Source organism: Cryptomeria japonica, chromosome 2 (assembly GCF_030272615.1).
Source record: "Cryptomeria japonica chromosome 2, Sugi_1.0, whole genome shotgun sequence".
NCBI classification, from domain to species: Eukaryota; Viridiplantae; Streptophyta; class Pinopsida; order Cupressales; family Cupressaceae; genus Cryptomeria; species Cryptomeria japonica.
The window spans coordinates 173,149,506-173,221,594 of NC_081406.1; the positions used below are offsets into that span (position 1 = coordinate 173,149,506).

At 35.4% G+C, this 72,089-nt stretch overlaps 3 protein-coding genes across 3 annotated transcripts; all 3 read right to left on the reverse strand.

Annotated features, from left to right (window-relative positions):
• Positions 1 to 15,639: 15,639 nt before the first annotated feature.
• On the reverse strand, positions 15,640 to 20,488 carry LOC131859587 (heavy metal-associated isoprenylated plant protein 39-like). Its single transcript, XM_059213524.1, has 4 exons — positions 20,419 to 20,488; positions 19,849 to 19,925; positions 16,043 to 16,109; positions 15,640 to 15,944 (listed from the first exon to the last, which is right to left on the reverse strand). Exons 1-4 carry the CDS (start codon positions 20,486 to 20,488, stop codon positions 15,640 to 15,642), a joined length of 519 nt encoding a protein of 172 aa, XP_059069507.1.
• A 7,780-nt stretch (positions 20,489 to 28,268) lies between these two features.
• LOC131065906 (heavy metal-associated isoprenylated plant protein 39-like) lies at positions 28,269 to 29,450 on the reverse strand. The gene is made up of 3 exons (XM_058000514.2): positions 29,372 to 29,450; positions 29,205 to 29,280; positions 28,269 to 29,115 (listed from the first exon to the last, which is right to left on the reverse strand). The coding sequence occupies exons 1-3, from the start codon at positions 29,375 to 29,377 to the stop codon at positions 28,706 to 28,708; spliced, it is 492 nt and encodes a 163-aa protein (XP_057856497.2). The 5' UTR covers positions 29,378 to 29,450; the 3' UTR covers positions 28,269 to 28,705.
• A 21,656-nt stretch (positions 29,451 to 51,106) lies between these two features.
• Positions 51,107 to 52,060, reverse strand: LOC131859589 (DEK domain-containing chromatin-associated protein 4-like). Its single transcript, XM_059213526.1, has one exon. It carries the CDS (start codon positions 52,058 to 52,060, stop codon positions 51,107 to 51,109), a length of 954 nt encoding a protein of 317 aa, XP_059069509.1.
• Positions 52,061 to 72,089: the final 20,029 nt, after the last annotated feature.

Consider the following 72,089-nt stretch of genomic DNA (forward strand, 5'->3'; position numbering starts at 1 on the left):
CAAATTGTAAGTATCAATAAATGAAATATCACATCAAAATAATAAATTGCAAACAATTTTTTTTGAATCAAACAATAGAAGCAAAATTCATGATATTAAGCAAAAATGTAGGGCTCTGTATTCAATAGAGTGCCCACAGAAGATGACATGAAAATTGCCTTCCAGGAAGGCTATGAAGTCGTGGATGAATGCCTAAGATAATGAGTGGGCAAACACAAGATTCCGATGCATCTGTCACATAGGTAAATAAGCTAAATGAAAATTATTTAAAATTGAATACTTGAGCAATAATCTATTCGATGTTAATTTCCAACATAAAGTGACTATATTTGTTTTAAATAAGAAAGCAATGATAACAATACACATGGCAATGGAATGCAGCCTACTAAGGGTGGAACACAACCTACACATGAAGGTTGTGGTGTGCATCCTAGTACTAGAGGTATTCATGTGCTATAAATTTTTTTTTATGTAATTATTAATACAATTAAACATGTTTAATTGAAATTGGTGTAGTAATTAATGTAACCTTTTTTGTTTTTGAACAAGTGGAGCATGATCAGGGTAGACAATCAAGAAAGTGATGTGCCCCCATTAGGTAAAAAGGACCATTGTTATTTCTTTAAATAGATTTAATTTCATTTGGTGTATTGATTAATGTAACCTTTCATGTGTGTTTCAACTCCAGAGGATTTAGAGGGTGTTCAACATGTTGAAGATGAGGCTAGACAAAATGATCATGAAGATGATGTGGCCCCATTAGGTAAAGAGCACCCCTATAATTTTATTTTAATTAATGAAATACTTGTAACAATAATAAAAAATCTCATGAATTTAACCCATTTCTTTGTTATTGTAGTGGATCCGCCTTTGCCTAGGCGTCCTCGTCATGACTATAGGACTAGGCATACATTAAGATCACGAGCAGAGGGCACAACAACTGAAGAGGGGGAAAATGATGAAGAAATGATGCTCCACTTAGTTTTTACTTAGCTTCAAAAATAAAAATAAAAATAAATAAATTAAAAAAATGATTGTAATCGTATTATTTGTTAATGAATGAATTTTTTGTGTGAATGAATGTTAATAAATGATGTGTTAATGAATGTTGATGAATGTTAATGAATTTAATTTGTTAATGAATGTTATGTGATAATGAATGAATGTTATATTTTATTAATGGATAAAAGAATGAATGAATGTTATATGTTAACGAGGAATTTAGAGTGATGTTGGGGGGGGGGGGGAGGGCCAAATGAGCTTCCACCTTCACGTGGTTGGCCCTATTAAGTAGAGAATATTAAACTATTATTGAAACAAAGAGAAGCTCAATAAGGTAACAAACTTATCAATATTTCATTAGGCTTCACTGTTAATCTTATTGAATAATATGTATTGAATCTTAATTGCAAGGTCCAATAGAGCCAACACGAACAACAACACAAGAAGTTACTTAGTGGAGACCATCAAAGGTAAGGTCCTTCATTAAAATTTTGTTGTTTATATTCATATTGCTGATTACAAAAAATAGATTTTTCTGTTTATATTCATATTGCTGATTACATAGGCAAATATTCATTTAACTTTTTAAAAGGGTATTCACCAAATACACCAAATAGTTGTCTAAGCCTGAGATCAAAGATTAGCAATTAGGAGTCACCAAATACACCAAATAGTTGTCTAAACAAGGGCTAGAACCCACTATGAAATATAGTTTACACTTGTCCTTGAACTGAGAACTTCAACATTTTAATGGACTACATAGGGATCTGCCTTAAAAAATGAGCCGATTTCACATAAAATTGGTCTAAGGTAGAAATAATGTTAAAAGGAGTTCATCTAAGCTTTTAAATTCAACTTTAACTTGAGGGTGATGGAACCAATGGTCAGACAAGTGAAACCATCATGCACCTTAATCAAGACTTTGGATTTATCATAATTATCTTGATATAATGCATATGTAAAAAGATCTTCTTTTGTATTCATATTAACCATACGTAGTGGATCAATAAGCACCCTACATGTGGGTTTGTCATTAGTTATAGCAATAATGTATATTGGTCCATCAGGTGTATTCTTTGAGTTACCACTTTGGGTAAAGGTGATATTAGGTTCAATCTTAGGTTTCAATCTATCTTGTTTAGGAACTGGTTCCATCACGTTCATTAGATGTTCAACTCGGTTTGTAACTCCAAGGGTCACCTTTTCATCCTAGTGACTACTTTCAATCTTATGAATATCAACTACTCACCTCTTTATTGTTCACTAGATGTTCAACTCAGTTTGTAACTCCAAGGGTCACCTTTTCATCCTAGTGACTACTTTCAATCTTATGAATATCAACTACTCACCTTTTTATAATTCAACTATAACTTTCATCACTGTTGTCAAAGATATGAAAAACAACTATTCACCTTTTTATAATTCAACTATAAATATGAATTATAATTGCAAAACCTTGAACCCTCAGAACTTCAACCTTTAGAAATGAATATAACTAAGGCTTACTATAAGGTCTTAGTTTTTCCTTGCAATCCCTAATTTTTTTTAGGTTTTCAAAGTTATATTCATTTCTAAAGGTTGAAGTTCTAAGGGTTCAAGGTTTTGCAATTATAATTCATATTTATAGTTGAATTATAAAAAGGTGAGTAGTTGATATTCATAAGATTGAAAGTAGTCACTAGGATGAAAAGGTGACCCTTGGAGTTACAAACTGAGTTGAACATCTAGTGAACAATAAAGAGGTGAGTAGTTGATATTCATAAGATTGAAAGTAGTCACTAGGATGAAAAGGTGACCCTTGGAGTTACAAACTGAGTTGAATATATTATTGACTGTGTTTTTATTGTTCACTATGCATAGTTTTTGGGATTTTTGAAGGTTATAGTTGCAAGTTGAATTATGAACTACTCGACCTGCATATATTATTGACTATCTGAATCAAGCTAAATCAAGCTAAATCAAGTTGTACCTTCAAATGATGTCTCTCTTGCCCTATGAAGGTTATAGTCAGATAGTTTTATATGATGATGAACTATGCATAATTTTTGGGATTTTTAAAGGTTATAGTTGCAAGTTGAATTATGAACAATTTTTTTTTTGAGAAAGAAGCAGTCCAAGTGCCCCCCCTTAATGATAGTTCTGATACATCAAACCATTACTAACAAAATCGAGTCTAAAATATGATAGGGAATAGTGTGAGTTGTCCTGAAATAAAATATTTTATTTTCAATTTCCACGTTAAATCTGGTGTTATGAGTGTTATGATGATTATATGCTTATTAGTTTGCATGTTTCTATTTTGGGAGAGAGTTTGGTTTTCTATTTTGGATACCTTTGACATTGTTGTCAAAGGGGGAGATAGATCATGTGAAAAACTGCATTATCTATCTTGATCTTAGGGGGAGTTTGTTGGTGATATCTTCTTTCTTTGCATTGACTGTTTTTCACATTCATATATTGTCATCAATGCCAAAGGGGGAGATTGTTACCACTTTGGGTAAAGGTGATATTAGGTTCAATCTTAGGTTTCAATTTATCTTGTTTAAGAACTGGTTCCATCACGTTCACTAGATGTTCAACTCAGTTTGTAACTCCAAGGGTCACCTTTTCATCCTAGTGACTACTTTCAATCTTATGAATATCATTGTCCCTTGATAAGGTAGTTTCTTCATTGACATTGAAATTTGTCCCTAATGCCTTTATCATATGACTAGATTCTGTGATGCTATACATTGTCTTGTGTTTTTTCTTTCCTAACTACCATAGTTGCTCATACACCTCTTAATTACTTTAATGCTTATCTTGGTTCTATGTTGAGGCTTTGAACTATCAATGTAGCTTGATCTTTGACATTTTGTAACAATGATTGCAATCTGTTGTGACCGATACTCTTGATAGTCTATATATTAGTGAATTGTCCTTTTGTTTAAATGATGTTACTATTTTGACTGTGTATTGTAGGTCTATTAGAATTTGGTACTATCAAAGATTTATTCATATTTCTGCTATAATACTATCATGTTCTCAATCATCTAAACCTTATACCCCTTTAACCCTAAATCATTGTAACTGTCTTTGGCCCTTTTGGCATTGGATCAAATCCTTACTTGGGTAAAGTTTTTAACTACTTCTACTCTCTGTCATTAACTTGCTACAATTTTTTTTGATCCACTCCTTGTATATGAACATCTTTTCTTATGGACTGAGAGAGGTCACTTTGTCTTTTGAGATCTTTATAATCTTAGTGTGTTGCTATGATTGTAATCTCTACATCCTTTAACCCTTCATGACCTTGTACATCATCTCTGACCTATAACTAGTCATTGTACTATAGTAAAATGCATAATGGTTACCTATCTTCATCAGGGCTTTGCATGTTACTTCTATCATTTTCCTCACTCTCATATCCATGCTTTATCAAGGTCTTCATTAACCAAATATTCCCTCTTGGTTGTGTTTGTATATTTTTAGAATATATGGGATTGTTGATTTTGTATATTGTTAGAATATATAGTTTACCATAGTTAGTTAGTCATTGAGGTAAGGAGTTATATAAGGGTAGCTCAATATTTGAGAAAGCTTATCAAATCATATTCCATATTTACAATGCTCTATATTCCGTGATGGCAATTGTTTATTTTATTTTATTTTAAATATAGCTTGTTCGTGGGAATTCCGACGGACATGTGCAACATAGGCCCCAATGAGAGTGTTGTATCTACAACAAAATATTTCATCGCAGACACAAAACTCTTGTCAGAGCTTCCTTGCATTTGTTGTCGAAATTTTGACAAAAAAGGACACTATGTTTCGATAGGAATGTTGTACCTACAACGAAAAAATTTCGTTGCAGGTGCACCTTTCCCAGGGAGCTTCCTTGCATTTGTTGTCAAAATTCTAACAAAAAAGGGCACTATGCTTCGACGGGAATACTGCACCTGTGACAAAAAGAAATTTGTCGCAAGTGCAACATTCTTGTCGGAGCATAGTGCCCTTTTTTGTCAAAATTCCAATGAAAAACCCAGTGCATGGTTCGTCGGAAGATTGGTGACTTCATCAGAATTCCAACGAATTAGACCGCCACAATATGTATCAACTTCTGAAAAAGAAGGCGTCAGAATTATGACGAACATCTATCCGTCGAATAACCCAATGAAATTTTTGCGATGAAAAACTTTTCACCATTTCATCGGATCTACGACAATAATATGTTGGAATTACGATGATAGGTCATCGAAAAATGACCCCGAATGTGTTAGTCCTTTGAGCATGCAATAATTTGTATAAGACATGCAATTGAAAATGTCTAGTTTTGGGAATGAAACATCTCGTCCAAGAATTTTGTTTGGTTTTAAGCATGTACATCTCATCTAAGACATGCAATAAGAACAACCAGACAAAACATGACATTCATAAGGAAATCTAGAATCTTGAATTGAAAAAGTATAACCAAGAAAGACATCATGCAAAGAAATTCACAACTTGAATTAAAAATGGATAACCAAGCAAGGCATCATGCAAAGAAATTTGTGACTAAATTGAAAATAGATAACCAAGCAAGGCATCATGCAAGGAAATCCACAATTTGCATTGAAAATATGTTTCAAGGAGGTCATGATGTATGTCCCCCCTTAATATATCAACATAGCCCTATGTTGATGTCTTAAGGAAGATAAAAATAAGGATACACACCTTCATAAACAAGAAGATATCCTTTAGGAAATAATGTAAATAACTCCAAGATAAAGAGGAATAACTCTTATAAGTAAGGAAAAGATAGTTGTAAAAGAGATATCTTGCAACAACTGTAAAAGGATCCTTTCGAGGGATGCATGGGAGAAGAAATATTTATCCAAATATATTAACCTCTGAAAATAGAGGGGATCTTTGATAAGGATTACATCTTTGGAAGGAGAAGGAGACTAAAAATACACACATTGTCCATTTCTTAGGAAAAGGTGGATTTTTAGTGATGGATTGCACACATTCACGAAGGCGAGATCATTCATAAGAAAATGCACCAATGCAAACAAAAAAAAAGTCCAACCAAGGGACATATAAGTACTTGCATGAAGAACCACTCAATGTAATAAAGTACCTCAAGTTATAAAAAAATGCAACCCAAAGGAGAAGAAAATATTTGAAAAAGAGAGAATTGAAATATTATTCTTGCCCCCCAAGCATGGAGACAAGGAAGAATGACTAATATGATGTTGTCCAAGTATGGTTGTAATTTAATTTGTACCACTGCACATGAAAAAGAGCCCCCAATAAAGGTAAATACCAATGCCATAGTGCAAGGAGCAACATAATAAGGGGAATAGAAATCTTAGGTACTACTTCTTTACCAAAAAAAGCATAAGATCATTTGTAAGAGTAATACAAGATCTATCATATTGGTCTCGAGCAAATTCTTTAAAAGATTTACAATTTCCAAGAGAATGAGAATAGCTATGATGAAAGAGACGATACACATTGTACAATCTTTGTTCTTATAATTATTGTTATATCTTATGAAAGGACACGTAACGTTCTTATCATATTTCAATCTCCAAAAGCTTCTTGTAGCTAGTTTTTCTTGATTCTTAATATTGATGGGTCTTGTCTCTTGAGATCTAGGGTAGGGTATACTAGTGGAGGAAGAAGGATTATTTTCTTGTGGTAAAAGAAGCGATAAGGAAGTAGGATGATTGTTTGATGGAGAATGATTCTTGGATGGACGGTAATTTCTCTTTTTTGAAAAATACTCCTTAAGCATTTGAACCTTAAAAAGATCATCCATAAATCTTGATAAATTTGGATATCCTAGACCTTCTCTAGTGCATTGTGAGTGAGGATCTATATCGACCTTGATTTCTTGTTCTTATTTTCAAAGTCCTTGTCCACTATAGCTTTGTTTAGAAATGATATCATAGCTAATCTCATAAGATGTTTATAATTGTGAAGGATAATGGCTTTCATTATGAATTTATTCAAAACAATTTGTGTAAGGACAATTTGAAGGACCAAAAGGATGAAAAGGTGAAGAATGGATACCCTTTGTAGGGAGATTTTCATTTGCATGGGGCAAGTGCACCAAGATGGGCGACCAAAAAGATGCCATTTTTTTTGGCCCCTATCAAACCCTTTAGCACATGCCAAATAAGACATGCCCTATTTGTCGTGCACCAAATAGGCTAGGCGAACCTAACCTAAGGGTTGGGCACACCTAATGTATTTGGCGCATGCCAAATATGGTGCATGCCAAATAAGGCAAGTGCCAAATTTGGGGTGTGCCAAATGAATTTGGATTTTGGCAAGTGCATTTTCAATTTTGAAACTGCAAATTATCATTCTCTTTGACTTCCTCTCTCTTTGAATATATACATAAAATATAACATTTAAGTCACATTTCTATTTGTCTTTTTCCTTTCTTATACTTTAAGTTATATTTTATGTATATATTGTTATCCATTTGGTGGAATTGATTATGTGTTGTATTGATGTTTTGTCATTGATGCCAACACTAGCTGTTTGGATGCTTTACCAGCACCCTTCTGGTCCTGATAGGTTGAGTGGTTTCTGGTTGATTTGGATTCGGCATGATTCGGTAGGCTCCAGTATGATTTGGTGATGGAATTAACGTATTCATGATACTCATGCTCATATTCGGTTAGTTGATTTTGATCTAGTGATCGGATGCTATCCTGCTTGCTTAGAATCTTAGTTTTTGGTTCCAGCAAGGGTTTCACCGGCAAAGCTTTTGAGAAAGATCTTTGATGAATTGCATAAGTGACCAGTGTTGGTGCAATTTCTAGTGGAGTTTTAGGATGCTGTTGGTGATCAAGTTCGAGACTTGGCGGATGGAGATCATTGTTGTAGCGTGTGGACCTATACTGGGTACCAGTTGATCTAGGTTATGGACTGACTTTAATGTAACGTGTGGATTGGACCTCTTGATGTATTTATGGGATGTCTAATGTGTTGGATATTATTTGTTTGGTCTAAGGATGACCTGGCTTGTAATATGTAATTGGTTTATTATCTAGTGGCCAACCTAATTGTTTATGGTCGTGGGTTTGTATATATAGATGTATGATCTCATTGTAGATCATCATGGTTATGTTAGAGGTCATGGTCAAGGAATGTAATATGTGAATAATGTAATATCATTCAGGTAGAGGATTTGGTCGATCATTGGAGAACGAAGTGGGTTTATGTAAGAGGATTTAGTCCTCCGGTATTGAGCTTAACTGGAACTATACTTAGGCATAGGAGATGTTATCTTTTGTAGTTCAACACTTCTCCGGATTGTAGTATGGATTTCTATGTAGTCAGTGAGGCTCCTTTCATGATGAGAAGTGTGCTCTAGGTTGTTGGCCTTCCTGCAAGTGCAGGCCCCTTAATTGTAATTCACATACTTACTACAGAAGTATTATCTGACTATGGGTAGGCTTCCCACCATGGTTTTTACCTTTACTGAGTTTTCCATGTATAAATATTGGTGTGATGTGGATGGTTTTTATTTTATGATTATTGTTTATGCTTAATTGGTTTAACTGCTATTCTGGTATTAATGTTTTGGGTTCCGATATTAAAGTTTTAAATTGCTAATAGTTCCAGTAATCTGTGACAATTGATTCATCCCCCCCCCTCTCAGTTGTCTTCCATTTATTTGAACTATCGAGTATATATTGTCAAGATGTTTGAGAGTGGTTTCAGATCTCTAGGAGTTATAATGCAGATTCTAGTTTTTAGAGAATTCACATAAATTTCAGACTTAGTTAAATTTTAGTTTAGCATGCTCATATCAATATTCTCTCTCTCTGGTCTCTCCTCTTTCCCTGCATTCCCCCCCCCCCCTCTCTCTCTCTCTCTCTTTCTCATCCCTTACCTCTCTCTCTCTTAGGTATCTACCTCTCTTTCCCTTCCTCCCTCTCTTGCACTTGGGTTTTCTCTCCCTCTAGTTTCTCCCTTAACACCCACCTTCCTCTTTCCCTTTCTCACTCTCCCTCCATCCCTCTCTTCATGTCTCTCTCTCTCTTTGTGATGTAAATAAAGGAAAATACCAGGGGAGAGAGAGAGGTTGATGGAAAGAAATAAAATACCAGGGATAGAGAGATTTTGAGAGAGAGAGAGATAGTTAGTGAAAGAGAGAGGGACCTAGATGAAGGACTGCGTAGAGGGAGAGACCTAAGAGAGAGATCAAGTGGGAGAGATGAAGGGAGGAAGGGAGGGGTTGATGGAAAGAGAGGGATATATAAGGGAGAGAGGGAGGAAGGGATGGATAGAGAGGGAGAGATCCAAGGGAGGGAGAGAGGGCGCGAGGGGTAGAGGCAAAGAGAGAAGCCAAGTGAGAGAGATGGAGTGAGGGAGGTAGGGGTTAATGAAAATAGAGGGAGAGACCTAAGAGAGTGAAAAAGAGAGAGAGAGAGAGAGAGAGAAGGAAGGGGGTTCGATGATAATAGAGGGAGAGACTAAAGAAGGAGCCCAAGTAAGAGAGAGAGGAAGGAAGGTAGGGATTGAGGTTGAGGGAGAGAGAGAGAGATAGAGAGAGAGGAATGGGTTGCGGGAGAGATTGGGGTGATGGAAAGAGAGGGAGAGGGGGATAAATTGAGAGAGATGGAGGGAGGAGGGGAGGGGTTGATGGAAAGAGAGGGATATACTAGGAAGAGCCTGGAGAGAGAGCCTAAGTGAGAGAGGGGAAGAGAGAGAGATACAAGGAGGTAGGGGTTGAGAAAAAGAGAGGGAGAGACTTGAGAGAGAGATAGCCCTTCCTTTCTCCCTCCCTCTCTCTCACTTGAGATCTCTCTCACTTGACCTCTCTCTCTCTCAATCACTCCCTTCCTCCCTCTCTCTCAACCCTTCCCCTCCTCCCTCTCTCTCACTTGAGCTCTCTCTGGTATCTTACTCATTTTTCATCCCTTTCTCCCTCTCACTCAGGCTCTATATCTATCTCTCTTAGGTTAAGCTTGGGAGAGAGAGAGGGTGGGGGAAGGAGAGGGAAAGAGATGAAGAGATACTTGAGAGAGAAAGAGAGGGTGAGAGGGATAGGTACTTGAGAGAGAAAGAAAGAGTGTTAGAGAGAGAGAGAGAGTTGATACAACGATAAAGAGAGATAGAGAGAGAGGGGGAGGGAAAGAATGGGAGGGAGAGACGGAGAGGGAAGAAAAAGGATGGTGCAAGGAGAGAGGGGAAGAGGAAGAGAATAGGAGAGAGAGGCACCTAAGAGAGAGATAAAGAGGAAAAGAATGTGAGGGAGAGAGGGAGAGTGAAGATAGAGGATGGAGGAGGGAAAGAGGAAAATAGAGGGAGAGAATGGGAGAGAGAGACACCTGAGAGTGATAGAGAGATAGATAGAGGGTGAGAGGGAAAGAGACTTGAGAGAGAGAGAGAGAGAGAGAGAGAGAGAGAGAGAGAGAGAGAGAGAGAGAGAGAGAGAGTTAAAAGAGAAAGTGAGTAGGAGGGAGAGAGGGAAACATAAAGATATTTGAGAAAAATAGAAAGGGAGGGGGAGGGAGAGAATGGGAGAGAGAGATATAGAGATAGAGGGTGAGAGAGAGAGAGAGGGGGGGTGAGAGGGAAATAGGGATAGGGAGGGAGAGAGGGAAAAAGAGTTAGAAGGATGGAGAGAGAGACTTGAGAGAGAAAGAGAGTTAGAGGGAAAGATAGATAGACTTGAGAGAGAAAGAGAAAGGAAGGGGGAGGGAGAAAATGGACAAAATTGGACAAAGACACCTGAGAGAGAGATAGAGAGAGAGTGGGAGGGAGAGAGGGAATGAGAGTTAGAGAGAAAGAGAGAGAGACTTGAGAGAGAAAGAGAAAGGGATGGGGAGGGAGAAAGGGAAATAATGGGATAAAGACACCTGAGAGAGGGGGGGTGGGGAATATATCTAGAGAGACATGAGAGGTGGATGGAGGGATTGAGAGAGAGAGAGAGAGAGACTTGAGAGATGGAGAGAAATAGAGGGAGAGGGAGAGAATGGACAGAATTGGATAGAGACACTTGAGATAGGGAGAAAGTGAGGGAAAAAGAGTTAGAGGGAAAGAGAGAGATACACCTAAGAGAGAGAGGGGGGGCAAAGGGAGGGTGAGGACGAGAGAGAGAGAGAGAGAGAGAGAGAGAGAGAGAGAGAGCGTGAGAGAGAGAGAGAGAGAGACTTGAGATGTAAAGAGGGAAAGAGAGAGGGAGAGAGGGAGAGAGGGAAAGAGAGGGAGAGGAAAAAAGATGGAGGAAGGGAGGGGTTGATGGAAAGAGGGGATTATATTAGGGAGATAGGGGGAAGGGATGAAAAAAGAGGGAGAGATCAAAGGGAGAGAGAGATTAAGTGAAAGAGGGAGGGAGGGGTTGTGGAAAAGAGAGAAACCAAGTGAGAGAGATGGAGGGAGGGAGGTAGGGGTTGATGAAAAAGGGGGAGATCTGATAGAGAGAGGGGGGCAGGAAAGAACGCAAGGGAGATGGAAGAGATAGGATTGGGGAGGGATAAAGAGAGAGGGGGGCAGGGAGAGAGAGAAAGAGAGGGTGACAGAGAGAGGGAGAGGGAAGAAACAGGATGAGGGAGGGACAAAGAGAGGGGGGAGGGAAACAGTGGGAGGGAGAGGGGAGATATAGGATGGTGGAGGGAGAGAGAGTGGGGGGGAAGGAAACAATGGGAGGGAGAGAGGAATAGGGAAGAGATAGGATGGGGGAGGGAGATAGAGCAAGAGAGGGTGAGAGGGAGAGAGACTTGAGAGAGAAAGAGAAAGGGAGAGAGACTTGAGAGAAAGAGAGACTAGAAGGGAGAGTGGGAGAGAGAGATATGGAGAAAGAGAAAGAGAGGGAGAGCAAAGAGATAGGATGGGGGAGGGAGAGAGAGCGAGAGAGGGTGAGAGAGAGGGAGAGGGAAAAGATAGGATGTGGGAGGGAGAAAGGGAGAGGGAGGAGGGAAACAATGGGAAGGAGAGAGGGAGAGGGAAGAGATAGGATGGGGGAGGGAGAGAGAGTGAGATAGGGTGAGAGACAAAGGGAGAGGGAAGAGATAGGATGGGGGAGGGAGAAAGAGAGAGGGAGGAGGGAAACAATGGGAGGGAGAGAGGGAGAGGGAAGAGATAGGATGGGGGAGGGAGAGAGAGAAAGAGAGGGTGTGAGAGAGAGAGGGAGAGGTAAGAGATAGGATGGAGGAGGGAGAAATGGAGAGGGGGGAGGGAAACAATGGGAGGGAGAGAGGGAGAGGGAAGAGATAGGATGGGGGAGGGAGAGAGTGAGAGAGGGAGAGGGAGAAGCAAGAGATAGGATGGGAGAGAGAGAGAGAGAGAGAGAGAGAGAGAGAGAGAGAGAGAGGATATAATGGGAGAAACACTTGAGAGAGAGAGAGAGAGATAGAGACAAAGACAAAGACAAAGAGAGGGAAATATGGAAAGAGGGAGAGATAGAAATAGAGTGCAACATGGAGAACGAGAGAGAGAGAGAGGGGGATGGGGAGGGAAAGAATGGGATAGAGACACTTAAGAGAGGGGGAGAGAGAGAGAGATAAGGAGTGGGGGGATATAGAGAGACCTACGAGGTGGATGGAGGGATTGTGTGAGAGAGAGACCTAAGAGGTAGATGGAGGGAAGGTGAGAGAGATACCTAAGAGGTGGAGGGAGGGATGGTGTGTGTGTGTGTGTGTGTGAGAGAGAGAGAGAGAGAGAGAGAGAGAGAGAGAGAGAGGAAGGGATGGAAGGATATTACAAGAGACTAGAGAGAGAGTGGTGAAGAGAGGGAGAGAGGGAGAAAGTGATATAATGAGAAAGGGAGAGAGAGGGGGGAAGAGGGAGAGAATGGGAGAGAGATAAAATTGAGAGAGGAGGGGAGTGAGATAGAGGGATAGAGGCTGAGAGGGAGAGACTTAAGAGATAAATAATGGGAGAGAGAGAGGGGGGGAGGGGAGAGAATGGAAGAGAGATACACTTGAGAGAGGAGGAGAGTGAGATAGAGAGATATAGGTAGAGAGGGAGAGAGACTTAAGAGGGAAATAATGGGAGAGAAAGAGAGGAAAAGAGAGTTAGAGAGAGAGATAGAGAGAGAGGGAGAGAAGGAATGAGATGAAGAGAGGGAAAAAGAGTTAGAGGGAAAGAGAGAGAAAGAATGGGAGAGAGACACCTAAGAGAGGAGAAGAGAGATATAGATAGATAAAGGTTGAGAGTGAGAGACTTGATAGAGAGGAGAGAGACTTGAGAGAAAGAGAAAGGTAGCAAGAGGGAGAGAAAGAGAAAGAGAGATAGAAGGAAAGAAAGACTTGCGAGAAGAAGAGAAAGGGAGGCAGAGGGAGAGGAAGAGAAAGGGAGGGGGAGGAAGAGGGAGAGAAGGGGAGAGAGTGAGAGATAAAGATACTTGAGAGGGAGAGAAAGAGAGAGCCCAAGTGAAAGAGGGAAAGAGAGGGATAGATGAAAGAGAGAGAGGTAGGGGTTAAGGAAGAGAGGGGGAATGCAAGGAAGAGACCAGAGAGATAATGCTAATACAAGCATGCTGATTATTGAAATTTGACTAAGTCAAAAAATTATATGAATACTCAAAAAACTAGAATCTACATTATAACTCCTAGAAATCTGGAACCACTCTCAAACATCCTGACAATATATATATATATATATATATATATATATATATATATATATATATATATATATATATATATATATATATATATATATATATATATATATATATATATATATATATATATATATATATATATATATAAAGCTTAAAGTATAAGAAAGAAAAAATACAAATAGAAATGTAACTTATACTTTGTGCTTCCTAGCATGAAAAATTGCTATGAAATTCATTTGGCGTGTGCCTTATTTGGCATGGTGCACACCAAATGCATTTTTGAATTTTTTCATTTGTCACGCGCCAAATGTGGTGCCTTGGTAAACACCAAGACAAAGGCTTGGATTTTCCTTGGGCATCCAATCCAAAGGCTTGGACGCCCTTCTCAGGCCTGAGACATGTTTTCCATCAAGTATTGAAAATTTTCTTACTTTTTTGTCTATGCTCTCCGTCAAGTTTGCACACTTTTCAATGAAATAAAAAAAATACTGCACAATCGTCAAGCTCTCTCTTAGCTATCCAACCATATAATTCTTTTTAAATTTTGATAATGTGAAGGTCTTCATTCATAATTTCTTTTGTTAGTGTGTCCTTTTTTTGTCAAAAACCAACATGTCGTATTTCGGCCATAGATTTTTACTCGTTTTTCCAATTTTGAAAAAAAATACATTTTCAAAAACTAGACTCTATTCTACACAATTAAAAATAAAATAAAAAATGTTTTTTGATTAGTTTTCACAAATGTTTAGGGGGAGAAGACTCAAATTTCATTAAAAAAATAGTGTCCACTTTGAAAATTGGTAAAAAATAATATATTCATTAAAAAATTAGCCGAAAAATCTGGCATAAACTACATGGTGTTAGCTAATTTCTCAGCAGAGTGATTTTTAAAATTTCAATTTTTTTTTTGACATTTTAGGGGGAGCACACTAGGTGCTATGTTATTTTTTTCTAAAAAAACAGCACCACTTTGTTTGCTCCTCCTTTTTGAAACCCTTAATCTCTACCATTTAAAAAAAAAATCAGTAGTTTAGAAAGTAGACTGAGAGCACTACAACTCTTGTTCTTACTGCATCCTCATATTTTGAGTGTAACTATCTTCATTTTCTTGTCAAAGTTCAGTCTTTGCTGATTTTAGGGAAAAAAATGGCATCTTAAGACCCTTTTTTGGTCCCCGGTCTTTGTGCACTTACCTCATGATTACTATTAATATCCACTTTGTTGGGTTGTGAAGGTGGATCCTCATCATCCAAGGCTTCATCTTTGCTGAATATATATCAAGAGATAGGTCATGAAAAAAATACATAACATCATATTGCCTACAAATATGTTGATGATCAAGATAAGCTATAGGAGAATAAGGAGGATATAGAGAGATTAATGTACCAACATGTTTACCTGTGCCCCCTTGCTCTAAAGCATATTTATGTTAAGAAGAGAGTTCAATGTTGTCTCTCCATTAGAGAGATTATTGATAGGAGTATTGATTCTTTCCTCATTAACAAAAGATACATTGAGAGAGGTACAAAACACATCAATGCTTCATCTCTAGAGGGAAGGTTATTGAAATGAAAAGTAGGTATGGTATCACTAAGAAAGTTAGGCACAACATCATCCTCTTGCACCAAATGATCTTCATAGGTGCGACCAATTGTGAGAGAAGGTAAATGATGATTACAGATGAAAGGGAAACATGAACTATCATCATATGCACAAAAAGAAACATTATAGAGATCTTGAATTAAATTTGAAAAATTAAATTAGCAAAGCAAGATAACAACTCCATTTATCAAATCTATGTATGATATGAAATAACCAAAGCAATGCAATAAAATTGTGAAAAAGGCAGAAATTGGTAATACATCCTGCTAATTATTACATTCTTGCATGAAATTACATTTCTATAAATTTATTAGAAACCACTGAAAAAAGTGAAACAAAATTGTCTCATTAGTATTACCATACGAAGCTGGTCTTTCCCTAAACTAGAAATCTTACTCCATGCTCTCGAAACGTGACTACGAATCAAATAAAATTGTTTTGAGTTACAAACGATGTCTGTTTAAAAGCACAGACAGACTTGTTCAACAAATAACGCAAGTATTAGGATACTCTTCCCTCACAACAGTGTATTCATATGGTCTGTAATAGTAGCCAATGGGCACATACACAACATTTGGAGATTCTGCTTTGTTTTCCTTCTTTGCATTGCCTTGAGGTTTCTTCTCCTCTTTCTTTTCACCCCCCTTTTTATCCTCTTTCGCAGGACCCACGCTCAGCAAATCTGCAAAGCCAAGTTTCCTGAGTTTACAGATCAAATGGACGGGATCCACGTCCCCTATCACAGTCATCTTCTTTTCCTTCATGTCCACAGCCACAGAATCCACCCCTGCAATTCAAATATCCATTAATCAGATTTCACAGCAGAATAAAGATTTAATCTCAAGGTTTGAAAGCAAATTGGAAGAGTTATCATATCATGGACACCTGCAACCTGCTTGAGGGCCTTTTTCTTGCTGCTCTCGTTTTCAATGGCCACTTTTAGCACTATTTTCTGTAGAACACAACCGTCAGCTAGGCGCTCGCTTAAAAAACGACTCTCTGGGAATGCACAGAGAAAAGGGTAGGAAAAATGTTACCTTCATCGAGAATTCCAAGACGTTTAAGGGATGAGAATCACTCTTTAGCAGAATGGAAAGAATTGAACAAGGAATGCTATGCACACAAATTAAGTTGCAGGGAATGGGAGGGCCTTAATAAAGAGGCGAGAGGAGAGAATGGAAGGTTTGTGGTAAAGAGATTCCCCGTACATGTAAGCTTCTTCGCTCAACTTTTGTGGTAGATTATCGCTGGACTTGGCAGTCATGGCAACTGGCAATGAAACTCACTCTGCTCAACTGGCAATAATGGAGTTGGAAATAAATTTTTGAGAATGATGTCATGCGAACTAGCTAATTATGGAGCTTGCTGATGTAAGCGAAGCCGGCGTACATTACACGTTTCTTATCTTTTTTTTTTTTTGTGAGACGGAAGGACTTTTTTGAACTCATTGCCACTTTTGCAGCTTCCAATATTTTATTGTGTCCCATACTTTTGTCTTGTAGAATACCACGTATCTCACATTTCTCTCTTTACACACCTTAATCTAACTTTATCGAATTAATAAAAATGGATGTAAGATATAATTTAGCTGTATTTGAATTTGATTGTGTATATTTTTTTGGTATCAATGTTTTAGATCACATTTTGTGATCCATCATGAAAATGTTAGAGAGTGCAAGGAGATGTAGAATTGTTAGTTGAGAGTACCACATCTCCTTGTAAAATTGTAAAGATGATCATACTTGAATATAATAATAATTCTACATCTCCTTGCACTCTCTAACATCCTAACGATGCATCATGAAGTGTGATCCGAAAAGTTAATGCAAAAAAATTATGCATAAATGATACACTAATGGATTGGGAAAATCTGATAAATTTAATGGATATAAGGTGTTTAAAAATATTAAACTTAGAAGTAAAGAAAATAAAAATGTTCTATTAAGGAAGAGTACATACATAATTTTATTTGCACATTTTTTTCTTAGTCATTGTAGATAATATAGATATGCAAAATCTTCATTAAAGAGTTCTATTAACATTTTTATTTGCATTCGTCACTACTCTCTCAACACAAGCATTTATTGTTTTAAAGGAGGATGTCACATGGAAGGGACCACTGCCACACATTAAAAAACACAAGAATGTTGTATAGAACATCACAACACCAAAACAAACAAAACTGCACATGCTTCTATCATTGTGCAATTTAATGCAAAAAACAAAGTTCTCAAAACTTGATTCTAATAATCTTAAAAAGATATTAGATGTTTATTTAAAGATTAAACTTAAAAGTAAAACGAATAAGAATGTTGCATTAAGGAGGAGCACGAGCAAAATTTTATTTGCAGGTATTTTTTTTAGTCATTATAGATAATATAGATATGCAAATCTTCATTAGAGTTCTATTAGCATTTTATTTGTATGCATCACTAATCTCTCAAACAAGTATTTATAGTTTTAAAGGATGTTGTCACATGGAAGGGATCATTGCCACACATTAAAAAACACAAGAATGTTGGATAGAACATCAATGTACCAAAACAAACAAAACTACACATGTTGTCATTATGCAATTTATTGCAAAAACAAAGTTCTCAAAACTTGATTCAAATAATCTAAAAACCAAAAGGTGAAAGGCATTGAATTGTTAGGTCTTCTTCAATGACCCATTTCAAATTATCAATGCCCCACATGTAATAAAAATAGATAACTAATAAATCCTTTGTAATATACTATAATGTTGTTACATTAATCAACTCCTTAATACACCATGCATTAAACTTGATTAGAGAGAGCTAGTAGCACACTCAAAAGATTGCCGAAATTATTACAATCTGTCATGAACACATCTAGTCATAGATAAATCCTTGCATAATTGTGTCTTCTTATGCCTTCCATAATATCTTCACATCCCATACAAAACATTATGTGTGATGTCATTTGATGCCCTAGACTACAAATTTGACTATTTCTATGCATATATGAATCCAAAGATCAACCAACAACCATATTTTACATCATTTAGCTCCTTCATGATGGTGTGGGGACAACTAAAATGCAATTCACAATTTACAATCAGCTCATTTTTCATCGTCAATACCATTTATAAGAAATGAATAATACTTGCAAAAGGAGGATATAACATTCTTTGATCGTGCAAGAATAATTAACTTTCAAATCTGCAAAGGAGTCATTTTCCTTGCAATCACATTTTACACCCATGCTCATTGCATCATCAACTATATGTACTTGTACAAGAATCCAAGCCTTTGAGGTATTCACCTGTACTTGTTCGTGATCTAGGCATCTCCTCCTCTAGTCACTTCCATGTAAGAGCATTGGATGTTTGTTAATGTATGGAAGGAGTTAAGTTTTGACTTTTGTTCAAATGGAAAACTTATGAGGCATGACCACTATTTGTATTTGTAAAGTTTATGTCTAAGTCTATAGAATGATTACATGACAGACTTACAAGCTTGGGATACACCTTAGTAGTTTGCACTTGAGGAAGCCAAGTCCGCATAATGACTGACATAGGAACATAAGATCAAAAACAAGGACACAAATTGAGAGCTACAGGGACAAATAACATGTCCAAGAGATAAAATATTTTCAAGATCTGGATGTTATGGTGTTCTCTGCAGCATGTAAAAGGGGTGGACAATTGTGTCATGCAATTGCATTGTGTGGGGTCTAGGGAACTAAGTGACAGACAACTATTTACAAACTTTAGAAGAGGTGTGAAGTTGCAAGTGAGGTCCATGGCCTACCAAAGGTAAGACTTATGAAATTTAGGGATTAAGGAGAAACTTACAATTTATAAGAAGTATAAAGTGCAAAGGGAGAGGGTAAGTCCATGGGAAATAGATATAGTTGGGCCATCACTATATAGACACATTATAGTTTGCAATATGTAAAATATAAAGTACAATTTCACTCTACAACCCAACCTCAAATGTATTGTGTACCCACGAGAATGGAAGATAAGTATGCAACTACACACATGTATAGAGGTCCACCAAATAAGTATTAGTAGGGGTATGGGGTGCAAATGAAAATTTTCATTCAAGCATCATGAAAACTACAAAATCCAATTACACTTTACAACCAAAGCTTAATTGATATTTTGTGTGTGATATTTAGGGAATGGGGATAAAATTATAGATAGGGGCATAATTTTTTAAGTACAACCAATAATAAGAGGTGAAACACAAAATGCACTTTGAAATTTATAATAAAGATATAAATTATTAAACATAAATTTATTGCTCCATGGGGATGCATCCCTCCCAAAAAACCGTCCCTCCCGGAATGTTTCCGATACTTAGGGACTTCCCCCCCAAACACCACCACCTCTACTACCTTCGTCAAGTGAATCACTATATGGCACATAACATTAGATGCTGATTGCAACCTTTAACTTTGTGAAAACTTGTTTGCCTTTCATAGACACTCACAGAAATGTTATATTGCAGATTTTGCTTTGAGGATTTCAATTCATTTCAATTTGTATATAAGTGTCAGCCCCCAACTACCGTTCGGCAGCTATCTCCCCGCGGTCCCCTCAATTTAGACCCTTGGTTTCCTCATCCTTGAAATTTGTCTGCTCATCCCGTTAGAAAACTCCGTAGAACTATGCATAAACGTAGTGCCAAAAACCATGAGTTACTTGAGCATAACTAGCATACCTTCAACATCTGGAACCCGCTGTAAGGGCCTTTTTCTTCCTGCTGTAATCCTCGATGGCCAATTTTATCACTATTATCTGCACAATTGAACTATCAGCTAGCTGATCACGATTTCCAATGAAAATGTAGAGAAAAGAATAGAAAGAATTTTACCGTCATCGAAAATTACAAGACGTTTAAGCCATGAGAATCTTTAACATAATGCAAAGAATTTAACATGAATGTGATGCACACAAATGGGGTTGCAGGGGAAAGGAGGGGCTTATAAAGAGGCGAGAGGAGAGAATGCTCAACAAATGGAAATGTCGTAAAGAAACTCTTTAATTTTAGTGTGTGTCAGTATCTGCCATTGGCTCAGTCGAAGACAAGTAGGTTTAAACTGGACAAATTTCCATAAACAGTGCCTCTGTCGACGTGTTTTCCTTACACGTTGATGTACAGAACAATTGTATTACTCGAGCATCTTGCGGACTTGGCAGGCCGTGGCAACTGGCACTGACGCTCCCTGTGCCCAACATTTATAGCTGGAAGCACATGTTATACGAACTCAGATTTAAGGGCATACTTTACAGTTTACACGTTTCTTATCTGCTTTAAGGGCGTACGTTAATACGTGTGAAGCAACAGAATACGAACTCATATTTAAACACTTACTTTTTGAACCATGCCAGTTTGGCACCTTCCAATATTTTTTCTTCGACATGAGTGTGCCACGCTTTTTGTCTGTGGAGAAGATCATGTTTGTCCTTCAAATTTAAAATGTCATTTTTCAATGTAGACATTTCTACTCCCTTTCATAAATTTAAGCCCAAATGCCATTAAGCAAGTAATGTTTCTGTGCAACCTATGTTTCTATAGAAGGTGATAGCTTTAGATTGGTGTTTTTTTTAAGGATAGGTAAGAGCATTAGTTATCATTCATGTTTCAATTATCGTTCATTTCAAGTACATTTGACCTTTCAATTTTTTTATATATTTTAGCCAATTAAATTATGATAAAAGAACCAAGAAAAATTTAAATTTATACTAATACATGTTCACAACTGGATGTGTATTTGTCCACTAAAAGTAAAGAGTTACTACTGGTACAAGTCAAATTATAATACATGTCAAGTTGCACAAAATTACCACCTTTTACATTAAAAAAGAAACATAAATGTTTACAATTACCACCACATGCAAGTGGCCCAAAACTTCAAATATTTTATATTTACAAATACATATGCACAGTTATAGGTGCCTAACATGGTACAATATCAAACCCATATCAACTTTATGGACTATTAGTTGCACAATACCCCACACTTCCTCTCACATCTTTATGCTTTGACTCCAACCACTATTGGTACCTGCACATACAACAACTGGTGTAAGGCTCCCAAATAAACATCAAAAAATATTACATTAAAAAAAAGGACCGAAAGCATTCAAGCCATCGTAGAAATCAGACTTAAATGAGAGTTGCAATATGAAACGATTGATTCTTTCTCACACATATTCAAAATTCAAAATCAACAACCTCAAATGAATGCATTGATTTTTCACATTCGAATTATTTTATAAGAGGGAATTCCTAGCATTCATTTCTATTATAAGTTCTCCATCTCGCTGAATATTCTCTAAAAAATTCAGAGACCTCTGCATCTGCATATTCCTGATTGAAGGGTACTAATTTAGGTTGGCACACCTTTGCTTCAATGCCATCTCATACTAATAATATTCATGTTTTCATAAATTAACTATTTTCTATCTTTAAAATATGTAGAGGCATTTAAATTAGACACTGTATAATAGAGTTGGAAAAAATGGAAGGATTCAAATTTAGAGATAGTAGCAATATCTATTTTTAAATCATATTGGAGTTATATATTTCTTTGCCACATTTTATCATACCTGGTATGCTTTCAAAACAAATACAACACACACACACACACACAATATCTATTTTTAAATCATATTGGAGTTATATATTTCTTTGCCACATTTTATCATACCTGGTATGCTTTCAAAACAAATACAACACACACACACACACACACACACACACACACACACACACACACACACACACACATTTGTATATATATTTATTTATATCTATGTGTATACGCATTTTATCATTCTTGTTATATTTTTAAAATAAATAGATGACACACAAACACAAATATGTGTTTGTGTGTGTGTGTGTGTGTGTGGGATTAAGAAGTGTTTAGTTAATTTCATATTTACAATTTATAGGAAGCACAAAAGTGTGGGTTGGATTGCAATATTCTTTAGGTTAGGTAGTGTCATCTCTAACCATGTTTTCTCTTATAAAATGTACTCAATTATGATAATCTTAACAAGATTGGGCCTCATTTCCTCCTAGGTTATGGTTTCCATTGCTTTCTCCTAAGACTATCATCTTGCACAAAGGAAGAAGTATTTCATGTTGTATCAAATTATGTAGCTTTTGAGTCAAACTCGTGGTCTATATTTCATGAGTAGTAGTTTATATGAATCCATCTCTCATAAGAATTAATTGTCTACTTAGTACTCATTGTATCTTGGTGATACTCATAGGGATGAAGGATTGGAACTTTCTAGGAGGTCACCCATCATAGTACTACTCCAACTGAAGCATGCTTAATCATGAATTTTCTCCCAAGACTAGGCCCACATAGCTTACTACCCCATTTGTGAAACTTTTAGTAAGTGTTTTGCCTTAACCATTTATTTATGAAATTTTATTCAGCTTATCTAATGACAAGTAAGAGATATTTTTTATATTGTGTAAAATTATGATGTTTTACAAAGATGAACAACCATATTATTTTTGAGTTAAATTCATTGACACAAATTTCATGCAAATCATCTGTTATCAACATGAATGGTACATGAATTAGTCATTGCATCTAGGTGATGCTCATATGTGTGAAGCATCAAGACTTCTTGAGAGATCATCCATCCCATACTACTTTGACTCAAACATGCTTAACCATGGAGTTTTCCCCCAAATTCAAGGCTATTTAGCTTGTCACCCCATTTTCAAAACATGTTGTCATGCCTTATGAGCCATTAATAGAGTGCACTTGACTCCTCTAATAATTTTCAAGATTTATTTTTTACAATATATGAAATTATGATGTTTTATTAAGATTCAATTGTTGATTTTAAAGATTTAATGAATTTACTCATTGCATTTCAATAATAATCCAACTTAAAAATAAAGTTGTAGGCCTCCCAATTGTGAGGTGGGAAATCACTTCCACGAAGGTGTTGAAACTTGGGGGATCCGCTTAGATTGTTGCTTCCTTTGGGAAGTCGTGGCAAGTGGCAAAACATTCAAGTAGTAAGAATTACTTTTGTTGAGTAGGGGATCTTATTAGGGGGAAAATAAATTATGTGATAGGGATCAATAGGTATGTGAGGGAAAAGCTTATGGCATATAAAGTCATTAATTATGGGAGAAGGATCAATAGTTTAGTTTAGTTTTTTTTTTTTAATGATTAATTTTAAAATTCACATACAGTAAGATATTATCATAAGAAGGAATCACAAGTTATTGTTGAAAATAGTCACATGGATGTCAATGTCTTTGCAAAGGTTAAAAATATTAAAATGTCTTTTCACCCACAAGACTTTGTTTCCTCCATAACAACTTATCATATCCTCTCTCATTGAATAAACTAAGTGTTTGGAAATTACAGAATGCTACAATGAATGGAGCACGAAAAAAATTCCTAGGACATCATTGAATTGCCCAATTACCTCCATTTCGTAGGCTTGAATATTATCTCATGGCTTAAGTATCTAGCTCTGAAACATATCGTCTTCCATGAATAACATATGTGTGAGCAACAAACACTAAAGGTAAGTTCTTTGCTCACAATTGTCCCTTCCACTTGCATAAACATTAGTCTAAAGGATGTAAAGTTGCTTTGATTTATTTCCAAGATATTTGAAGTCCAAAACAACACTATTGGATATTTGTGGAGACCAATAATAAACAAACACAAAACTAGTAGCCATGTCAGAATCATACAAACATAGACAAAAAATACTATCACTATTTGGAATCATGTTGCCTTCTTCAATATATGTGTTTATTAAATTATGGTAGTAGTCATTGCATGCAATATCATAAGATTTTTATTCTTTAAAAATAAAATGATGTAATTATTCTTAATTAATTATAATAAATTTTGAATTTCAATTAATTAATAATTACTATTTAATGAACATATGGATAGACATTGGATATTTAAATATAGGAATACAAGGATAATAAGTGTGGCAATCTTTATTGTGTAGTTAGTTTTAGAATAAATTAATGTTATATTTTGTTTGTATTTTTTTAATTTATAATTAGATAGAATTGATCATATATATATATATATATAGACACACACACACACACACAATTTTACACTAATTGTGTAAAATAGTGCATTTGTGCTTCAAGTAGTATAGAATGCATTCTAAGTTTTAGATTGAATTTGCACCTTTTACATTTGGAAATTTGTCTAATTGTAGTGAATACCTAAATAAACTCATCATCAAATTTTGTATAAGACTTTTAAATATATATTTAATATGTCAAGTTCAAGTGGAAAAATATGAGCACATTCATTAATAAATACAATAGATCCCATTTTTAATCTATTTAAATTATTATACTATTCAATATGTATGTTCTAATTGAAAATTAAAATTACTTAAAATAATATTGATATTCACACAAAAAAACAATTTATTTACTCAATATAATATTTAAAACTAAGACAATTAAAAATTTCATATCTCAAGTCTATAAATTATAGATATCACATTCATAAAAAAAAATTAAAAAAAGTTTTTTCAATAATTTTTTGTAATAGTACTTCATCTTATGTATTTGTATTATGACAACATTAAACCATTATTACATATACAATTAAAGACAAGAAAATAGTTAAAATTATTATTCAAATGTCCACATCTTACATCCAACTTCTACATCTAAATGACCCTCAACAAATGCGCCTATTTCAATTTTTTGATTTCACATATGTGATTGAACCCACAAGATGTAGACATGATGTAATAATCACCATAATACAAAAAAATAATTATAACTTTGAAATAAAAAATAAGTGCAAACCAAATATTTAAACAATTGTAGCTCATTGAATCAAATAAATGCACATCAATCCATTGCCAACAAAAAGAAATCAATAAGATGCACTTGTCAAGCAATATGAGAGAAATTAATTTTAAAAAAGACATAAATTTTATTGTTGGAACAATATTTTGTGTACTAAATTTATTCATATTTCATTATTTGTCATTGTTAGTAATGGATACATAGAAGTTACAGGTCTAGTAATTGGCCCCATCAATAAGTTATGTATTAGTATATCTAGCACTATCTAGGTACACATGGTCTATTTAATTTACATTTCATATATCATGCACAATAAATTTAAATTATTAATTTGTTGATGCAATGGTACCAACTACACCTAAGTTCTAAGTATGATAATATATTTCATTGTCAACTTATTTATTGGACACATTGGTGTTATTCTTATATTACTTTCCACATTATGTCACTAGTTTAATAAATCCAATGCCATTCATATGTATCATGTTCTTAGTACTTTCTTTCTATCTAATGAGATCTAAGCTAAAAAAAAATATTTTTTCTCGATAATAAGCATTTTCTTATTTTAGAATAGAATTGAAAATTTTGTTACATAGATCTTTATGTATTTTATAATACTTTGTTATTTTTAAATTCTCTAAATTCGCTTGCAATTGTTTCTAGTTTTGATTGTGTGTAGTCTTTTTACATCAACATTTTGGTTCCCACTCCATGATCCATCATCAGAATAAAAAGAGAGTTGAGAAGCATAAAAATGAATAGTTGCACACTTGGACTCGCTTAAATGGGGGTTATTTAAGCCAGTCCAAGTGTGCAACAAATCACTTTTATTCTTCTTGACTCTCTTTTTATTCTGATGATGGATTATGGAGTGTGATTTGAAACATTGATACAAAAAAACTACATGCAATCAAAACCAAAAACAATTGCAAGCAAATTATAGATTGTGGAAATTTGATATATTTGATTCTTGAAATTGATTATGCAAACACGTTTCGTAAGGTGGACTGTACTAAAATGTAAAATTTCTACAAGGTCTAGTCCTCTTGTTCATGATTTTTGTTTATTTGTAGATGATACTTAGTGATATTTGATTTGTATGCACAACAAGTATCATGTCATCTTTACCTCATGGTTTTGATAACTAGTTTATAATTTTTAAGTTTTAATTTTTTCACTACTTTCTATCTATCTATTAAGTTTCACTTCATATATCAATTTAAAAAAAAAATTATATAGCATCATTTTTTAACATATTCTCTTTTTTCTCGAGGATTTATTAGAATTCAAAATTCAATTTTAGCACATTGAGTTATGCAATTAGGATAATAAATTAAAGGTTTTAGTTCTTCAAGAGAAACATTATTTGGTTTCAAATAAATTGGTGTTTAACAATAATTCAATTTATAATTATAAATATTTTTTTATAAATTATAAGAATCACTTATAAAATTGGTTAGAATTTTTTTCAAGGGTGTATCTGATTCCTAATCTAGTATGCCTAATAGTTGTTGGAAACAACAAGATCCCTTACAAAAAAAAATACTATCCACAAAATAGCAAGAAGCAAAATGAGAAATGTCATAAACAAATTTTCATATTGTCACTAGTAACCACATGTGCACAAAAAGGTTCCTTCCATATAAAGACAACCAATAAGAGGTGAGAAGGTAGGTGTAAAATTCTGACTACCCCTCCAAGTATGCAACAAGTGTAGGAATCTATGGACAAGTGTTGGGACGCTTGGTGAGTCTACATGAGGTGAGACAAAAGTTTCTCTAACGTCCCATAAGGTGAGGAGAGGATATCTTGATCCTATGAGTGAGCTTAAATATAATGTGAATTGGACTCAACTAATTAGGCTAAGAGAAAACTAGTTAGGTAAAACACTTTTTCACACTAACACCCTTTTAGCAAAACTTAGGGAGTAAGCTAATCACATAAAAGATGATTCCCAATAGTTCATGGCTTGATAAAGTACTCATATATAAATAATGATGTCTCATAACTAGAGAAAGGGAGAAACCATGTGGGAATAAAACTCCACTCTAAAAGAGAGAATTACAAAGGTAAAACTTCTTAAAAATATATTCATGTAAAGATGAACATGATGATGAAGAACCCCTGAAGCATGTCAAGAATTGTAAACTCTGTCGAAAGATGAACAAGTGTATGCAAGAATCAATGAACCTCTAACAGATGTAGATCAAGAGATACAAATATGATCAAACAACGTAAATAAAAAAGAACAAATGTCACATAATACACTAGTTAGAAGTGGCAAATGTTCAACCTGTACTATGTGATAGAAAGAAATAAAACACAAGTGTCACATAGTACACTACTTAGAAGTAATCGGTGTTCATGAATCTCACATTAATGATCCACCAAAAGAATCTCCCATATGAGAGATTCAAATGTGTAGGTTTATGCGACTCTCTTGCAAATATGTAAATTATATAAGGCTCGATAAGGTTCCTCCACTACTCCACTGTAAATAGAAAGCATTAGATATAGCAACACAAATGTCACGATTTCCCCCTTAATGCTAATCAGGAAGGAATGATAGAAAATTAGCATTAGAGATCAATTACAGTTATGATTAAGGTAAAATTAGGGTTGTAGTTATGTATAGGGTTTGAGTCAAGGTTCACTTAGGTTTCAATTTAGATTAAATAAAATTTAAACAAAATAACTAAAACAAAATAAAGCAAACACCTCAAAAATGATATCTCTCCTCATCTTCTACATATATTTTTTTAAATATAGATATATGCTACTTAATTAAGAACCATAGCAACTTCTTATTCAAAGAAAAAATTATATGTACATAAACATAATTAACATTTTAATTAAATATTAAAGCTAAAAAAAAAAATGTATTCATTAAAAATAACTAAAATAGAATTCCCAACTCGCCTATTTAAAATATCTCAAACTTTTACATTCAACAAAACTGAGCCTTGATAAACTTTTTTGATGATTTTACTTTACAATACAACAAAAGCCATTATAATCATAATTTTTTTCATTTATTGATGACTTGACTTTACAATACAACAAAAGCCACTATAATCATAATTTTTTTCTTTTAATATCTCCATGAAGGAAATTGTCTAGACTCCATGAAGGAAAATTGTCTAGACTCCATGAAGGGTGTGGTCTGCTAGGTGGAGTGTGATCTAAATGAATGTAAGGATTTAGCCCTGATAAGTGTGATCTAAATTAATTAAGGATTTAGCCCTGATAAATGTGACTAATCCTCGCATAGCTACAACTATATTGTGAAAATTGCAAGCTACAACATATAAAACAAATTAATCTCCTAAAAACAAAACTCTCTCCTTCTTCAAATAGAGGCAACAAAGTTGGCTATTGAAGCAACTTTCTGAAATGTTTTCACTACTTTTGACACTCCAACATAAAAACTCGCCTGCTTATCTCATTCATATTAAAAACTTAAACCTAGTTCAACCATTCCATCATAATCCAAAACAAACTGCTCGATAACATTATCAGATTTCCTTTTTGGTAGCCATATTACGAACTTGGACGATCTCATTTTCTTGACAAGCACTTGCTTCCAGTAAATTGTCTCATTAGTATTACCATACGAATCTGGGTTTTCCTTAAACTAGAAATCTTACTCCATGCTCTCAAGACGTGACTAGGAATCAAATAAAGTTGCTTTAAGTTACAAATGATGGCTGTTTAAAAGCACAGAGAGACTTGTTCAACAGATAACGCAAGTATTAGGATACTCTTCCCTCACAACAGTGTATTGATACGGTCTATAATCGTAGCTCATAGGCACATACACAACATTAGGATACTCTTCCCTCACAACAGTGTATTGATACGGTCTATAATCGTAGCTCATGGGCACATGATACACAACTTCAACTTTTGGATGTTCTGCTTTATTCTCCTTTGTTTCACCTTGAGGTTTCTTCTCTTCTTTCTTCTCAGCCCCCTTTTTCTCCTCTTTTTTCTCGCCTTCCTTTTTCTCCTCTTTCGCAGAACCCACGCTCAGCAAATCTGCGAAGCCAAGTTTCCTGAGTTTACAGGTCAAATGGACGGGATCCACATCCCCTATCACAGTCATCTTCTTTTCCTTCATGTCCACAGACACAGAATCCACCCCTAAAATACAAATATTCATCCATCAGATTTTATAGTAGAATAAAGTTTTAATCTCAAGGTTTGAAAGCAAATTGGAAGAGTTACCATACCATAAACACCTGTAACCTGCTTGAGGGCCTTTTTCTTGCTGCTCTCGTTTTCAATGGCCACTTTTAGCACTATTTTCTGTAGAACACAACCGTCAGCTATGCACTCGCTGAAAAAACGAGTCTCTGGGAATGCATTTGCAAAGAGAAAAGAGTAGGAAAAATGATACCTTCATCGAGAATTCCAAGACGTTTAAGCGATGAGAATCAGACTCTTTAGCAGAATGAAAACAATTTAACAATGAATGCGATGCACAGAGGACGGGATGTTCTTAACAGGGCTTATAAAGAGGCGAGTGGAGAGGATGTCCAACGAATGAAAGGTTTGTGGTAAAGAGACTCCCCGTACTTGGCAGCCATGGCAACTGGCATTGAAACTCACTGTGCCCAACATTTAAGGGCATTGGCTATGCAGCTCTTTAAACAGCACTGCATAGCCTAGGCCCTAAGTCTGAACCAATTTACTGATCCGTAGCACTGCCAACATGGTGAACCTATGCAGCTCTTTAAACAGCACTGCATAGCCTAGGCCCTAAGTCTGAACCAATTTACTGATCCGTAGCACTGCGAACATGGTGAACCGGTTCACCATGTTCGCAGTGCTACGGATCAGTAAATTGGTTCAGACTTAGGGCCTAGGCTATGCAGTGCTGTTTAAAGAGCTGCATAGCCAGTGCCACATTTAAGAGTTGAAATGAATTTTTGAACGTGATGTCATACGAACTCGCCTATTATGGAGCTTGAAGATGTAAGGAAAGCAGCCGTACTTTACACATTTCTTCTGTTGTATTTGGGTAGAGAGGACTTTTTTGAACTCATGCCACTTTTGCACCTTCCAATATTTTATTATTTATACTTATGTGACATTTTTCTTTATCAAAAATGTTAATCTAATTTTGTAGAACTAAAAATGGATAGACTTTTGTCTTTGGAGGATGCCAGGTATGTGACATTCCTCTTTATCACAAACCTTAATCCAATTTTGTAGATTTAAAACTGGATATAAGGTATCATTTAGTTGCTTCTAGATTTGATTGTGTGTATTTCTTTTGCATGATTGTTTTGGATCATTCTTTGTGATCCATCATCAAGAATTAAGAGAGTGCAAGGAGATGTAGAATTGTAAATATATTATATTCAAGTACGATCATCCTCATAATAATACCTTGTAGAATTATAAGGAGATGTAGAATTGTAAATATATTATATTCAAGTACGATCATCCTCATAATTCTACAAGGAGATGTGGCTACCCACATCTCCTTGTAGAATTATGAGGATGATCGTACTTACAATTCTACATCTCTTTGCACTCTCTAACATCCTAATGATGCATCACGAAGTGTGACTCGAAAAGTTAATGTAAAAAGAATTACACATAAATGATACACTAATAGATTGCAGAAATTTGAAAAAATTAATGGATATAAGGTGTTTAAACATATTAAACTTAAAAGTAAAGAAAATAAACATGTGGTATTAAGGAGGAGTACAAACATAATTTTATTTGCACACATTTTCCAAGAGTCATTATAGATATATAGATATGCAAAATCTTCATTAGAGTTCTATTAGCATTTTTATTTGCATTCATCACTACTCTCTCAAACAAGTATTTATAGTTTTAAAGGTTGTTGTCACATGGAAGGGACCACTACCACACACTAAAAAAAAAATGTTGTATAGAACATCACTACACCCAAACAAACAAAACTCCACATGCTGCTATCATTGTGCAATTTAATGCAAAAAAAATAAGTTTTCAAAAACTTTATTCTATTAATCTTAAAAAGATATCAAGTGTTTATTTAAAGATTAAACAAGGAAAAGTAAAGCGAATAAGAATATTGCATTAAGGAGGAGCACAAGCATACTTTTATTTGCACACATTTTTTTAGTCATTATAGATAATTTAGATCTAAAAAATCTTTATTAGATTTCTACTAGCATTTTCATTTGTATGCATCACAAATATCTCAAACAAGTATTTATAGTTTTAAAGGATGTTGTCACATGGAAAGCAACAATGCCACACATTAAAAAAGACAAGAATTTTTAATAGAACATCAATGTACTAAAATAAACAAAATTGCACATGCTTAAATTTATTGCAAAAGCAAAGTTCTCAAAACTTGATTCAAATAATCTACAAACCAAAAGGTGAAATACATTAAATAGTTAGGTATTCTTCAATGGCCCATTCAAATTAGCAATATCCCACATGTAATAAAAATAGACAACTATAAGATCCTTTGTAATATACTATAATGCTGTTATATCAATGAACTCCTCAATACATCATGGCAATAAACATGATTAGAGAGAACTAGCAACAAACTCAAAGGATTGCCTAAATTATTACAATCTACCATGAACAGATCTAATTATAAACAAATCCTTGCATAATTGTGTCTTCTTATGCCTTTCATAATATATTCACATCATATTCAAAATATTATGTGTGATGTCATTTGATGCCCTAGATTATCGATTTGACCACCTCTATGCATAGATGGATCTAAAGATCAACCAAGAACCATATTTTACATCATTTAGCTCCTTCATGGTGGTGAGGGTACAAGTAAAATGCAATTCATAATTTACAATCAATTCATCTTTTCATTGTCAATACCATTTATAAGAAAGGAAGAATACTTACAAAAGGAGGATAGAATATTCTTTGATCATGCAAGAATAGTTAAGTTTCAAGTTTGCAAAAGGAGTCATTTTCTAAGAGATAAAATATTTTCAAGATCTAGATGTTATGGTGTTCTTTATAGCATGTAAAGGGGGAGAACAAGTTTGTCATGTAATTGCATTGTGTAGGGTCTAGAGAACTAGGTGCAAGACTACTATTTACAAACTTTACTAGGGGTGTGAAGTTGAAAGTGAGGTCCACGACCTACCAAATGTAAGACATGAAATTTGGGGATTAAGGAGAAACTTATAATTTACAAGAAGGATAAAGTGCAATGGGAGATGGGATGTTCATGGGAAAAAGATGTAGTTGGACCATGACTATATAGACACAATATAGTTTGCAATATGTAAAATATAAAGTACAATTTCACTCTATAACCCAAACTCAAATGTATTTTGTACCCACGGGTATGAACTATAAGGTCCACCAGATAAGTAATAGTAGGGGTATAAGGTGCAAAGGAAAATCGTAATTCAAGCATCATGAAAACTAAAAAATCCAACTTCATGTGTGATATTTATGGAATGGGGATAAAATTATAGATAGGGACATATTATAATAAAGATATAAAGTGTTAAACATAAATTCATTATTCCATGGGAATGTGTCCCTCCCCAAAAAACCCCATGTCCCTTGTACAGAGACATCTCCAAGACTTGGAGACTTGGGGGAAATGCCCCCCCACAACACCACCACCTCTACCACCTCTATCAAGTCACTCACTTTATGCCACATGCCATTATATACTGATTGCAACCTTTAACTTTGTGAAAACTAGTTTGGCTTTAATGGAGCACTCATAGAGATGTTATATTGCAAATTTTGCTTTGAGGATTTCAATTCACTTTAATTTGTATATAAGTGTTGGCCTCCCACTATTGCTCCACTTCTTTTTCCCCACTATCTCCTCGTCATCCCCAAATTTAGGTCCTTGATCCTTTCATCCCTGAAAATTGTCCCCACATCCCTTTGAGGAAACTCGATAGAACTATGCATAAATTCAACCCATATCTTTCCATACAAAAAGCTTGTAAGCTTGTAGAGTTGATTTATATTTTCACACTAGTATAATACAAATAGACTCTATGATCCAACCAAATAAGAGCTTATGAGGTAGTGGGGTTAATTTATTTTACAATTCACCCTCTACAAATTGCAAAATGTAATTTTACACTACTCTGTCCCATAAACGTTGGGCACTAGCTATGCAGTGGACAAAATATCCCGCCACATGTTGTGCCCCCCATGCCATGTGTACGGTTTGATTGGACGTATTGGATCTTTCTTTCATGCACATAACATCAGTACCTGTAGTCAGTTTGACCCTGCAGTCATTTTTCTGATTAAGCTTAGGATTTAGGGTTATGGTTAGGATTATGGCTAGGGTTAGTGTCGATGTCCTAGTTAGGGTTAGGGTTAGGAATTAAGAAGAAGAAGTTTTAATCCATTATAGATTTTTCTTTTCAATAATTTATTTTCTAACATAATTATGTAGATATCAATTATATTTCTACTATTTGGGATCTCCAAAGATTAATAAGATTCATTCCAAACCCTAAAGGAATTTTCCTCATTAATAAAAATTAATTAATAAAGAATATAATCTTTATTAAAAAAATTAATAAAGAATAATATTAAAAAAAAGGGATAAAAATCATTTATTTGTATTGTATTCATAATCTTATCAATAAAAATTATAATGATAAAGAATAATTAATAAATGATAACAATCATTTATTTTAATTTATAATATTTTTTTATAATTTTAGTTATTATAAAAACAAATTAAAGTAATTTTTTAAAATTTCAACCCTAAAAAAATCTCTCAAACAAAATTTGTTTTTCTTTATTAAATAGTTTTATGATTTATATCTTTTAAAATATTATATATTTTTTTAATACATATCATTAAATCATTTGTATTATATTATTACCTACATTATTTATAATTTCACTGTAAAAGATACAAGTTAGAATGAAAATGATTTGAAAAAAAAAATTCCAAAAAAATAAAAACAAAGCATTTAATTTGTTTTACCGGGAAAGAGAGGTTGAACGGATTGTAGGGACAAACTGACTGTAGGTACTAATGTGATGTGCATGAAAGAAATAGTCACCACATCCAATCAAACTGTACACATGCCATGGGGGGCATGGCATGGGGCAGGCCATTTTGTTTGTTGTGTCCTTTTATAAAGTGAGTTTCATCTACTTGGATAGCCATACAAATTTTCATAAACAGTGGCTCTATTGATGTGTTTTCCTTACATGTTGATGTACAAAACAATTGAATTACTGAAGCATCTTGTGGAAATTTGTGGTAGATTACTGCTGGATATGGCAAGCCATGGCAAGTGGCACTAACGCTCACTATGCCCAACATTAATAGTTGGAAGCACATGTCATACAAACTCTCTCCATAATACATGTGAAGGAGCAGAATATGAACTTAGATTTGAGGGCGTACTTTACACATTTCTTCTTATATGCTTTTGTAGTCTGTTTAGCAACTTGACTTTTTTAACCATGTCAATTTGGGAAATGGTTATCCAATAGACAGATTCAAAATAGTAATGTATACGTATATATATGTGTGTATGTGATGTATATGTATCTATACACATACATATACATCACATATGTATATGTATATGTACACACACATGGTACATATATACATAAACACATAAGAGTATATATGTATCATGTAGGGTTCTATATGGGTAAGTGCACCAAGATGGTGTGCAAAAAGGGGTATACATGGACATTTTTTTTTTAAATTAGGTAAACCTGAACTTGGAGGAGAAAGTTAAGAGTCTTCAACTCAAGATATGAAGATACTCAAACAATAAAGATTGTAGTACTCTGCATCTAGTTTCCAAACTACTATTTTTTTTAAAAATATGATAAGATTAAGGAGGTCAAATCCTTCATGCATGAAATATAGACCTTGATTTTTTTTTTTAAACATAACATAGTGTCTGACACGTGCATCAAAAAATTTATAGTTAGATTTAGTATTTTGACAAATCCTTTGGAAAAAAGATAGTTAAGAGTGAGCACTAGAAGTTGTGTATTTTATTGTAATTTTTTATTTAGTATTTTTTTTATGGTATTGTAAGGGGTCATATGGTTTCTTAAGGGGTCCTAAGACACAATATGACCCCAAAGGACACATTATGACCCATAACAACACTTAAGGGGTCATATGGTGTTCTAAGGGGTCATAGGACACTGTATGACCCCTTTGGACACAATATGACCTCTAACGACACCTAAAAGGTCATATTGTGTCCTAAGGGTTCATATGACACAATATGACCCCTTAGAACACAATATGACCCATAACAACACTGAAGGGATCATATGGTGTCCTACGGGGTCACAGGATACCATATGACCCCTAAGGACAACATACAACCCATAACGACACCTTATGGTGTCATAAGGGGTCATATGGTGTTCCAAGGGGTCATAGGATACAATATGACCCCTAACAACACCTAAAGGGTCATATGGTGTCTTAAGGGGTCAAAAGATACCATATAACCCCTAAACACCATACAACACATAACGACACCATATGGTGTCCTAAGGGGTCATAGGACACAATATGACCCCTTAGGACACAATATGACCCCTAACGACACCATATAACCCTAATGTGGTGCTCTAAGGGATCATGTGGTGTCCTAAGGGGTCTCTCTCTCCCTCCCTACCTTAGGACCCCACATAAAACCACATGACCCTATAACAGCATATGATGTCCTAAGGGGTCAAGATGGCAAGATTCCATTATGATGTTGTAAGGTGGAAAGATGAACCATTATTACAATATAAAAAATAGTACCAATACTACTTACAAGAATTAAAAAACTAGCATGCTCCCCCTCTCTCCCTTCCTCTATACAACATCCCTATCTTTATCTCTTCTTCTCTCCCTCCCCACTCTTTCTCTCTCCCTACCCCCTTTATCTCCCTTAATTTCCCATGCCCCTCCTATCTCTCTCTCCCTCTCTCCCTTCAGACCTTACATAACACCTAATGACTTCATGTGATCCCTTAGCACACTACATGACCCTTTAGGAGCATATGATGTCCTAAGGGGACATATGGTGTCCTAAGGTGGCAAAATGAACCATTATTACAATATAAAAAGTAGTACTAATACTGCTTACAAAAATAACAAACCAGCATGCTTCCCTTCTCTCCCTTCCTCCATACCCCATCCATATACAAATTCAACTTGGTAAACAACTTCTTTATCTGAAAATTGGCTGCAAGCCTTGCAAGTTGTTTATAATTGGTAAAAATTTCATTATCACCCACTTTTCTTGTGTAGAGAAAATTCATAAACACTTTCAATATTTCTCCTCCTACATCCTCCACTATCACTTCTACTCTTCCGTTCTCCATGAAACCTGCAACCTGAAACACAATACTTTCTCCTCCCACCTCTTTCATCAGTATATTTTATTTACCCATCTCATTATATACCACTTGGAACGTAATAATCTTATCTCCCACCTCCTTTATCACAATCACTCCTTTCTTTTGAACCATCAGATCCCCTTCAAACATGGCCCGAAAAACATCTAACTTGTTCACTTGCCAATATATTATAAAACAAAAGACAATGGAATGTCCTTAATCCGATCTCTCTCTCCCCTCTCTCCCCCCTCTCTCTCCCTCTCCCTCCCTCACTTTTCCATCCTCTCTCTCTCTCTCTCTCTCTCTCTCTCTCTCTCTCTCTCTCTCTCTCTCTCTCTCATGATGTTGGTTTGTTCCCATGATGAATGAAATCAAATCTAGTCTATCTTGCAACTTTGCATTTGCAACAAGTGAAAAATGCTACCATTTTAAAATGGCTTTGATGATCAAAAACCGAGATAGGTCATTGTAGAAGAGCCTCATGTGACCCTATAGGTTCAAACATATTTATCATATGTGTCCTGGATTGCGAGAAACTGTTAGTTAAAGTTTGACAATTTTTTGGACTCAAGGCACTTGAGAGATTGCACCGGTAGGGTATGGCTCTCGACATTCTGACGCGTTGGGAGGCACAATAGAAGAATGCCTGGCAGAAACCTACCCACCCAGATGTGCTCGTGTTGTTGGTTTGTTCTCACGGTGAAACTTTGACAACATTGACAACTTTGCCAACAACTGAGCAACTTTTACATCTTTTATCCAAATGACCCCAAACTTTCACAAATGACTTCAAATGATCATTAATCATCCCAAATTACCTTATTTAGATAAAACAAATGGAAAACATGACAAAAAGAAAAATTTGACCATTGTGAGAATGAGGGTGCTCTCACACCACTCACATTGACAAATATAAACGAAAAGAATCAAAAGCATCCAGTGATCATTACCATGGATCAAATTTGACCATTACCATTGAATTTTATTTTGATTGAGACAAGGAGCTTTGTAGGGTTAATTCAATATTTTATAAAGGTTATCAAATCATATTCCACAATTGCAATGCTTTATATCATAAATTTTTGTTGTTTATATTCATATTGTTGATTACATAGGCAAATATTCATTATAATTTCTAAAAGGGAAACCACCAAATACACCGAATAGTTTGAGCAAAAATTAAACTTATCAATTATAAATTATCATTCTTATATATCAAAATGCACAATAATCAACACAATGAACAAATTCTATATGTATCGAATATGCCTATCAATATCAATGAAATGCACAATAATGAACACAATACACATTTATTGGATCGAATATCAACATTTATATATATTAAAAAAGACATATATGCCAAGCTAATACAAATTTTACAAAAATATGGCATATGCCATGTCCAAATCGATATATAATTAAAATGTAGAATATATCTACATGAATTGGCCACTCAATGATCACAACTAACACTATATGATCCTATACTTGTGGTGGATCATCAAAATCAAGCCTCTTTGATGCAATACATGCGGCTCTGTAGATGGCTGCACAACCACAATTCAAAAGCCAAGTTAGAATCATTTTGTAGAAAATAGTTCATGATTATCAACATAACTATGCAGTTAACCATAATTTCTTTGCAATTGAAATGTAGATTACCTCATTTGTTGATCTAGGATCTATTGTCTTCTTTGTCTTCTCCTTGTCAGTCTTAGGTGTTTTCTTGAACACAAACTTCAAAGAATCCAAGTTATGGCCGAACTATGAAGGGGCCTATTGTAGATTAAATATAATTAATACAATGCACTAGCATATATAGATCTAAAACACTAAAAATATACAATATAGAGAACAAAAGTGTATCGGAGCCTCAAATGATTCTCCAATAGACCAAGGAGTTCTCGCCATTGATGGAGCAGATATGACTATTACCTATACGAGAAAATGATTAAAGATTAAAAATATAATTAATATAATGATAAGTATTGTAGGTTAAATATAATTAATACAATATATTAAACAAAAGTGTACTGGAGCCTAAGATGCTTCTCCAGTACACAGAGGAGGGCTCACCATTGATGAAGCAGCTATGGATATTTCTTGTATGAAAAATAATAAGATTATAATTTATCACAAGTTCACATGTACATGTGCATATAATCATCAAATCAAGAAAATAAAGTAGAGATACATACCTCTGCCCTCTCTCGATCCTCAGGCGTATCAAGTGCATTCAATAATTCTACAAAGCCTAATGGACGCTTTATATAAAACAGACAAAAAACACTAAGACACAGAGGGGGTACCTTCACACATTTAGGCATTGTCGAGGATTTCTTTCGCTGAGGATGAGGCCTATACATAGAGGGGGTACCCTAAAATAAACAAAATTAACACAAGAGATATTAGTAGATAATATTAAACACAATTTAAAAAATCTAAAATTAAATGACTTGCATATTCCATCAAAAGGATACATAAAATAAGGTGTACAAAATATGATACCACATAGCTTTGTAGGCCAAAATCGATCACTTAGAACATGACATCATCAATGTGGGACATTCAATCCCCTGTTAATGCCTATAAAACAAAAAATTGTCAAGCATTAAAGAGAGTTAGTATATCTTATAATGTTTTTTGAATTGGAAGTACTATTCTATTTTAACATGTTACAAAATTTATACCTTAGGCGTTGAAGTTGCAGCTGCGATAATTGCAGGAGGAATATTAGATGGTGTATTTACACCTGTTGCTGCATCCTGAAATGCATATTATTTGTATCAATTTAAATTGATCTATAAATAAAAATTCATTTACAATTATAAATTTTAAGTGATTGATAAATACAATGTTATGAATTCAAATCAACACACCTGTGTCTGCGGCTGACTAGCAAACAACATGTCCATCAATTCATCTGTTAGTGCCATATCCTCAGTCATGCAAGTCTGACATCTACTCTTGCAAATTGTGCACAAATGGGACGTGGAACCATCTGCACTAGCCTTGACATCCATCCATGTGTATATGCCCGAGCAAGTGGGACACACATGCTCAATGGGCTGACAAACGCCAACTGCCTTAGTTAATGGATCATCGTCTGAGCCAAGAGGGTGTGCTAACTGTGTCCCATGCTAGATGATCACATCAGTCAATGTTATGACCGTCTAAAGAGTCTATCGCTCCATCGACTCTTTTAGGGCTACTGGGAGCCTCACATGCACCTTGGGTTTGGGTGCTAGGGGGAGACGACTTAGTGGGTCTATTACTCTATAGGCTCCAGGTCTATCTTGGGCAGAGCCACCACCTTTACCATGGAACTCTCTCATATCAAAATAATTAGGCCACTCATTGAGGACAAACTCACAATATATTTTCCTCAAAAAATATAATGGAACCTTAAAAATACTACAAGGTGGTTCATCAAAGACCATCCACCACCTATTCAAAATATTGTTCATTTTCACATTTGTACACCAATGTATGGAAAACCTCTTTGCATTAAGAGGTAAGGACTCACCAGTTCTAGGATCAACAAAAAGAGCACATATTTGTGCTTTACTTATGTTTTTTATTTTTCACTGCATCATATGATAACACATTAGCATAATAAGTGTGACACCTATCCCTATAGTTTCCCCATTTTGTAATCAGTCCTTTACTGGTTCACCAACATTCTCCATCAATATCTGTTATACCAATCATGCCAACAATCTCCCCCTTTGGCATTAGCAACACCAACATATTCAACTATTAACTTTTTTGTTGCCTTCACTCACTCTTCTTCTGTTGTACTTCATATGTTGGTTTCACTTGCTCAAAACCTTCTCCTCTAGATCATCTTCTCCCCCTTACTATTACAGTTCTTCTCCCCCTTTGACAACAATGCCAAGGGTGCAAATGCATCATCGGTCTTCATTCCTTTTGCCCATTGGATTGATGCATCTTCTGCATCTTAGTTGATCTTATGTAGGGGTCTGACCCCTAATTAACCTCTTAGGTACTCAAAGGTACTCTTCGACAAAGGTTTAGTGAAGATGTGTGCTAACTGCTCTTTTCTTGTCACATATTCCATTCTGAATTGCTTCTCTTGTACTTTTACCTTAGAAAGTGATATTTCAGTTCTATATATTTTTTCCTTGCATGTAACACAAGATTTTTTGAAATATTAATAGCACTAGCATTGTCATAATAAATATTCACCGGTTCAGACATATCTTTCTTAAAACCTTCCAACACATGTTTCATCCAGATTGCATGTGTACAATTCATAGATGCTGCAACATATTCTGCTTCAGATGTTGACTGTGATACACGTCTTCTTTTTACTTGTCCAAGCAACCAATCTACCTCCAAGAAGAAAATCTCCACCGGTAGTGGTTTTTTGGTCATCAACATTGTCTGCCCGATCTGCATCAGTAAACACTTTAAAAGAAAAGCCATCTTTATAAAGATACCATAAACCATTATCCATTGTGCCTTTCAAATATTTGAATTTCCTTTTCACCGCTACCAAGTGAGTCTCCTTGGGATCTTTCTGAAATCTAGCAACCAATCCAACAACATGTGCAATATCCAGTCTACTGTGAACAACATAATTCAACTTACCAATCATGGACCTATATTCTTATTCATCTAAAGAGAGTGAAACATCCTATTTAGACAATTTACAACTTGTCACCATCGGAGTACCAACCGGTTTACAATCTTCAATGCCCAAAGTTTTCAATACTTCTTTTACATATTTACTCTAATAGATAAATATTCCATCATCCAGTTGTTGGACCTACAACCCAATGAAAAATTTGATCTCACCAATAAGAGACATTTCAAATTTTTTCATCTCCTCAACAAAAGCCATGCATAAATCGTCATCACCACCAAAATTTATATCATCAACAAAAACTTCTATTATAAACATTCTGTCTCCATTAGTCTTCAAATATATGTTACTGTCCTCACTGGTAGGCTGGAATCCTATCTTGATCAAATGTCTATGCAATCTTTCAAACCATGCTCTCGGTGCTTGCTTCAAACCATATAGTGCCTTGTGCAATTTGCAAACCATATTTTCATCTTCAGTTAATGCAAATCTATCCAGTTGTTCTATATATACTTCTTCTTCTAGGATACCATTCAAAAAAGTTGATTTAACATCCATCTAATATACCTTAAGTCCTTTAAAAGAAGCAAAGGTAAGTAACATTCTTACACCTTCCAATATTGCCACTAGTGCAAATGTTTCACCATAATCTTTTCCTTCTTCTTGTGCATAGCCTTTGCATACAAGTCTTGCCTTATTCCTTACAACCTTGCCATCTTTGTTTAACTTGTTTCTAAAAACTCATTTTGTACCTATATCATTCTTGTCCTCCGGTCTGGGAACAAGTGTCCAGGTCTTCTTTTTCTCTAGATCTGATCCAATTCCTCATTCATAGCATTAATCCAGTCATCATCCTTCAATGCCTCTCTTACCATTTTAGGCTCAATAGTAGAAATCAAACATGAGTTTTCTCTAATTTTCCTCCTTGTTTGTACACCAACATTCTTGTCTCTTATAATTTGGTCTTCCGAATTATTTAATCTAACATACCTTGGTATTACCAGTTCTGGTGTTGTGCCTTCTTCTTCACGTTCATCATCTTATTTATCACTTTCTTCATTTACCGGTTGAGGACCTATTTTTGCATCGTTCTGTTCATCATTCTTCTGCACTTCCGGTTCTATAAACACACGTTTGTCTTCATCATTTTCAGGCTCATATCTACTGGTCTCATCAGGTTTCTTAGAGAATTCATCAAACTTAACATTTACACTTTCAATTTTCTTCTTAGTTATCTTGTTATAACATTTTAATTCTTTACTCTTGGTAGAGTATCCAAGAAAAAGTTGGCAATTGAACTGAACCGGTAATGATTGTTTGCTTGATGCAATTAGTTCATGTATGATTTGTTAAATGATGAGATTTTTGAATGATGACTTAGTTTTATGTTGTCATTGATGGCAACTATGTTTTTATAAGCATCGAAGACTAGAAGTACAATTGGTGGCAGAGACAGTCTCTCATAGAATCGATAATTAGGACTTTAACCGGTAAATTGCAGACAATGTTATATTTTGACAACCGGTATAGGAAATTCATGAAGAGTTGGATGATGTGGTTTTGCAACAATGATGAAGATTAGTAGATTGAATTATGTTCGTGACCGCATGAGCTAATTTGATTAAATGTACGAGATTTAATTGAAAGAGCATATATTTTGATGGACATTTAACCTGTAGTGATGAAAATCACTTAGATCAGTAAACCGACACATGATTTGATTTATTATGTCAGTGGACGACTTATATAAAGCGTGCAATGCAAATTTGTCTAGATTCATTAAACCTAGAAAAGTTTTCAAAGGTTGTAGCCGACTAAATGTTGTTTATAAGATGTGTGATGAGGTATGAAGATGAAAAAAGTGTATCAATAAAGGTATGTAAGAAATCATTTAGCGAATTTTGTATTTGTGATTGTGTGATGGTCAGAGGAGTTCTGATATGAAGTATTGGTGACGCTTTAAAGTTCTGAAGTGGATCTTATTAGACACTAAAGGTGTTAAATAGAGATCATTTGAACTTGTTGTCTCCCTAACAGTTGCAACAAGAAAATCCTCTCACAAGGTCACTCCTAACAAGGTGCGGTAGGATCCTCACAAGTCCGAAGGTTAAATCCTCTAACCAGGTAACACATTAGCTTGTGTTTTTAAATCCCAGTAACTTGGGTAGCTCCTAACTGGGCTAGTCCTAATAGACCTTATTGTTAGCTCTTAATCAGGCCAAGACACTATTAAATAGGTGTGCCCCTAACAGGGTAATTGTAAGACCTTAACCGGTCAGGTCTCTATACTGTAGATAGTGGATCCTTGTGGGTATTAACTCCCACCATGGTTTTTCCCTTTTGGGTTTCCACGTATAAATATCTTGTGTTATTTGGTTTCTATTTTATTGGGTGATTGTATATGTGGTCTTATTTCTTATATGCCTATTGAGTTTTAAGTTGGTGAAATTGATAATTGGATTTGTATTATTTTTACTTGCATTGATTCACGTCCCCTCTCAGTGCCTTATAAGTTCATCAGAAATATCCCTTCATCACACTTAGCATCAAATTTTCCAGTAACATAATCTCTTTTAATAAAACATCTACTCCCAATTTTTTTTAAGTAGCTGACATTAGGAATCTTACCATTCCAAAGTTCATAAGGTGTTTTATCATTACCTTTCTTAACAAGTACCCAGTTCAAAGTATAAACAACTCTACTAACTGCTTCCCTCCAAAACATCTTAGGTACTTCACCTTGTATCAACACTTTTCTAGCAGCTTCTACAATTGTCCTATTCCTTCTCTTAGCAATTCCATTTTGTTGTGGAGTTCTAGGTGCTGACATCTACCTCTTAATTACCTGTTCATCACAAAACTTCACAAACTTATCAAAAGTGAACTCACCTCTCTGGTCAGATCTCAAACATCTCAAACTTCTCTCAATTTTTTTTTTCAACTAAAGCTTTAAATGCCTTGAATTTACTGAAAGCCTTAGACGTTTCTCTTTGAAAAGTTACCCACATCATCTTTCAAAAATCATCAGTAAAGATCATAAAGTACTTATCATCGTAATAGCTTCTAGTCCTCATAGGACCACATAGATCAGTGTGAACTAAATCAAGGATATGCTCTGAAGAAATTTTTTTACTCTTAAAAGATATAGAAGTCATCTTACCCATCTGATAGTCCTTGCACAACACATTGTCCGATTTCACAAGTTGGGACATACCTCTCACAATTCTTGATTTGCTAACCTTTATCAAATTGTCAAAGTTCACATGAGAAAACCTCTCATGCCATAACCAGTTGTCTTCAATCTTATCCACCAAACAATTAATCACATTAGTATTCAAATGAAAAAGATTACCTCTAGTCTTCTTTCCAGTAGCAATCAACTCTCCTTTACTTCCAAGGATCCTACACACTCTACTCTTAAATTCAAGATGATATCCTTTATCATTTAATTGTCCAAGGCTTGGTAAGTTATGTTTTAATCCATCTACCCAAAAGACATCATCTGCATTACTTTTCCCATTCAATGAAATATACCTGTTACCTTTAACCATGCAGGGTGAGTTGTTACGAAACCTTACCACACCACCATCAAATTTTTCAAAAAATATGAACTTGTTTCTATCTCTGTTCATGTGGTGTGAGCAACCACTATCTATTATCCATTCATCACTGCTATCCATGTGTGATACCAGGGCTTTTTCATCAGTCAAATATTCCTTCACAAGAACAAAGAAAATTTCCTCATTGTCCTCCTTAGATTCCTCATTTGTCACACCTTCATCCACTACAACATAGCAATGTTTCTTTCCTTTTCCTTTAAATTTCTTGAACTTTTCCTATTTATCACCATTAGGACAATTTGCAGCAATGAGTCCAATCTTATTGCAAGAAAAACACTTCAGAGGAAGCTTACCTTTGTACTTGTTGGTGCCTTTAGGAAATATTTTAGCCAATAGTGCCTCAAGTTCCATTAGATGATCTTTGTCATCACCATCTCCTCTGATACCACCATGACTAGACCTGCAGTCATGATTATGACCAATAAGGGAATCAACAATAACTTTATCTTTAGAAACATATCTCAATTCTTGTATTGCAGATACCCTAATAGCATATTGTGGTAAGAGAGTTCTAAGAATCTTACTAACAAAAGTATCATCTTCAATTTTAACTTCGGCACTCTTAATACCACCTGCAACTTCCTTAATCCTTTGTATATATTGTGTTATATTCTCACCATCAAATATTCTCATATCATCAAATTTACCTCTTAAAATTTCTTCCTAGCCCTTTGTACATGTTCATCACCTCCATAAATTACTTCTAATTTCTCCCATACTTAGAATCCAGTCTCTAATCCATGAACATCTATATACTCAAAGTCAGACAAAGTACTTACAATTGCTTCAAGTGCATGGATTTTTTCTTGGTCCTTCTTAAGTTGATCAAGTGTCAAGCGACTGGTAGTAGGAGCCATGTACTTGTTTGTCACATGATGCCAAAACTAAGAACCCATTCCTTTGATATATATCTTCATCTGATCACTCCATATCTAGTAGTTGTCCTTGGTAAACTTGGGACCCTCCTTCTTCTTCATCTTCCTTGGGATCTTTTCCTCGAGGTGTTAGGCTTCTGCACACAAAGAACCTAATGCTCTGTTTCCAATTGTTAATCTGAGAGGATCCGGTTAAAACTAAGAGAGGGGGGGGGTGAGTCAGTATTAACAACAATTCTTAACTTGAAACTTAAAATAATAAAACTTCATTCAAATTAATTACAAACCAGTAATAAACTATTTACCAGTATGAGTAATCACTGATAACCAACTATTAAACTAATTTATCAGAACTGCTCATTAAGTGTTAATCAACATGCATAAATTGAAAGTAAATTAGATCAACACATCAGAAACATTCACCATATGAACACAGGGATTTTCACATGGAAACCCAAATAGGGAAAAAACCATGGTGGGAATTGGTACCCACAAGAATTGTGGACTCTTTTGGAATGCGCCCTGTTAGGAGCTTACAATGATGCCATGTTAGGAGAAAACCCTATCAGGAGTCACTCGGTTAAGGGATTACTATGATGAGCCATGTTAGGAGCTTTGCCCAGTTAGAAGCAACCTTGCAAGAGGATTTAAGACTCAGATGTTGAGCTACCTGGTTAAGGGATTTACAATTTAAGGCCTATTAGGACCTACCCTATGCTCTTCGTTGTTTCCCAAGAAATTCCATCCTTAATCGCTCCAAAATAACAACTTATCTTTTCACACAGGTTGTTCCACACCACCATCAACATTTGAACATGATATAAATCACCGCCAAACTATAAAACATCATTGGTTAAAAGAATTTGTTACTGGTTCTAAAACCCTTCTTAAACCCTACAGAAAATACAACAGAAATCATAAGCATGACTTCCGCTAATCAAAACATGATGTGTTTCCAATCAGAGATACATTATAATTATACAAATACATGTTCCAAACCACAACACTTGAGTCATCACCAATCTCTAGAACCAATGAAAACGTTCCCACGTTTACCCGTTAAGGTCCTAATTCCCAGTTCATTGTCTTTATTACCGGCAAGGCATTTCCGGTAGACCCAAAAGATTTAGATGACAAAATAAACATGAAAAACATAGTTGCCACATAGTTTACCATCAATGACAAGAAAAATAACTTATCAAATTCATTAAGCCAATAATATCAATCTCTTCATCACTATCATTACCATTAGTCCTTTACTGGTTCACCAACATTTTCCATCAATATCAGTTATGTCAATCATGCCAACAATTTTCAATCTATTAATTATTCTAGTTATTTTAGTAGTGTTTTGCCCTAACTGATTAAGAAAATCTTCCTATGTAGCTGTTGTAAGGTCTAAAAGAGGAGCTGGAGGTGTATCATGATGGTTTTGATGTGGGTTTTGAGGTGCATCTTGTTGTGGTTTTGGATTTATCTGAATCTAATATTGGTAACAAAAAATTAAAAAACTAGTCAAAATCAATGAATTCAAATTGAAAACGTAAATAAAATTTATCAAATGTGCCAAAAAACCAAAAAAAAGTATAACCGACCTCTTTCCATAGCATTTGGGTGTGAAAATATAGAGCCCATGCATGGTTTGTAACCCAAAAACCCTTCGAACTCACTCTCGGCCGCGGTAGGAAATAATAACAGTCGATAGTCAATTTTTTTTTATTGATAGGGATTGTGTATGCGGTCCTTTAGGAACCATAACCATGTACACGGTCTTATTTCCCAAAGGACCGTGTTCGTGGTTTTTTCCCTTTAGCCTCAAGCACAATGAACCTAATCGTGTACGGGGTTTTTTTTAATTTTAAAATTGTAAACGCGGTTGCTGTTTTTAAAAAAAAAATTGGGTGTGTTTCCACTTTTTTGGATATCATCTTGGTGCGCACACTCATACCATAGTCTTCTTCATAAGGAGGCATTTTCATGGGTAGGCTACCATTGGAAAAGGTTCTCTACCAAATTTGGCAAGGGTCCTTGCCACCCTAACAACCCCTAAAATTTCCTCCAATAGTCATTGGAAAAAGCACATTGAAGAAAATGGTGGTCAATTAATTCATTGGCATTTTTGTAAAATGGGCATCAGAAGGGACCCATGAAACCCAAACGCTCCAATCGGTCTCCTATGAGTATATGTTTCCTCAAAACTAGTCATGTGAAAGCACTAGCTTTCAGGAGGATAAACTTTTTCCATAGCAGTTTTCATGGCCAATCACATTTGCCATTATCAATTTGTGAGACCGCATACCCAAGGTTTGTGGAATAGTCATCTATCTTTATCGCATAAAATATAATGTTTTCATCTGCAAAATTGATAATTATTTGGTGCTTGTCCAGCTCCTCCATCAATATTTTCCTTATATCATTTCCTAAAATTTTGAAGCACTTCCACTGGAACGTCGACCTATTATCGTTCCACTCAATATCCATGAAATAAAAAAATCGTAGTTCCATATTCCTCTTTTGTAAATTGAAGGACATCTTGAAGACCTTCAATAGATGACACTGGAACATATCCATTCCATGAATCGTGCCAAAAGAGGGCCGTTTTCCCATTGCCTACTTTCCACGATAGGTGGTCAATCATTAATTGTTTGCATTTGCACATAAAGCTCCAAATGGATGACCCTTTGGGGGGGATTAGCAATAATCAATATTCTTGAAGTATTCATCTCATCCAAATATCCGAGCCTTAACAATTTGCTCCATAATGCCTGAGGGTTCTAAGACATGCATCAAATCAGTTTGGTAACAAGAGACTAGTTCAAGAGCTGGATATCCCTAACCACAATGCAACCCTCTTCTTTTCTCTTTGTCACATCTTCCCATGTGATGAGTGATATGCCATGGGATTCATTTGTGCCTTCCCATAAGAACCGCCTTTATTGGGTTGTGTTGGAATCAATGAAGACTGGGAGGGGGGGTGAATCAGTGTTCTACAATTCACAAACTTATTAAATGGATTCTTAAACCACCAGATGCATAAGAATGAAAGTAAAGTGTAGAAATATAAACCAATCAGCCACAATACCATAACACCAGATTTTTTATGTGGAAGCCTGGAAAGGGAAAAACCATGGTGGGATTGGAAACCACAATATTATTATACTTTGATCAAGAGTATGATAATATTACAAAAGGGGAATGCACTTGCATTCAGGCACACTGTCTAGATCTCACTGCTCAAATACAAAAGAGGGCTACAACCTAGAGGAAGGCTCACTACCTTACAAATGACTATAATTGATTACAAGTATGACTGAACTGAATAATATCATCTACATATGCCAAATAGGAGTTCCGATTAGGCTCAATTTGACTTATGCAACTATTTTGTTTATTTGCTCTATTTTGCTACACTGTCATATACTGGAGCACCATATCAGCAATCACACTCACAAAACTTCGCACAATCGCTCATACAATATTCACACTCATACCATATCTCAAGATGTTCAAACAAAACAGTCTTATATATCTGCATTGCCAAAATAGATCAATTACCATGCCAGCTTGCAAAAAATGCATAACACGCAACATGAAACATGCACTAACAAGTTGGATCAATTCATTCACAAAACCTTATGCATACCTAAACAAGATGACAACAAGATTCACACATGTCGGCTTTGATGAACTTATAAGGCACTAAGAGGGGGGTGTGAATCAATGCAAGTAAAAACAATACGAATCTGATTATCAATTTCACCAACTTAAAACTCAATAGGCATATAAGAAATAACACTAAGTATGCAATCACCACATAAAGCATAAACCACATGACACAAGAGTTAGGGGCACACCTGGTTAGAAGTGCCTAAGCGTGGTTAAGAGCTATACAATAAGGCCTGTGAGGACTAGCCCTGTTAGGAGCTACTAATTTACTAGGATTTGCAAACACAAGTTAATGTGTCACCTGGTTAGAGGATTTAATGATCAGACCTATTAGGATCCCATTGCACCCTGTTAGGAGTGACCTTGTGAGAGGATTTTCTTGCTATAACTGTTAGGGAGACAACAAGTACAAATGATCTCAGTATAACACCTTTAGTCTCTAATAAGATCCACTTCAGAACATTACAACATCACATATACTTCATCTTTGAACTTCGTTGATCACCTCACAATCAGAAATACACAATTCACTAATGATTTCTTACACATTCAAGCTCATACTCATAACCGACTTCAAACCTCATCACATATTTTAAAAATCATCATTAGGTTGGCTAGAACCATGTTACAATTTTCTAGGTTCAATGTATCTAGACAATCTTGCAATTTATGCCTTAGTTATGTCGGCCACCGACATAACAAATCCAATTATGTGTCGTTCTACCAATCTAAGTGATTTTCATCAGTATTGGTTAAGTCTCAGTCAGAATACCTGCTCTGTCAATCAGATCTCATTCATCTGATCGAATCTGCACATGTGGTCACAAATATATCTTCATTTGATAGTCTTCAATGCTGCTGCAAAACTGCATCATCTCATTCTTCATGAATTTCACGTACCGGTTGTCAGAATGTAACACTCTCAGTCTTTTACCGATTGAAGTCCTAATTACCAGTTATGATGAAAATTGTCTTTGCTAACCAGTTAAGCCTTGTCAGTTGAATAGTAGGACTTAGATGACTTAAAGAAACATAGTTTCCATCAATGACAACATATAACATATTCATCAAACAACAATCTAATTTCTTTTCAAAACAAACATATATCGGTTGCAATGCATTACTGGTTCGGATCAAATTATCAAATGCCAACATTGTCCCCCTTTAGCATTGATGACAACACTTAAGAAAATTTTGTCCACTAAGTGTGCAACATAAAAATTGTCTATCTCAACTACTACTCCCCCTTAATCTGACATTACATACAAAATTTTGACTCTTAAACTACTACTCCCCCTTTGATAACAATGCCAAGTAAAGAAGTAAAATACATGAAAGATATATATATTTTACATCAAAATTTTCATCAGATCATTATATATAAAAAAAATTATAGTCATAGAGTCATAATGTCTATTACAAAGCAATTTTTGAGAATGCATTGGCAAAATTGATCTTCAACTGCTTGAGATCATTAGTCCAAGTCTCTAATAGTGTACTAGTTATCTCAATATGTGTCTTTAGTTGAGCTTGCAATTCCTCCATAGCATCTACTGTACTCATCTCTGGAGTAGCCAAAATTGCTTCTGAGCCTCTGTAAGCTCTTTGAAGAATTTCCACCTTTGAAAATAGTTGAGTTTGGAGTGCCTTCAAGGATTTGATTTGTTTAGCCTTCTCAAGGTCATACATCTCAAGTTTATGTTGAAGTCCTTCAACTAATCTGCCAAAATAAATAGTTGATTCCTTCAATGGTCTAAATGTTTCACTTAGGATTTCAAGCTCTTTCTCAACCTCTTCCCTTTTCACCTTTAGATCAACACAAAATAAGAAAAATTTGGAAACAGTAGCCAAAATATTACCTTCAGTTTCCAATTCAGTTTTCAACAAATCTTTATTTACCATTAGAGCTACCTTGCCTTTGAAATACCTTTGTCTATTTCAACCCTTAATTGTTCTAACCTTTTCTTCTTATAATCTTTTTCAATAGAAATGTATGTTACCTATTCAAAGGTTTTAAGTTGATCATCGACATCAACAACTAACTGACCAAGCTTGTCCATCGGAGTAACAAGATTCTCAATATCAGTCTTCAGTAGGAGACTAGACAAAATTTCAACTTTTGTCCTCAAGGTCTCTGCTTCCTTTCGTTGTTCCTTTAGTGTCTTCTTATGTGCTCTAGATTGCATGGCTTGTGCAATCTCCATTAGTTGTGAGGAACTCAAACTATCCATGTCAATAGGAACTTTAATGCTCATCGAATCATCATCATCATCATTATCATCATCATCAATTATTATTTTCTTCTTTAAACTAGGAGATAATGTATCCTTCTTCTCCTCTTTTTTGTTCTCCTCTTCCTCCTTCTTATCAATCTTCTCCTTTTCTGTCTTTTCTTCTTTTGTGATTACTTTATCCGGTGGTGATTGATCTTCAACATTTTGTTCCTTTGCCGGTGCTTCCTCTGCCTTCTTTTCATCAGTCTTATCCATCTGGTTGTCATCAATAGCAACAATTACATTTATATCTGCATTTACAATTATCGGTTTGGTCTGAGTAATGGTAGACCGTGCATTCACCGGTTGCTCAATTGTGCTTTTGTCTTCTGCTCTCTCTTCTTTGTTTTCAACTTGTTCCTTCTGTTGCTCATGTTGTTCAAACATTTGTACATAAACATCAAAAACATCTATATTATCAGCAGTGTTATCAAAATTATTAGTGGCATCAACATCACTGGTATCATCATCTGGTATAACTACCGGCTTAGTATCAACTAGGTCATCATACAAATACTTTTTATCAAGTTCAAAATCTATGATCTTAACACCTTTATGAAGTTCTTCTAAACTACCTTCCTCAACTTGTTCATCATCTTCTTCATCCAGGATGAGATCTAAAGCCTTCTTGATCAACATCTCGGTCTCCTTCTGGATTGATTCAGTCTCTCCTATTAACATTCTTGTTAATCTCTTCTTGCATCTGAATGACACCTTTGCATTAATCTTTATCTATTCAATTTCTTCTTCACTTGCTTCCGATTGCAAGTGCTTAAAGATATAATCAACAAATTCTGTGTCTTGGCTAATGGCAGCCTGCCATCTTGCATCAATAAGATTATACAAAGAATTTGTAATCTGTCATTGTAGCTCAATGAGGGCTTTGCTAAATTTATTCATACTGAAGATGATTGCATCTTCAATTTCCCTTTGTTGAATTTCAGATAGATGAATAAATAATATATCCAAACCTTTATAGATTTCATAGTCCTTTATTAATTTGACCGTTCTCTTAAAAGATTCTTCTAATGTCAAAGTTTTCTTAGGTGCTTTTCCCTTACCAATTGTTTTTGGCTTCTTAGAACTTCCTTTGAGTGCTCTTTTGTCCTCATCTAATTCAGTAGCCTCTTCATAATTTACCGGTTTGTGGGCTTTCTCTTTTTTCCTCTTACCAGTTTGTACTAGCACAATAGGTGGCTCAAAAAATTTCCCTCTCCTCCAAAACTGTATCTTTGAGGGCTTATCTCTTTGATATTCAATACGTTTCTCCTTGGTTTCTTTTTCCTTTTTCTTCTCGGCTATTTTGGCCTTTGTTGCTCTTGTTTTACTAGTGGGAGTACCGGTTGGTGGATTTGAAGTACCACCTTGTTCTGCCTTGTGCTTTTCTCTAGCTTCTGCTATTTGTTCCTTGGTGAAACCAGCTTGTTCTGCAAATGCTTCCACTTCTTTTATGACTTTCTTATCAATGACCGGTCTCTGAAACGCAAAATGTACTTGCAGTAATTTCTCCTTATAGGTTCCAAATATTTCAATGGTCATATCAACCGGTTGGCTCAAAAAGTGTTTTGCATATGCAATAGGTAGGTCCTTATCAACTTCATATCCCATCGGTAGCACCGATGTAGTCCTAGGGATGTCTGCTTCCATTAATCATGTTTTGGTGTCTACCATGAAACATATTGAGTCTTCATACCGATTTACAACCTCTGTCGGTATACACTCTTTAGTGTGCATTTTCTTCTGCAATTCTTTAAAATATCCCCAAGAAATATTCTCAAACTTATCTTTGATCAACCTGATACTATTATTCATTTGTAGTAGGGCAGGTGTATTGGTTATCCATTGAACATCTCCAATATCAAGGAAAATGTTTTGGAAATAGAAGAACATACCCATAATCAACTATCCAAACTTGAATCTTAGCTTCTTGTCCTTCTTCACGGCTTCTAGATTCGCCATTAATTGACTCCTTAATGCTTCTACCAAGTCCTAGTCCACATTCTCTTTGACCATCTTGTAAGTGGTATGAATAGTTGATGCCGGTATGTTGTTCATTCTACTTGAATAATAGATTTTGTACCTGATCACCATAGAAGCAAATTTGATAGCAGGATCATTGATGTTATTAACAGTCATGGCTCTTCCATTCCATCTAGATCTTGTTAGCTTCTCAACGTCATTTTTAGGCACCGACCTCAACAATGACACTTCACTGGTTGAGCAGAAACCGGTTACTGCATGGATTACTTCCTTTGTTATCTTATGAGGTCTATCCAGCCACATGAATTGATCATGAATCCGGCTTAAAACAAATCTCACTAACTCATTATCAAATTCATCAATGAAGTTGACTGCATGGTGAAACCCTTTGTCGGCAACACTTCTGAATTGTTTTTACAATCTACCCTATTTGTCACGCAATGATCTATATTGCTCATGAATCACTGAAACACCCATGTCTTCCAATTTAGAGTGATAAAATGATCTAACATCTTCTACATGTAGGACTCCATGTGGTACACTAGATAGGGCACCGACAAGGTTTGTTTCCTTTAATTTAAATGGATGTCGCTTAAGCTTTGGTCGTGGCCTCTTAGTCACATTGACAAGGTGAGGAGTATCCATGTTGAAATATGCAAAATCTCTAAGCAAAGAGTACGATTTCTCAGATAAATACTTCTTCTACTTCGGTACTAGGGTTTCAAACGGACGAAACTTTCAAAAGTTTGATCACCGATTCAAACTGTGCTTCCGATCACTTTGGATTGCTGGTAAATAGATTGAATACTATTGGCACACACTTTTCTTTGCTCTGCTCGCTCACCAAACGTTCTCAAGATTGCAAAGTGACAAATGAGTTTTAAAATGTTCTATGCATTTTCTTTTTAACTACTACATTAAATGCTCTTTAACCAACAAAACCCTAAAACACCTTTAAATATTATAAAGCATATTACCAGTTTCCAAAATTATATAATATTTACCGATTATGATCCAAAAACACATGAAAACATCAAAATGCATCAGAATATGCAAATTCAACTTACAGTACTTCATCCAGGGGTTTTTCACAAGATTTGTCGATATACACACCCCAAGTTGTAGAAACAACTTAGTTTGCTAGTAAAGAATTCTCCATAGTGGATGAAGAATTGGATTCCTCAGACAATTTGTCATCACTCTTCTTCTTCCAAATCTTATTCATCTCAGCTCTAGTTTCCTCGACATCTACTGTCATTTTCTCTTTCTGGTCTACAGAGTGATTTACTGGTTGGTTTTTTTGTGTTCTGCAAAACTTAGCAATGTGTCTCAGTTTGTTACAATGATAATATACCATTCTAGATGTTCTTTAGGGTCCTGCATTTCCTCTACTTGTCCTTTTTCTATAGTTTATTGGCACATGGTGATAGCACATAATACAAAGCACAAATCTCAATGCAGAAAACAAGGCAGATATAGGTACAGACTTCAAAAAAATATGAAGTACGACTAGCATGGATTTCAAGAAAAAAATTTGACTAACCCATAAAAAATCCTAAGACAACCTAGAAATCCTTGTGAAAAATCCAGAAAGAATCTGAAATCAGAATTGAAATCCGCTAGCATGAAATTTGAGGCATGAAAATGATGCACCCACAAAATTCTGAAAACAACCCAGTTGAGCTCTCAAAAAACCTACCAAGAATACCCCCCTTTTTGACCACCATCTTTGTGCACTTACCCCTTTTAATCCACAATACAACCTTACACAAATCAAATACTTGTAAAGCACATACAAATGTCGGTAGGAACAGATACCGGTAAACAATACAACTTAACAATTAATCAGATAATCAATGCAAAGAAACCATACCACATAACACCATGATTTGTAGGTGGAAAACTCAGAAAGGGAAAAACCACGGTGGGAAGCCTACCCATAGTTAGATGATACTTCTACAAAAAGTATGTGTTATAATGAGGGGTCTGCACTTGCAAGAAGGCACACTGCCTAGAGCGTACTGCTCATTACAAAAGACTCTCACTAACTACATAGAGGCTACAACCATCTCAAGATAAATGGACAACAATCCAATAGAGTGAACTGCTAGAAATGGCATCTACCATGCTTGATTATAGGCTCGGTTAAGCTCAGTGCCAAAGGACTAAATCCTCTTTTGAATCCAATTCGATCACCAATGATCGATCAACTCCTCTGTTTGAATGATATTACAATATTTGCACAATGCATTCCTTGACCATGACCTTTCCAATAACCATGATGCTTTACAAAAAGTTTCTACCTCTTATTTATACAAACCTTAAGGCCTAAACCGATTAGGTCGGCCACCTAAAGATATTACAATAATATCATTACATAATTCCATATTATAATAATATGCCATGTCGACTTAAGACCAAAACAATAATAAAAAATCCCTAAATCATCTCTCCCTCTCCCCTCTCCTCTCCCTCTCCTCTCCCTCTCCCCTCCCCTCTCCCTCTCTCCCTCTCTTTCCCTCTCCCACCCCCCTCTTCTCTCTCTCTTTCTCTCTCCCTCCTCTCTCTCTCTCTCCTCTCCTCTCTCTCTCTCTCCCTCTCTCTCTCCCTCTCTCTCTCCCCTCTCCTTCCCTCTCTCTCTCTCTCTCTCTCTCTCTCTCTCTCTCTCTCTCTCTCTCCTCTCTCTCTCTCTCTCTCTTTCCTTCCCTCTACCTCTCCCTTTCCCCATGTTCTCTCCCTCTCTCTCCCTCTCTCCCTCTCTCTCCCTGTCCCCTCTAAGAGGGAAGGGAGAGAGAGAGAGAGAGAGAGAGAGAGAGAGAGAGAGAGAGAGAGAGAGAGAGGTAGATGGAGGGAGAGGGAGAGAGAGAGGGAGAGGAGAGGGGAGAGGGAGAGAGAGAGAGGGAAGGAGAGAGAGAGAGAGAGAGAGAGAGAGAGAGAGAGAGAGAGAGAGAGAGAGAGAGAGAGAGAGAAGAGGGGGGTGGGAGAGGGGAGAGGGAGAGGAGGAGGGAGGTAGAGGGAGAGGAGGAGGGAGAGAGAGAGAGAGAGATAGATAGACAGACAAAGAGAGAGGGAAGGAGAGAGAGAGAGAGAGAGAGAGAGAGAGAGAGAGAGAGAGAGAGAGAGAGAGAGAGAGAGAGAGAGAGAGAGAGAGAGAGAGATTCTTTTCTCCATCTCATAAGGACTAGACCGGTTAACATAGGGTCTTTGCCAATTAGTGCTTCTCCGATCATTGAAATTCCTTCTCCAATCACCAATAGTTCTTGGATTCATATGAGGTGTTGGATAATTAGCTCCATACCTGCATTCAATAGATCTATGCCCATACATGTTGCATGTATAACAGTAACCTTCAAATTTTCTAGGCATGTATCTAGTATTAGGTCTATAACCAGTATTAGCATCAGATCTGCTTCTACAAACATTAGCAGTATGTCTTAGTTTATGACAATTAAAACAAACAGGTTTGTAAGTTTTCTTACTGGTAGGTTTCTGAGCCTTAGGAGTTGTTTTACCTTCATGCAAGTTTCTCTTGGTACCGAAAGGTTCTCCTTTCTCAAATGTAATGTATCCTAGCCTAGATGTATCACCATTCATCCTCTGAGATTGGATCTGTTCATCCAACATGGTAGAACTCTTATTGAATTTTGCAAGCTTCTCATTAGCTTCTGCAAGCTCTTTAGTAAGATCTTCATTCTGCTTCATAAGAGTCTCTCTAATAGACATTGTCATATCAAGATCTTCTTTGATTTCTTCTTTCTCTTCTTTCTCCTCATGCCAGTGTGCATAGTGTCGTTCTCTTGATTCATCTTAAAGATCTCATGATCTTTCTCTTTAATCTTGTCTTCAACAATCCTCCTTGCTTCAAGTTTTTGGCTCATCCGGATTGTAAGGGTTTCAAGCTCTCTCCTCAGGTTCATTTTCTCACCATTTAGTTTCTCCACTTCCTCAACCAATGCATCTATGTTAGCCTCATCAGAAGAGATTCTTTTAAAAACCTACAACAATTGTTTAGTTAGTTCTTTCCTTTTAGCTAGTGATGCCTTATACTTGCCTCTTAGGGTTTCTAAAGCTTCCTTGGTTTTTGCAAGTTCCCTAGCCATCTCTCAGTAACTCATTCCTTCTCCCATATTTGTCTTAGGATTAGATATCCCTTCCAAGAGGTTAAGCCTTAAGGAAGTTAGGCTTTGATACCAATTGATGAACTTATAAGGCACTGGGATGGGGGGGTGAATCAGTACAAGTAAAAACAATACAAATGTGATTATCAATTTCACCAACTTAAAACTCAATAGGCATATAAGAAATAACACTAAGTATGCAATCACCACATAAATCATAAACCACATGACACAAGAGTTTATACGTGGAAAACCCAAATGGGAAAAACCACGGTGGGATTTAGTACCCACAAGATCCACTATCTGCAGTATAGAGATCTGACCGGTTAAGGTCTACAATACCCGGTTAGAAGTGTCTAAGCCCGATTAGAGCTATACAATAAGGCTTGTGAGGACCAGCCCTGTTAGGAGCTACCCAAGTTACTGGGATTTGCAAACACAAGTTAATGTGTCACCTAGTTAGATGATTTAATGATCAGACTTGTTAGGAACTGACTGCACACTGTTAGGAGTGACCTTGTGAGAAGATTGTATTACTACAACTGTTAAGGAGACAACAAGTAAAAATGATCTTAGTATAACACCTTCCGTGTCTGATAAGATCTTCTTCAAAACATTACATCACATACTTCATCTATGAACTCCTTTGATCACCGCACAATCAGATATACATAATTCGCTAATGATTTCTTACACATTGAAGCTCATACTCATAATCGACTTCATACCTCATCACATATTTTAAAAAATCATCATTAGGTCGGCTAGAACCATGTTACAATTTTCTAGTTTCAATGTATCTAGACAATCTTGTAATGTATGCCTTAGTTATGTCGGCCACCGCCATAACAAATCCAATTTTTTGTCGTTTTACTGATTTTGAGTGATTTTCATCACTACTAGTTAAGTCTCAGTTAGAATACCTACTTTTTCAATCAGATCTCGTTCATCTGATTGAATATGCACATGTGGTCACAAAGATATCTTCATCTGATAGTCTTCAATGCTGCTGCAAAACTGCATCATCTCATTCTTCATGAATTTCATGTATCGGTTGTCGGAATGTAACACTGTCAGTCTTTTACCGATTGAAGTCCTAATTACCAGTTCTGATGAAAATTGTCTCTGTTAATTGGTTAAGCCTTACCGGTTGAGCAATAGGACTTAGATGAATTAAAGAAACATAGTTGCCCTTCAATGGCAACATACAACATAGTCATCAAACAACAATCTAATCTCTTTTCAAAACAGACATATACCGATTGCAACACATTACCGGTTCAGATCAAATGATCAAATACCAACAGGCTCAATCACCTCAAACTTGAAACTAATCACCAAAATCATCCCTAAGATTTTGCATAGCATGTTACGTCAAAATAGCTCTGTCCTTCATGAATTACCAGATATTGGACCTTCAATATCGCTCATGAATCAACATTGGATACTAGAATTACAAAATAAGCTGCCTTGAACATCGAATCATCTGGCTCTATTACCACAACCAAAGTTATGCAACCAAAATCAAGATCTACACACTATACTCATACTCTAATAGATACTGTATTCCACCTTCCAGACTTATGCCTAATGAAAAATGTACCTTTTGGTATATCAAATTTACATATACTAGATATGATTTCTGAATTAATTTTCCATCAATGACAACCCCTAAACATCTCTCATGTCAATCTTCATCGAAAGAATTTCTCTTTCCAATAGGTCATTAGTTTACTGGCCATGTTGCTAGTAATTTCGATGCATGAGAGCATATAGATGGGGATGGCCTCCAGTATTGATTTCAACATTGTAATCCTTCCAACCATTGTGATCCATCAACCCTTCCAATAGACTATTTTCTTTTCACACTTATCCATTGTTTGTTTTCATAGAGAATCTCTTGATTCGTCGTAGAAGAGAGGGATGCCTAGATATGTGGTAGGGAACTTTTCAATTTGAAACTTGAGGATGTCCATAATTCTCTACTGCAAAGAGTTACTAGTATTGAAAAATAGATTCTAGATTTTGTTTCATTTATTACCTGCCAAAACACTTCAGAGTAAACCTCAAGAACATGTTTGATAGATTGAGCCTCCTAGATTGTTGCCTTCCCAAAGAGCAGTGTATCATCCACAAAGAATTGATGAGTGATGGCTTTCAGATCATTGACCACCATGACCCCATTCCATTTGCCCTCATTCAGAACCTTTGTGATCATGTGTCATAGAGTGTTTGCCATTATTACAAATAAACATGGTGACAATGGGTCACCCTTCCTTGGACTATTTTCTCCTTCGAAAAACACAAGGGGTTCTATTGACAATTATTGAATACCTGATTGTAGATATGCATTCCCCTACCCATTCAATCCATTAATTAGAAAAGCCCATTCGTTCCATGACTTGAGTAAGAAAGTACCATCTCACTTCATGATAAGCCTTACGCCCAACTTGAGGAGTTGTTGTCATAGGGATTTACACCCGAGAGCTAAGCTTGATGCTCAACAATCTTGTAAAAAATGGAAACACCTTTGAGCCTATGGGTTGCTCAAATTGAAGGTGAATCTCCAAATTATGGGCTAGCTCCCCTTTAGATATCCGAAATACTAATGATTTTTTTTGAAGAAAATGGATAGAAGGATACTTCTAAAACTGAAAAAATAAACTTAGATGGTGATACACCAATGACCTAAGGACTTGATCTGCTATTGAACTCACAAGAATTCTCAACTACGAAGCTATCTCTACTCACAACTCATTTATACATGTTTTGCATCAATGTTTCATATGAAAGGTTTTGATGTTTGTTGTTTGATTGAAAGAAAATAATGTTGGTTTAACAACATTAATTCAACATATCAGAATACACAATCAATGACCTACACTATAACATGTTGTTCTTTGAGTAAAACATTGAATGAATGAGATATAAATGAATGTTTTTTTACACAAAATCACAATATTTTTATCTAAATTACTCACATACAATGCTAGAACAAAGATCTTTTGAGTAGTAACTGATCTTCCTTATTGAGAAATAGGAGTCTTTTTCATTACAAGTCTAAAAAATGCTCTATATTGACTAGAAATATCATAGTAATTAGTTACAAAATCCAAAAAATGCTGCTACAACAGAGATAAGACTTAGAACTGGAGAAGACATGAAGGAGAAAACTGGTTTAAATAAAAAAGAAGCTCCAAAATTTGAATTTGAAATTCTGGCTTTCTTTGACTTGATGACTCCTTTGAGTTGACTGAAGGTGGCAAGCTTGAGTGAACTGAAGATGTAGGTGTGTTGGCTATTTTCTCTCCTTCAAATCAGGTCCAATTAAGCTTTTGATTCAAAAATTCCTTCTAGGGTGGAGCTGACTTCAAAAGCCCACAAAAAGAGGAATGCAACTGAAAATGTCACATTTTTAACTGCCTAAAAACCCTCTTTGACTGATACCTAACCCAAGTGAGCTTTCAAATCAGTAGTATGACTACTAATAAGGCCTCGAAATAGGATTAAGTGTTCGAGATGCACACATCTTCTTCTAAAATTCAAAATGATTCTTTTGTCACATCCACAAAATCAATACAACTCCCTCTTGCACTACCACATTTCCCCTAAAAGTTAGGTTCTATCAATGATGACATTTCAAAAAAATTGAATTTCAAAAGATTCCCCACCTTTTGAACCGATGGTGTACCCATCAAAGCATTTATTCAATGCTTAGTAGTCATCTTTTTCATGATCTATCACTTATAAATTTTTCATTGTTTGAGAGACTAATATCAACATTGTTTCTATTCACCATGATGGTTTAGAGGCTGTTGCGCTATCTTTACCCTGCTCCTTTAGGTTTCTTTAGGGATAATCTTTCTTCATGCCTTTGGACTATGACAAATCTTGTTTCTGCTCACTATATTTCTAACCATGATCAGTGTATCATCTTCTTTGTTGTGAGTGACTTTGGCTTCCATTGTTTTTGCTATTCATAGTGAATGCTATCACTGTATAAGGTTTTGACTATCCATGCTATTATCCAATCTTCATTCATAAACATTGGCACTGTGAATCTCATGGTTGCATCATATAAGAGTGTTGTGAAACACTTCTCTTACTATCTTTGAAGATAATACCTTCATGCCACAGTCTTACATTTCTCTGAAATTGTTCATAATGCTATGACTGTTATATAGACCTTTTTTGTTACTATTCTTGCCTATCATTTCACTATTTGATCTTCTTTGACCACCATCGCCATATTTGCTTGGATGCTTGTGGCTCATTGTTCATTTTGATTTTGCAAACACTGTCTCTACAAGGACTTGTCCTTATGATTGTTAATGATCAAAAGAGATGGATTTGTTGTTCATGGGGTTCACCATCAACATTACATCTTGTTTCCTTGACTTTGTGAACTCTTTTAAAGATTATAACTCAGTCTCTTTACTGCTGCACTTTCTTCAAATACTTCTAATGACTATTATTCTTCTATGCTTGATTAGCTCATTATGTTTGAGGAAGATATTTAGATAGTGGTCCCTTTTCTATTTATACTCTTTGTATGTCTTAGAGTTTTCCCCTGTAACTAGAAGGAACCTTTTCTATGTTCACCATTGACCTTAAGATCTTTGTCCTTTGGGCTTCAAGATCAGTGTTCATTGATGCCTTTTGATATGACTATGACTACTGCTACAAAAGTTTCAACCTTGTATCTTCCACTTTGAGTTGGGACTGCTCATTTGGCACAAATGCCTATCACTGATATGAAGTTGGAAATGGCCTTTTGACACTCCTTTACATACATTGCTGAAGTATGCTTTCCCTACTGGTATTAAACACCCCAGTCATCAATGGGCTGCACTTTGGCATTAACTATCTCTTCTTACTTATAGCTTAGTACTGTCATTGTTTTGATTCATTCACAACTTTGATGGTGACTTCTTCTACAGGACACAAGGAACTATGTACTCTTTGGTTCATGACAACGTTAAAAGAATCTTGGCTCAAATCTTCTAGCTTTGGCATTAAAACCATTTGATACCATTGATTGTCCCAATTTGATTGGGTTATCTTAGGATTGTTGGTATCTTATATATATGAAACTTTAATCATTATTGAACCCTTGTTATCATGCCCTCATGATTTCTCTTAAATGACCTATGAAGCCCATGCCTTTCATTCATGCTAGGGCTTGCACCATGACTTTGACTGTGACAAATAGAATTTTCCCTTTATCTGATCTTGGGACTGCTTCTGCCATCTGAAGACTGCTATTAAGGCTCTTTTTTGATGTCTATCATCATGGGTACAGTCTTCTTAAAGTTAGCTATCAATACTCTTTTCTTAGCTTTCATTATGGAAGGTATCTTATCATGAGGCCTTTTGAGTGATCCTCTTTGGTTTTCATGGACTGTGAAGGGCTGCATTATTGATGTTGGACTATCATTGTGAATTACTTCCCTATACTTAGACTCTAGCTATTATAAGATTGTTGTCATAATGCCTTGAGATATGCTAAGAAATACCCTCATGGTGCTATAGGGTTTGTGTCAACCCATTCTTATCATTGCAAAGTCTTGGAAGCACTAGATTTTACTTCTTTTATCTTGCCACTATCATAGCTTTGAATGAAGCTTGGTTGAACTTTTTTCCCTATCCTGATTGTAAAAACAAATCTTGTGATTGCTCTTTATGCTTTGTGTATGCTACATGGTGTGTGATTATGCTCTGTGACTAGTTATGCCTTTGTGATTATCCTTTGTTCAGGATATTGCTAAAGGATTCCTTCATGGTCTTTAATGGCTACCATCCACTATGTAGAGGGTTTGATAGGCCATTTGGCTGTGCTAAGACTATTTTCCTTAATGCTATCACAAGTCTCTTTCTTGCTGCTATTCACTATTATGAACTGCATTTCAAACCTTAGTCACTATGGTTACTATAGCTTTTAGTTCTTGATAGCATTATGCTCTCTCCTTCTCTCTCTAATCACTACTATGGAATGCTCTTTGGGCTTTTAAGTTTTTATCATGAACTTACTACTCACCATACATCCTAGTATTGTTTGACAGTTATAACTTGCATGGTACATGGTACCCTTTCACTGTGCCTATATACTGATATAAAAAACATTGTTGAACCATTTGATAAATATTCACTCTTTTCTTTTGTGACAAGGGCTTATTGCTTAAGGTTGTCTACCATGGGTATTAATAGTGTGATAGCTATCATGCCTACAACTGATATAAGACTGCAACCTTTCATGATTTTGCTCAGTGAAGATCTCTAACGATCCTTATGCTCCATCAACTATGGTTAAGTAGTCTGCTCTTGCATTATTGATCTCTAATTGCTTGTTCACCTTTGAAGATGCATACTCAATATTGATCCATTATTGTTGTGTTAAGAAATGAGTCACTGTTTTGACAGTGATTAAGGCCTTTGTATGCCATGTTAGCTTGCATTGACTACCATAGAGGCTTATGTATTCAAAACCAAACCTCTCACTTTATGCCTTTTGATACTCTTTCTTGAGATTTTCGTTTGAGAGAGGTGTTTTTTAGTGTAAGCTAAGACTGCACCTGGGCTATCCTTCATCAATCCTAGGGCTACTCCTAGACTGTATTTTTCTTATAATAATAGATCACTGTACACTGTTTAAATCTTACTTTCCTTGCTCTGTGATCTTCCTAAGGGTTATGTCATAAGCATTACTCTCTATAGCCTAGACATAACCTTAGATAACCATTGGCCTTTCTTTAAAATCATCCATAATATAGACATTTCAAACAATGAATACACAAGGAAGAAATAGATGACCGTTATGTATACATGTCTAGTAGCTACTTATGACAAAAGATTTTCCAAGAGGAGTTTAAACAAATCTGGATGCTCCTCCTCTTCCTCCTACACATGGATTCTTTGTTGGAGCCTTGTTTTATTGACACCTTCCCCTCTTCTTCTCTGATCTGAAATTTGTAACTATACCCTCTATGTCTTGTTTAACCGCCATTGTAGCTCGAGCTGAGACTTACAAGTTAGAAATTAGGTCTTTCCTTATAGATTACAACAACTTGCAAAGAATTCCCTCCAAAATATACAACCAAAATTAAAACTCATTCTTGAGAAACCACGTGAGTTTAGGTGAAAAGTTAATCTCTTTTTTTTTTTAATAGATCTGACAACTCCCTCATAATGGCAATATTTTTATATTTTTAGACAATCTAAAGCTATAAAGCTTAAATAAAACCTTTAAATGAACTCCTCCAAAACCTAAGATTTGTTAGTGAACTGAAATAATGACATACATACCCAAATAAGATACCAAATTAACATGAAATTCTAATAACATCAACAAATATTCATGTCAATTAAGGAATGATCCTAAATTGGGATAACATTCTGGCAACTCTTGGGGGTATTTGCCTACTAAATACTATAGGGCTAGTAGCCTTTATGACTTCCATTTAACACAGAGACTCAAAGAACTCAAAGATCACTCTTGAATAAACCAAGACCTTGGCCTTGTTGTTAGGAACATAGAACAACATTTGAGACTCAAACCAAGCTACTGGAAACTCAAACTTGACTAAAAACCACTTAGAAAAAATAAGGAATGATTGTTGAAACATGTGTTAAAGCACTTGAAGGAAAACAAACTAGACTAACAAGACTAAAACAAGATGTTATAGAACCCTATTCGAAAGAAAACTAAACTAACATGTACAAATGTTGAAACATCACCTCAAAAACAATGCTTGAGATGAATCCCATTGACAGGGGTTGGCTCCATCTTACCATCTAACTTAGATAGTTGAAATGCATTGTTTTGCTTGCACTCAGAAATAATATATGGTCCACTCCAAAAAACATCAAATTTTGTATGCTTTCCAAGTTTGCTCTTAAAATCATCCTACTTCAAAACAATATCTCCTTTTTTTAACACTCTTGGTGATGCTCTCTTATCAAATGATCTCTTCATTTGAACTTGTTGTATCTTAATATTTTTCATGGTATCATTTCTTACCTCTTCTAACTCAACCAATTGAGCTAATCTTGCTATCATAGGTTCTTCTTCAATCACATCTAGTTGATTGGCTAAGTCAAGGGCTAGAAGTTCAAGAGAGATAGGTAGCCTTGTCTCTTTCCCATACACAAGCATGTTTGGTGTTACTCTTGTAGATATTTTTGGTGTAATCCTATAAGCCCATAAGGTTGACTTCAACTTGGCATGCCAAGCTCTTTGGTTTCCTTCCATTGTTATTTTAATGATCCTGAGAAGATTCTTGTTTGTGGACTCTACCTGACCATTGCCTTGAGGATAGTAGTTAGAAGAAGTATTAAGACAAACACCATTTCTAATAGACCAATTAGATATTCTAGTTCCTATAAAAGCATGTACATTATCTGAAATTATTGACTTGGAAACTCTAAACCTTGTTATCAACTCCTCATAAAAGTTAAGAACAACTATCTCATTTGCCTCTTTAAGTGCCACAACCTCGGTCCATTTTGTGAAATAATCAGTGGCTATAAGAACCCACTTGTGGCCAACACTTGAAGGTGGATTTATGACTCCAATGAATTTCAAACCCCACTTCATTAATGGATGCTCTACTTGAATGAGTTGCAATGGAAGTGCTACTAACTCCTCCTTTCCTGTAAATATGGCACACTTTACATTTTCTTACCCATGAGTGTGCATTCTTGAATAAATTGGGCCAATAGTAACCCCCTTTCATTATATTAAGAGTTGTAGCTCTTGGTGAGAAAGGCCCTCTAGACGATCCTTCATGAAACTCATGCAAAACTCTATTAACTTGGTCAACCTCTATGCACCTTAGGAAAACACCATGGAAATATTTTCCGAAAAGAATACAATTTAAGAGAACATAGGAAATAGATTGCATCCTATGATACCTTCTTTTTTCTCTATTCAAACCATAAGGACACTTACTAGTTAACAATAAATGTGTCATATCTTGTACCCAACTTGTAGAAGAAGTAGGTACAACTATTTGTTCTTGGTCTTGAAGGGCTAGGATTTCCTTCTCCTCATCATCTACATTGTTGTTTGTGTTACTTGCAAGATACTCACACAAACGTTTATCTCTAATCAACCTGGTGACTTTGATATCAACACCATATTCCATCACCTTAGTCACCCAGCCAACCCTTTTACCATTCGACTCCTTAGCGAAAATTCCTCTACTGAAGGATGTGTAACCAACAACTTGATCTTATTGTTAAAAAGCATATGTCTATTTTTTTTCAAACTTCTAACAATAGCAAACTTTGTAGATGGTTATCAACAAAGGAATACCTTTCTTCATACTCCTTAAGCCCTTGACTAAAGAAAGCCAAAGGCCGCCCCAAACTATGATCATTTTCTTGAACCAACATAGTTGATATACTGTCAATGCTCCCATATGCATACAATACAATTTTTTTTGAAAAATCTAGGTTCAATAAAGTAGAAGTAGCTGCAAGTGCCTCACTTATGAGTTTAGAACTCCTCTTTCCCTCATTGGTCTGGTTGAAAGGAAGATTATTTTTCAACATAGAAGTTAGAGGCTTTAATGACTTAGCTACATCAAGAATAAACCTTCTAACAAAATTAATTCTACCAAAGAAACTTTGCAAGCCTTTCTTCTGTACTGGTTAAGGAAGAGAAACGATGACACTTACCCTCATGGACAGCAAACACACATTTCTTTGGGTTGAGGGGTATGCCAAATTCCCTACACCTTTCAAAGATCTCCTTCAAGTGAGCCAAATGTTCATTTGAATTTTTTGAATAAACAATTATTTTATCCAAATAAACAAGCAGTATTTTGTACATCAAACCTTGAAATGCCATATCCATAGCACGTTAAAAGGTAGCTGCATCATTGGACAAACCAAATGGTGTTTTCTTGTATGTCATAGTACCCCATTTGGTTGTGAATGTTGTTTTTAATCGGTCCTCCTCCTTCACTAAAATCTTATTATACCCTAAGAAACCATCTAATAAAGAAAACCTCTCAGAACTTGCAACAACATGAAGGATTTGTTCCATGGAGGGCAGCAGGTATCTATCTTTAAGGGAGGCTTTATTGAGATCTCTTAAATCAACACAAAGTTTGATTTCACCATTTTTCTTTCTCACTCCAGAACAAGATTGGACACCCAAGAGGTATGTTTGATTGGAAAAATGATGCTTCTCTCAATAATTTTATTCAACTCTTTAACCATGAGGGGCTCAAGCTTGGGGTTAAGAGGCCTTTGTTTTTGCCTCACAAGTTTGGCATTTGGCTCAAGCTCTTTGTTATGCTGGGCAATGCTAGGATAAAATCCTATTAAATCTAAATATTTCCATGCAAATATATCACTAAACTCTTGACAATGTAGAATGAAAGCATGTCTCTCTTCTACTGTGCATACCTTGCCAAGCTTTAAAAGCTTGTCCTTGAATATCTCAACATTCTGATAGTGCTTTTCCTTAATTTGCATAGTAGATTTTTATTTTCTCTTTTGATTGTCAACATTTAAGATTGAATCCAAAGTGACTAATCCCTTTGGTAATTTGTTTGTTTTAAGTTGTATGATTTGATCTTCATACTATTGTTTGAGCTTTCCTTGATTACCATTAAAAATGTTTGCCTCTTCTCTCAAGAAGTTACTCATCTGCGGATCACTATCAAAAACTTGCCAATGGTCAACACCATTAGGAATAGAAGATCTAATAATAACCTTTACATATTGCTACTCCTTATTGTTGTTGATGTTACTAGGAATATCATATTGTTCTCCTATAGAAGCTAATCTGTTAGCGTGTTTATTAAGACTTCTAGGAATGGACAACATATTGAAAGCTTAGAAATATTCTATAAGATCCCATACCCTATACTTGTAAGACTTCAAGAGATCATTTTTAGTAGTATGGAGACTTCTTACATGGTTGACAATCAATTCACTATCACCAAACACTTGTAAACAATTGATTCCTCTCTTATTTGCCCATTGTAAGCCATGAACCAAGGCCTCATACTCAGTTGTGTTATGAGTGTAGTTAAATGAAAATATGAAACAAAAGTAATACTTATCATCATTAGGAGAAACCAACATACAACCACTAGCAACACCAATCTTACTTCTTGACCCATCAAAATAGAGCTTCCAAAGCTCATCCAAGTGTTGATTATCTTGTTGTTTTTCACCCTTAATCAGATTTGGAAAACCATAACCTTGCTCAAGAAACATGTAGTTCCAAGACTTACCTCATCCATGTGCTTGAAAGGATTCTCCTTGTAGACACCTAAAACTTGCACAATAAATTAAGTAAATTTTATTCATTTAATTATCCCTAATTCTTCCAATTAATTAAATTAAGATTTATTTAATATCCCTATTCTACTAATTAGCCTATTAATCAAATTGAAGATTTGATTAAATCCATTTCCTCTGGCCTAACCTATTAATTAAACTAAGGTTTGATTAAGTACCCTTAGCCATTTAATTGAATAAATCTTATTTATTTAATTAAAATCCCCTTTCCCCTTTTAATTAAATCCGCATTTAATTAAAACCCCTTTTGAATTTAAATAAATATAAATTTATTTAAAACCCCCCCCACTTACAAAAATTCAAAATTCACATTTAAATAAATTAATATTTATTTAAATCTATCAAATGCAAGTTGCAACCAACAATTGAAATAAATCAATTTATTTTAATTAAATCCTATTTTCCCTCACCCACTTGCAAAATCCTACATCTCCCACTTGCTTCCTAATTATCCTTATAGAAACCTCCTAATCCCATCCTATTCATGTCTAATCTCCTAATCATGTCCTTTCCCTAAATTTGAGGAGGTCACTTCTCAAGTTTGGAAGAAAGTCTTCTACATGCATTAAAGGCTTCATTTCTTCAACAAGTTAACTTGTTGAGTTCCCCAACTTTGGAAGCACTCTTACAAATTTGTCGCCCAAAGTCTTCCAAACCATTAATGGTTAATTCAACCTCCCTTCATGGTTAGAGACTTTATCTCTAACTTAACCCTTATCTAACCCAAGGGTCTCATCAAACACTCATGGTTGTGACCCTAGTTGTCCTATCTAACCCTTGCACAAGAGTTTACCTCTTGGGTAAAGGCTTTATCCATTGGTTATCCACTAACCCAACCATAACCTTACCTTCTAAGGTAGCCACCATGTCTCCTCAGGCATTTAATGCCTCTTACATCTCGTCTCAAGCCCTCTCAAGTTGACATTTGTCAACTTGGGATTGGATTGAATCCCTCACATGGATTGACAACTTTTAATCTTAGCCCTTGTTCAGATTACTCAATCTCAACCATCCATTTCTCTATTTTCCCTATAAATAGAGCCCATTCCTTCTTCAAAATCATCCATTTTCATTTGCATCCAATCTATAGCTAAATTATTTTGTACAGGTTACTAAGGAGCTCCATTGTCTTCTCTTAGCATTTTTAGATCATCTTAGTTGCATTATATCATAGATTTCATCATGTTTTAGTATATCATGCTAGTTTCTTTTCCATGCTAGATCAATCTCATCTTCATAATATTCTCATTCTAGCTTAATCTCATACTAATCTTCTCATTTTGGTAACATATCTAGTTTCATATCCATTTAAAATATCACTAAGATCTTAGTTGCATTCCATTTAGATCTTAGAATCATACATATCTCTCATTCCTTAGGTAGTCATCCTAGAGATCAAGTTCTCTTCCAAGCTGAGAGCCACCCTGATTTGAAGGATCCTTGGAGATACAGAATAATGAGATGCTCTAAGAGTTTTGGGTTGATTAATATGTTTTTCTCATTTGAATCCTCTAAAACAATATTTCATTGGTGTGTTTGAAGTGTTTTCCCTCTTGCAGGTGGGAGACCACATTTTAGGCATACACTCCTCATGATTTTTTAGATGCCCATTCGTCCAAAATCAGATCCAGAATATCATCAATAGGGGTATTTGGATATCGTGGGATAGGCTAGTCTTCTTGCTCAGGAATGGCTAAGTTGGAATTGACAACACTTGGGACATATGGATCCATGTGATCGTTGGCCAAAAATTCTAACAGTTGTAAAATCTCTTGAAAGACAAATAACAAAGTAGGGTGGTAGGTCTATCGCATATATGCCTTATGATATTGAAAAATTAGGACAAGCATGAAGGGTAAAACTTAGATTTTTAATAACTCCAACAGTTGTAATGGTTGTCCCATCTAATTGAACTACCCCCTAAGTCAATGGGTCATATGACAATCCTAACTTATCAACTAGTTTCTTTGGCATAACTGAACTTCTTTTCACCCGAATCTATCATACAATTATGTACTAGGTGATAGTCAATGATTAAAGTTACATTAAAAGAGGGTGGCTTGATTACATTAGTTTGTTGTTCACTCCTCTCTTGAGGATTATTGGCGAGCACCACTTTAGGAGGTTGCTGATTGGAAGATTCATTTGACTGAGAAAGGTTAGACTAGGCATCATGAAGCAAATCCTTTTGCCTTAGGAAGAGCTAGGGAGTCCCACATTGAAACACTAGCATGTGTTTTCTTCATATGATCTAAAATGTTAAAATGTCCCATACTAACCTTCTATTGTCTTTTAGGAACATCAAAATCCCCTTGTACTAGTGCCAATTGTGGTTGGATTTTAGGCTAATCCTTTCTCACCACATGTTGTGTTCTTGGAAGAATTTGGACATTTTGAGAAGAAGGCCCCATTTGGCCTTGTGAACTTGTAAAAGGCTGATTTTTGTCCTTATCAACCTATAGCCCCATGTCAACAACTCTCTTCTCGGGTCTTGCATTGCTTTCTATGGGATTGCATGACTAATTTTGTGGGTGACTAACCCCACAAAACTCCTCACCTTGCCAATTCATCAAGGTGACGTCTGGATTACCTTGCTCCATATATGTAGATTGTTGTTCATGAATTTCTTATGATTGATCTCTTGGGACAGTAACACTATTTTCTCCCATTAGAGCTTGGTTCAACATTCCATTGGAACAAGTAGATTGATTATGTTGCCGATTACAAGGAAAACACCACTCATAATCAGCTGCCATGTTGTTTTGGATTGGTACAATCTCCCTAGAAGAGCTAGGTGCATTGGGATTGTAGGATTGGAAAGGCCTTTGATTGAAATTCTTCCTTTGAAGTTGAGAGTTAGATTGAATAGGAGGCCTATTAGGATAGTAATTAGCTTGGTAACCTCTAGCATTTTGACATTATTGCCTCTCTAGGCTGACTATCTTGTTAGCATAGGTCTGCAATAAACCCTTAATCTCTTGGAGTTCTTGGGATGGGGCTAGGACAATATTAATTTGAGTAGGAATTTGATATCCTATAGCTAGAATAGTTGGGACAACCACAATGGTAGGAGTTTTCATTATGATAGGTGTAGACACCTAAAATTGTCCAGTCTAATTAAATAAATATTTTATTTATTTAATTATCTAAGCCTAATTCTTCTATTAATTAAATAAATCCTTATTTATTTAATTAATTCATTTATCCTCTTCTAGCCTTATTTTTCATTTAAATAAATACATTTATTTATTTAAATTATCCTTTTTCTAAATTAAATAAATATTTTATTTATTTAA

Coding starts and splice junctions, on each gene's coding strand:
- LOC131859587 (XM_059213524.1), bottom strand. CDS start 20,488: ATGAGTTCGTATTCTGTTGCTTCACACGTATTAACGTACGCCCTTAAA. Junction 16,110..19,848: donor GCGGGTTCCAGATGTTGAAG/GTATGCTAGTTA, acceptor TGTGTTCTACAG/AAAATAGTGCTAAAAGTGGC. Junction 15,945..16,042: donor GGCCCTCAAGCAGGTTGCAG/GTGTCCATGATA, acceptor TTTGAATTGCAG/GGGTGGATTCTGTGGCTGTG.
- LOC131065906 (XM_058000514.2), bottom strand. Junction 29,116..29,204: donor GCAGGTTACAGGTGTTTATG/GTATGGTAACTC, acceptor TTTGTATTTTAG/GGGTGGATTCTGTGTCTGTG.
- LOC131859589 (XM_059213526.1), bottom strand. CDS start 52,060: ATGTTAATAGGAGAGACTGAATCAATCCAGAAGGAGACCGAGATGTTG.